Genomic DNA, 68,159 nt, shown 5'->3' with positions numbered 1-68,159 from the left:
TGATGCAAACACAGCAAACCTGTCCTCTGCTCATGACACTGGCTTCCCATAAAAAACTGAGCCAAGGTCAAGGTCTCTGTCTTTATCCTCAAGGTATTCAATGGACTTATCTAAGAAACCACGGAAAGCTCCAGGATGAAGACTGTGATTAACAATTCCTCTTTTCGGGAGACGATGGAACTTTCTACAATAAAGGTAATGCTTGGCTGAGCAGCAGATGGATTTTTCTTGGGAACTAGTCCAAAACTGTGGAACAAACTCCCACAGGAACTAATGACCATCCCAAACCTCACCATCTTCTGGTCCCACTGCAGGGCATATTTCTTGCCCTGCCTTTTCTAACACAAAACATAGTAATGTGCACATTAAAAAAAAAAAGCCAAACAAATCCTTTCCAAAAAAAAGCATCTGCCACAAAAACACAACTCTCCCTCCGGGAGAGCCTAAGAGAGAAAACTAATAACAAGTGACAGCTGTCAGTCATGTCACTTAATGTGTGAGCCTGAATGGAATAAAAAGTATAAGGCCAATTCCAATAATCAGAGTGCCCTTTGGAAGAACTATATGGTGTAGTGTATAGAGCAGGAGTGGACAATAATTTTCTCAGGGGGACTACTTAATGGATTTTGGTATGTTGTCACAGGGCAGCTCTACCTCCAAGGGGCAGGGCTGGGGACTAGCCTCCCAGAGTTGTCTGAGGCCAGAGGCTTGGAAATAAAAACACAGCAACGGGCTCGCAGCTCCTGGCCCCACCACTGTTGCCTGGCAACCACTACGGATTGCTGCAGCTCCAGCCGCTTCCAGGATGGCACCAAGACTGGCAGGGCCATAACAAGGGCTGGGCAAGTGAAACGCTCATCCCAGGCACATCAGAATCAGGGGCACAAAGACACAATAAGTAAAAATAATAAGCTACAAAAGTAAAGAGTGTGACAGGTGCATACCTAAAGAGAGGGGGTGCATAATTAATATTTTGCCCCAGGCACAAAAATAGCTAGTTATGGCGCTGGACCATTTAAATAGGATCTTGCTGCCTGACCCACCTCCTGGAAATTTGGTGGCAGGATATAAATGGAAAGTAGCCAGATGCAGTCTGTGGGCTGGATCAAAGTGAGGCAGGCCGGATCTGGCCCCTGGGCCACATCTTGCCCAGCCCTGGCATAGATGGAAGAATGCAGATATGTCAATACCAATCCCAGCAACACCGACCGCTTTCATTAGAAGTTTCCCATCCCAGATTAGGCCAGTTCTGCTCACAGTTCATTTGCAAGGTCTGACAAGATCACCACCAAAAGAGCAGGTGATTGAATAGCCCTGGTAGTTCAACAAGGCAGCTCTCCTGAAGTCTAAACTAGATTTTACTGACTGAAAGAGTCATCTAGCTAAGAGTACCAGCTAAGGGAAAGAAGGAAGGAAGAGATGTGAAGTATCAGAGCTGCAGTGTGTTGTAAAGCAGGCTTTTTCTGTCCACGGCCTTCGCGTATAGCCCATCCTGCCACACAAGGCCCCTCACACAAAACCCGGATACTCAGAGGAGCATGGGAAGCACAATGCAGTTTTTGTGAATGGAATTTGACCTTACAGGCATCCTGGGACTCAGAGGCATCAGAAAACAGGCAGGTGAGCATGACTAGATAGCGCCTAGCTGCACTTACAGATAAGCCTCATTTGACCGTAGCTTGACCGGTCATAGAGGCAAGAGAAAAAGAAAACATAAGGTAATAAAACACAACTGTCTCACACTAACTATGCTCCATCTGGTCCTGTCCACGAGGGGATCACGCACACATCACGAAAATTCCTATAGGGCAGTATTGTCATACTACCTCATCACTAGCCTATCAGGCCCTGCCAAATGCAGACCCTAGCATGGCATCAGACACTAAATTTTTGTATAAAAGACCCTCTACCCCTTTGTTCGATGGAGGTTCCGTGTATTGAGGGCACGTGTCTTATTTGCCCGGCTAAAGGATTGATCACCCTGAGGCTGCCTCCCCACCCTTCGAGTTAAATATAGGGGTGCACGAGTCCTGAGCATGCTCCGAGTTCTAGTGTGTCTTTGTGTTGTTATCGTTGCTGGATTTGTAAGTATTGCTTAAATGTATTAGATATTGGTTTAATTAATAGTTAAATTGTGTTAATTTCACTGTGTAATTCTGTAAAGTGTATCTAAGTTCTGTTAACCACACTGTGTAAATTGTATAATTTTGTGTTGTGTAGTAGTGTTGTATTTAGGTTAAGTATAAGTGTTAGAAATAGAAGTTCAGGAGTTGTTAAGTTGTAAAAGTAGATTTATGACTAACTCCACCAGCTGCCCTAAAATAACCATAGAGGAGCTAGCTTTAGACAGAGTTTTTATTATCATTATATTGTCTTTGTTTTTGTATTTTTTGTTAAGCAAATTAGAAACAGTGATTTGGTATAGTTGAATTGTAATCAAAGAAGTTTGTAATTAGTTAAGTACAGCTAAGTTTAGGGTTTTCTACCCTGTAAAAGCATTAGGCAATTGCTAATTTAAAAAACCATTTGCTAATTGTTAGTTTTGATTAAAAAAAAATCATTCCACTTAATAAAAATAATTTGTTTCACCATCATCCAGTAGTTTTCACTGGGTTGTCGGCTTTAACCCTTGAGGCTCCCATCACATCACCGAACCAAAGTGTAACACAGTGCTTTTAAAGCCTTTACTAGTTTATGGGGCCAGCATTGAATCCAATGGGTTCTCAGTGGGGATGGGAGTTGGACTGAGCACATGGTGTGTCCTTAAAAGAAAAAAAAAAGCAGCTACCAAATATAATACACACCATAATATCTAGGGGTATGTCTACACTACAAAGTTAGTTCGAACTAACGGACGTTAGTTCGAACTAACTTTAATAGGCGCTACACTAGCGCTCCGCTAGTTCGAATTTAATTCGAACTAGCGGAGCGCTTAGTTCAAACTAGGTAAACCTCATTTTACGAGGATTAAGCCTAGTTCGAACTGTCTGTCCGGGATGGGGGTCGGGTCCCTTTAAGCACAGCCCTCGGCTAGCCTGAGACAGCATCTCCACGCTCTAAGTCCTCCTCTGATGCCCTGCCGGCACTGCTTCCGGCCATCCTTAAGTCTGGTTCAGGGTCCACTCAATGTGGACATTCTAGTTCGAATTAGCTAGTTTTTAGTTCTAGACGCGTTAGTTCGAATTAGCTTAGTTCGAATTAGCGCTGTAGTGTAGATGTACCCTAGGTGTGCCACTATGTTGCAAGGGATATAAATCCATACCAAAATCCCAGAGTCAAACATCCCCACAAATTGCAGATATGTGTAGCTGGATCTGAACTTTGTGGTGTAGACAGGCTGCAGCTCCCATGAATTCATTGCCATCTTAATTTTGTCTGCATTTAGGCTGCTATTTCAAAGCCAACAAGAGGATTTAGACACATGGCTTCTAAGGGGAATGGCATTCCAAAATTCCTTTATTGGCTTTGGAATCTCAGCATTATTATGTCTAGGGAGTAAGAAATGGGATTTTATTTTTATTTGAAAATCACAGGTCAAGTCTTACCATCTTTCCACACCATAAGCCTCCATGTTTGCAACTGTATTTTTCAATAAGGACTTGATCCTTCTGAGTGCTGCCCATCTGAAATACAATATGAGCACAGAGCATGCAGAACTTTAGTCTATCAGCAGCTTGTAGTATCAGAGCCTTAAATTAAAGAAGAATTTTAGAGAACCTGGAATTTCATTCTATTTTTTAGCCTGCACAGCAGAAGAGTATTCTTACATTTGACATGGAAGATCAATTTGTGTCTCTCAACATGATTTTTAAGAGTAAAAAAACTATTTTTTGTGATGGTTAAAAAGGTAGCGTTTCACTCAGAATTATTATTTATTATATTATTATTATGTTTAAAATCTTGTTCATGTTGAACTGCTGATAGTCTCTTAGCACCAAAATAAAACCCCCCAGGAAGCTAAACATCTGCCTAAAAACAGGACAGAACTTAACCTTGGAAAATGAGGGACTTTCCTTTGTATGCATAGTTGGGTGAGTATAAGGAATGGCTTTCTTATGATTTCATTTTCAAGCTTTTACTAACGTCTTGGTTTTTATTAATTAATTTTGGAATTTTTAAATTGTTTTCCACAAGTTCACAGACCACAAGGCATCTTGTTCAAATTCGTGGTCTCAGGATGACTGCATCTCAAACAACTTGGGGAATTTTGCAAACTGGAAAGATGGGAAATTTTGTTAAAACAACCTTATTAAACACCACTCTGTGATGCCAGTGGGGAATGCCCCATTCTGACTCTCCAAGAAACCCCAGCAACCAGTTTTATGGGGGAGGAGCCAGCCAGTTTATCACCTTCATCTCCTAAAGGAAAACACCTGACTAGCTCCCCTAACACCATGTTGACAAAAAGGCCTGAGATTCCTCCATGCTCCCAGCTGGTCACAGTTGATACATCTACACTTCAGAGGAAGATCGAAGCTGCTGCTATTGATCTTCCAGGGTTCAAATTAGCGGTCTAGTGAAGACCGCTAATTTGAAGTGAGAGGGGCACTCCGGTCAATACCGGTAACCCTGTTTCCACAAGGAGTAAGGGAAGTGGAAGGAAGAGTGTTCTTTCTTCGACTTCCTACACAATTAATGTAGCTGAAGTTGCATATCTTAATTCGACTTCATTCTGTAGTGTAGCCTGAGGAGTTGGAATCCCGGCCCAATATCTACCATTTGAGATTTTTGGCCAGACTGCAACCCTGACATTGTTAACAACTGAGCTGAGAAAACCACTAGATGATCTGTGCATCCACATAGCAGCTTCTTGATGCTGAATACAGGGGAGACATTTCAGATTTCAGTGGGGCAGGCAACTGGCAGTGAGGGTGCAGGGGCAGCTCTGGTTGGCCCCTGGAACAGAAGCGCTGGAACAATTTTATAGTGGGGGTGCTGTGTGCCACTGAACCAAACTGTAAACCCCGTGTATACAGGCAGTCCCCGACTTATGCGGATTCGACTTACGTCGGATCCGCACTTATGAACGGGGCTTTTCTCACCCCGGAGCTCACGGGCGGCAGGTCGCCACCCGTGTCCTCCAGGGCGAGAAAAGCTTCTCCCGGTCTCCCTGGTCTGCTGGGGGGGTCCAGCAAAGCCGCTGGACCCCCCCCCAGCAGACCAGGGGGACAGGAGCAAAGCCGCCCAGGCGGCGGGGGTCCCGCCGCCTGGGCGGCTTTGCTCGGGCCTCCCTGGTCTGCTGGAGGGGGAGGGGGCGCAGCTAGTGCGCCCCCCCCCCCCCAGCAGACCAGGCTTTTGTTGCGGGACGCCTCGGGTAGAGCAGCTGGGGTGCTGCCGGGTTGGTCCTGTGGGAACTTACCGGGCAGCGCCCCAGCTGTTCTGTCCCACGCTCCAGATTCAGCAGCTGATGAAACTGATCAGGCTGATTCCAGGAAGCTGGGGGCAGAGCAACTCTGCCTCCAGCTTCCTGTAGTCAGCCCCTGGTCAGTTTCAGTGGCAGCAGCTGAATCTGGAGCCAGTTCCGACTTACATACAAATTCAACTTAAGAGCAAACCTATAGTCCCTATCTTGTACGTAACCCGGGGACTGCCTGTAATGGAAACCATTTCAAGTAAGGTGGTGCTGCACCCCTAGTTCTAATACTGATGCTCTGGAAACTGACTTTTACATTTTATACTTCAAAAATCTATTTTGGGAACCTTTGTTTCAATTATTTCCTGTATTTTTGATTAACAATTTGTTTACTACAACAAAATTATCAACACAAGGAAGACTGGCAAACACTTGACACTTGCACCTGGCAGACCCAGTACAAAATAAAACCTAATTTTTAAGCTAATAAAACAGTTCAGAACACACAGGAGACAAATCCAATAAAATATTATTGACCCTACAGCCCTGGTGTATCAATTTTTTAGCCTTTACACAGGTAGCAATGCAGATCCACAGCATGATATATTGCTACTATTTGTAGTATAGACCCAAATCAAACAATTACATTGAAAAAAATGGACTCCCTGTTACAAAGTATCACAGGGTATCTCAGAGTGGAACCCCATATTCACCACTGTCTTGATCTGTTGAACATTAATATCCTGTTGGACCGAATGCGCTGTCATTATATATGCCATTATGAAACATTGGTACACATGTTACTGAAATATGGTGTGAGATTGGGAAACGCTTTTAGCCAATCTTTCAGCTGCAACAAAGGCCCAGCCAGACATGTGCTGACAGCACATTAAAAGGTATCCACTCTCCCAACTGCCATCCCAGAGAGATTGCTCAGAGACAGCACACATGTAGTGGAGACTGCTTGACCAACAGGGGCAAAGATCCTTCTTGCAAGCAGGAAGAAAATATAAGAGAGAGGAAATAGCATAATCACTTGGCTCCTCCATCAAGTCAATACCTGGAAGAACATCAGGGAGCAAATACTCTGAACTAGGAAGGATGGTCCCAAGCTGGAGGGCAATCACAGCCTGTGTTTTGATCCTGCTTGTACCATCAGTCTGGATGAGAAAAACTGTTTGGTTCAACTCTTGTTTAGACTTGAAGTTTAGGATTTAAAAAGTTTGTTTAGTTTTTATTTACTTGGCAATTTGTTCAAGGAATTCCAGAGATTCATGTCAATTTTGTGCTGCAAAGAGCATTTTGGCAGCTTCAATTTCTGCATCAAGATTGTGTCTGTTGATACATACTGATCTGCAATTATTCTTATTTTGGTATAATCAGGAAAACTGTCACTGTTTGGATTACAAGCACTTAGTGCAGAAAGCAAACTGGAGTCAAATTGTCTGTCAAGGTCAGCAAGAATTCTATCCAGTGAGGATGGTTGAAATCAGTTTTTATATATCCCTGGCTACTCTTGGGAACAAGATGTGCCTATGACCGACTCTCTGGACCAGATACAAAGAACTGTCCTAGGTTGGGGAATATTTTGTTTGTTCTTTGTGATCTCACTGTGTTTGCACTGCTTAGGTCAACCTTTGCTACTGTCTGATTCAGAATGGCAATTTCATGTCCTTGGTCCTACTTTCTGCTTCACTACATAGCTGCTTCCATTAGCATCCAGATTATCCCATTTCTTGGAGAGCAGCAACACTGCTTGCTACTAGTTCTAGGGCACAATATCAATCCAGATTTTCATTTCTGCAAAACTTCTGAAGCACAATTCAAAATCTCACAAACTTTTTCCAAAATGAAGAGCCTCAGCAAACAGGAATAGCTCTGTAATCTCCCCAAGAGGCCATTTGGAATGCTGGCAGATGCTCCATCAGCTGTCTGAATTGAAATAGTTTCTAGTGTTTCCACTACAATGCCATATCTTGCATGCAGTTTTCCAAGGGAATCATACTGGCAGGACCGACAAGTTTCCCACCAAGTTCAAGTACCTTCTGGTCAAGTTCTTGCTGAGCTTTAGCAAACAGTATGCAGCACTTGCAACTACTTCTGAGGAAGATGTAGAGCTTTTGAGCAAAGGTAAAGCCTTCCTGGCACTTGGGCGATGCTAGAACTTGTGTCTGCAGTAACCAGATTAAGCTTATAAGCATGATGTGCACATCAGTGAAATGTATAATTCTTCTCAAATTTGATCTTCGACTCCTTGTAAATACCTACTCAGCACAGAAACTGCCTCAGAGCATGGAACAACCATTTAATTGATACCAAGCTTCAGGCATCACAGTTCTCGAATAATCAGGATCGAAGCAAAGTCAGCAGTTAAGTTTTTCATGTGGAAGCACCTCCAAGCTCTTTCCTAAATGATTCCTTTTCAATAGTAGTGCACCAGGATATACAGTTATTGTGAATTTTTTTTCTGCTGCATCTTTAGCTTAGTCAGTAAGGACAGAAAAATACTTGACTTCTTTGACCACTTCAGCTATGCTTTCTCTCAGGACTTCTGCAGCAAAACATATAAAATCAGTCTGGTACTCATGACATGTGTTATGTCCAAACCTAATCACTTATCAGTTGATTGAAAAGGCTGGGTTGAGTAGTAACAACCAGCTCCAGAACTGATTGTAATTTCCTTTATTGATGGAGTTTCATGTTTCATCACATTTCCCAACAGCAATACCCCTGGCTTGCACAGAGTCCATATACCATTAAAAGTATTTCAACAGGCTGTTGATTTTCAGCCATGGCAGAACGATGACTGGAAATGAGCATGTGTACAACACATGCAAAACAACTAGCTTCAAGCTTTCTTGTATTCCTGCCATATAAAGGATGCTGTCTTATGCCTGGAACTAAGTGCATGCTGTTTTAACAAACTTTGACAATCTTCCCATTTCTTAAAGTCACGCTCAATGAATGTTCAGTTGCCAATCTGTTCTACTGGTCTGACTGTGCTCTGAGCAGTGAAGTGATAACATGGAAAACAAACAAAGAAACAAAACCCCCAATGGAATCCATTACAGCTGAGTTGTCAATGAACGGACACAGTAAAAACAACAGCTGAAATGTAGACCATTTATGAGAGGATATAAATTCAGTTTAATCTGTATCAATCTACCACCTTTGCACAATGCAATATCTACAGCTGCCAAGATATCGTCTTTATTCCCATCATGAGCAGATGATAAACCAATGCCTGCAGTTATCACAACTTCTGGGGATATCAGGGAACACAGGGCTTCTTGAAGTATGCACATGGTGGCTGTTGAAGATGTATTGCCACTAAGATCATCCTTCACTATGTTTTCAGTGTTGATGGCAGTACACTATAACTTACAGAAGCTTGTCCATGCTTCCTTTTCAAGGATAGCCCTTCAGCTTTCACAGTTTTCATTTTCAGGGGCCTTTTGTTTTACAAAATGGTAAAAAATTCATTTTCAGTGGTGATACAAGCTCCACTGTACACTGCAAAAATAAAATAAATGTGAGCGTAGTATGTACATAAAAACATACAAATCATGCAATGTAGGCTATTATTCAGTGGTTCCCAAACTTTTCGGCATCATGCCCTCATTTTGATTTTTGAGAAACCCTCACCCCCCCCCCAAAATAGCAGCAAAACTTGAGCACGAAAAACAGCTCTTTTAAAAGAAGAGCAGGTATTGCCCTTTCAAGGCGGCCATTTTGAAGTCTGCCCCAGTCAGCTTGAGCCGCACGTGTTCTGGCGGATGCCTGAGCTCTTTTTTGGGGGAGGATTGATGGGGGTGGGGAGCTGGATCGCCTCGCGCCCCCCCTGGAATTTCTTCATGCCCCCTCCAGGGAGGCACACCCCCCAGTTTGGGAATCCATGTTCTAGAGCATGTTTGTTGCCTAGTTTAAAATTTTCTCCTAAGAAAGAATCTGATACAATATTTATTTTTGGTTTTCGTTAGATTGCAAATGCAATTCAAATCTGACGTATAAACAATTTTCTCAAGTGCAAGTTTTCCACCATTAAATTCTAAACTAAAAAAATCACAATATCATTTTCATGCGCAAAAACCCGCAGAGCGTCCACACCTCAAGGGCGTTTTTACGCAAGAAAATTTACAGTAAAATGGCAGAACAGAGGGCTTTTTCCTGTGTAGGTAAACTTCCTTTTCCAAGGCATAACTCCTTTTTGCGCAAGTGTTCTTGTGCAAAAAGGTATGTGTGGACACGCCGCAGGGGTTTCTTGCGCAAAAAAGCCTATCACAAAAAGCACAGGTGCTCTGATGGCCATTCTACGAATGGCCATCAGAACTTTCTTGCACAAGAGTGTCCATGCAGTGTAGACACTCTCTTGTGCAAAAGCACATTACTTTTGCAATGCCCTTTTGAGGTCTGGATGTGCTTTTACACAAGAAGTTTTTACGGAAGATCTACAGTGTAGACATAGCCTCAGAGCACATTACAAATTAAACACAAACAAAAATACAATTGGTCAAAGTCTTTTAATTAGGGAAGCCTGTGTCAGGAAAAGTATTAAGTGACTGAAAAGAGCTTCAGTTACTTCATATGCTGAGCTGCCACTAATATAATCAATACAAAAGTTATCTTTTTTTTGCTAAGCAGCTAAGTCAATTTAAATTCCATCTGCCACTGACTGAAAATCAAAGATGAATTTCTTTACTGAATGTGATACATGATAAACCATAGCCAGTCACAAACACTGATCACAAACTTTGACAAACTATTGGTGAAGCATTTATTAATATATTGGCTAAACCTCTGTAACAAATTTCGTTACTAAAACTTCTCCAGAATAAAATAATTTTCCAATGACACCGTTTTTAAAAATTACATTTTTTACTTTCCAGAAGGAAGGTGATGGAAAAACAATAGTCAACAGCTGTGAGTTGTTTGTCATTAATGCTGTCCTGGAGGAATGCTTTGTAAACTAGCGCATGCAATCCTTTTCACACCACTAATAGGTAGAAACTTAATCTGGTGGATTGTGGGTTTAGTGGGCTGTCATGGCTGTTCCCATTCTGGCACTTCGAGTGCAGAAGGTGGAGGCCTGTGAGAGACTTTAAAATACCCTGCCACTAATGCAGCGTCCCTCAGAGTGGGCCATACGCCCACTTTGGGAAAGCCACTGGCGAGGCCGCACCACTTTGTTTACCTAAAGGGTCCATAACCATGGAGCCTTGTGGCTCCCATTGGCTCCAGTTCACCATTTCCAGCCAAGGGGAGCTGCGAGAAGTGGCATGGCCAGGGCTGCTGGTTCTTGTGGTTCCCCTTGGGTGGAAATGGCAAACCAGAGTCAATGGGTGCAGTGAGGCTCCGTGGCTACAGACTCTTTGTCTACCTAAAGTGCTGCAGGCCTTCTAGTGGCTTTCCTGAAGTGGGCCCATGCTCCACTTTGAGAAACACTGCACTGTTTAAAAACTTCCCAAGGTCTCAGATTACTTGGCCTTGCAATGGTATTGCTGCCACCACCCAAATGCAAAAATCCTTTTAAGAACCCAGGAAGATGCATTTGGGAATTTCTTCCTGTGGGGCACCCTTAAGATCTTTAATCCCCCCTCTGGAGAGAGATTGAAAAAAACTGACCTTGAAGTCTTAAGCACATGCACACAGAATCTCCTGCCTTCTAGGACACAGGAATCAGATCATAGTCTTAAAAAGGAGATGTTTATTAATAAAGCAAAGAAAACATACTTGGTAAAACATTACTTGGTTGCTAGGTTTTACAGAGCAACAGAATAAAGATTAAACACAGAGAACTGCTTCCCTGGGCTTCAATTTAAAAGCTACAGTGTAAGGAGGTAGTTACATATGCTTAGCTCAGAGAAGTCAAATAAACCTGAAAATAACCTGATTGCATCTGGCTAAACCTTCCCTGTTCTACTCAAATATCTCTTGTTCCAAGGTTAGTCCTTTCCTAGGCATGGATGTTACTGGATCATCCATGGCCTGCTCCCTGGCTCAGTTCATATCTCCCAACTCTCTTCTGGTCAGACAAAGATTGAAACAGGAAGATAACTGCTCCCAATTAAAAATAAAATAAAACCATAGTCTGTTTTCATTGGCTTTCCTAGCTACCTGCCAAATCACTTCCTGCTTTTCTAGCATTCCTGAAGACTCTCTAGGACCCACTGTCTATGCTTTTAATCCTTACAGGCAATTTAATTAACCAAATGGCTGGAATGTCCAAAAAAAGTTGTACCCCTTCCATTCATCACATAGGCACAGACTGGGAAAATTGCAAGACACACAAAGCGCAACACAAACTATACATTTTTAGATATATGTGTAACTGTGCTTTCATGGGTCACAACTGAGAAGACCAAATTAGGATAAACTGCTGAGAAATAGGGCAGATATATCTCAAAACACTATTGATTATTCTCACATGAGATACATCAAAACTGCCACAAAAGTAAACTTCTGTCTCACCACATTCGGTAACAATAAGTCATAAAAGCTGTCCCTGAGGCATTCCAGTCTTTGAAACAGTGGTTTCAGAAATGAGTGGTTCTTTATAAACAGCCTTATCAAATAAAAGGTTCTTCTGATCCCAAAGGACCAGCCACCCAGATTAATATATTACTTAGATCTGACTCATAAATCATGCCGTTGACAATTCTTTGGTATTTAATATAGAAAGAAAGAAAGAAAGAAAGAAAGAAAGAAAGAAAGAAAGAAAGAAAGAAAGAAAGAAAGAAAAGCTAAAATTGATTAAAGGAGTCAAATACATACAATAATTGCAAAGTTCAGGTTTGTGGAAGTGATGGAATAATCTGCTTACTTAAGTCAAGCCTCTGGGTATTTCCAAATCATTGGAAGGATCTCAGACACTTTGTAATAATGCTCCCATTAGTATAAGTCTATAGTCCAGAGGCTTGAGCAATAAAGAAGCTGGGGCAGGCAGGCGGCTGGAGCAGGTAAGAAGTAAAATGGCGATATTTCCAGGGCCTTTTATAGCTTCTGCCAGGTGGAGGGAAATCCATTGTTCCAAACAAAGCCCAGCACAGCTATTGGAAAATTACAGATAAAGATGGAGTATGGAGCCACATGGACAAGTCCCATATCTCAATTTTACCCACACTCTAGCTTGAATGTTCCCAGGAAAGTCCATTGTACAGATGGGTATCTTCCATGATCCACTGTGATTGATAGGCCATTCAACTTTAATAGTCCCTTCACAATGTGTTGTCTAAATACCTCATGGGTCTTACCACAGAGGCCAATCATTTGAAATACAGGTACAGAACTAATATTAATAACTTCAAATACAAAAATGATACCTGTATACAAATAGCATAATCATGTTCAGCAGATCATAACCGTTCCATAGACATTGCACATGCCACATTTTGTACAATATTTCTTGCAAATATATAATAGCGGTTGCAACAAATGATCTATATGATCATATTTCAATATGTATTGTTCTTAAAATGGTCTAAAGTCTGGTGGGAGGAATGCCCACTTGATCCAGATGGTATGGTATCTCTGGTTGAATGAAACAATAAAAGACATGACAACCATCTAGCCTAAAAATCAATGTTGTTTTATCAATTTTTATTAATAAAGTAATGCTTGTATTGTTTTCTGGTTGGTTGTTCTGTTTTGCTTAATTCCAGGGGTGTGTGTGTGTGTAACCCACAGAATTTGTTCAAGAATGGAACCTACAAGATAGTCTGTCAAATATCTAAAACAACATCAGGTTAAATGATCTTGAAGTCTATGATGCAATTCACGAGTTGGAAGGTGTTTAAATCCTGAAAAATTGTTATTTTCACATCCATTTTTGTTTGTTGATAAGCCGTGCTATTAGCAACTGCATTGGAATCTCTCATATAACTCTGGGAGGGGAAGAAAAATATTGGTTATCACCTGTCTGTCATTTGCACAGTTTGCCTTAACTGGCATCAGAGCCGTAGTTCAACTTAGGAGCGATTAGATGTTCCTTTGTAATAGCCACTTGGCTGCAATATAAATGTCAGTTAGTATTGGGATTGATCATGTCCTTTCATTTTGAGGCTGATGGCTAAACCAAGTTTGAATCTTCTTACATTATTAGCTATAGCTAATAAGGAATTGTTGGTTCATTTGCAGGCCCATGTGGATTGATATGTCTTTCCCTGGGGAAGATAACCGAGCTAACTTTATAAGCCACTTCATGATGGTCTATAGAACCTGCCTCCTTTAGTCCTGCCAATAAACCAGAAACATTGAAAAAAATCTCATAGTAGAAAAACATTTTAAAATTAAGACCTTGACTCAGTCAAGTCAAATGGCCAAATGAGTGAACATGATAGGAGAGCTGCATTATCAAAGCTAGTAATCCTATATGCCATTAAATATTTAGACTGATCTATTTGATCTATTTCTCTCGAGCTCTTTCTTTGGGAGGTTTAATAGTTTCCTGAAAACTTGACACTCTGAATAAGCCGCCTAAATATCCTTCTTCAGGCAAATTTGCATCCTGATGCAAAGAAACAATTCTGGGATAAGAGCATGGTTTTTAATTTTCAATGGGATTAGCTATGGCAGGTATACTCAGTCCTTATCTGCAAGAATGGGGAAGAGGAGCATGCTTCCTGGGAGCATAATAGCCATCGCCTTGCTCGTGGGACCAGTCCTATTTACTTTAAATGGGACTGCTTCCATACAGAAGGGGAATGTAATTCAGCTTTGAATAGAGGCCTACCTAGCGTAGTCTACATTGCACTGTTTCAAGATAACAATCTGAGCGTCTACCCAGCAATTCTGTTATTTCGAAATAATTTTGAAATAACGGATGGCTTATTCTGACTTCTGTAAATCTCATTCCACGAGGAAAAACACCTATTCCAAGATAGCTATTTTGAAATAGGGCGTGTGTGGACGTGGCATAGGGAGTTATTTCGAAATAAGGGGCCTCCAGGAAATCCCACAGGTGCCCAGCTGGCCATTTTGTTCTCACTCCTCAGGACTCTAAAGTTCTTCTTCCCCTGCAGCCCTTAAAGATGCAGACACAGGGGAAAGGGCTTGTGGCAGGAAGCTGGCCCTGACAGCCTCCAGCCACACTGCTGCTGCCATAGCACATTGTCTGGCCACCATGTCTGACTCTCGAGCCCCCCAAGAGCCCACCACAGTTCCCAGGGAGCAGTCTGATGGTTCCCAGGAGCCTACCAGGCAGCAAAAGAAGCGTGCACCATCCTGGTCTGGGGCGGAGATCCTGGGTCTCATTGAAGTGTGGGGTGAGGAGGAAAAACCTCCAGGATCTCTGCTCCAGATGGCACAATGCTGATATCTACAGCCACATGTCTGATAGCCCGGCCACCAAGGGCCCCATCCAGACCCAGGCGTAGGTTCAGATGAAAGTTAAGGAGCTCTGTCAGGGCTATGCAAGGGCAAGGGAGCGCAGCTCCCACTCAGGAGAAGAACCACACTCCTGCCCATGTTATCAGGACCTGCACCTCATCCTGGGGGGTAGTGTAGCCCCTTCCCCACCACTCGGGGTTGGAGACACCCATTGTCGCCTTCCCAGGGGGAAGAGCTGGTGAGGAGGAGGAGGGGGACTCCGATGCAGCCAGCACCGTGACGTTGGTGACACTGGAGCTGGTATCCCATGGCCTGGATGTGTCCAGAGCATCCTCCAAGGCTGGGGAGGGAACATCAGGTGAGTGATCTCAGGCACATGATACAGACAGGGTGGAGGTGGCAGGCAGCGAGTGGTTGGGGTGCGCTCCTTGCTCAGCCTTGTCGGCCTGAGGAATCGTGCTGCATTCTGTGCATGTGGATACATGTACAGCACCAGTCTGGGCAACACAGCCCAAGAAGGCTGCATAAGAGCACCCTTGGGCTCCTGCTCACAGGGTCTGGGGAGGCCGGCCAGACACCCAGGTGGGACACCCTCCCATCACAAGCCACCACTAGAAGGAGGCTGGGGACAAGCACACACACACACACAACTCGGGAGTGCCACACATGTATGCCTGCATGCTCGAGGCAGCACCGCTCCCAGAGACAGCACTGCCAGATGTACGTTTGTCTGCTGCTCACACCTCCTTCCCTCCCTACACCCTCACCCCTTCTCCCCCAGTGGCCAGGGATACAAATTCTCTCCCCTTGGGATGCCACCACTGCCAGACCCGGTGTGTGCGTGGAACCGAGGCAAGCCCAGCCAGCCTGAGGCCCCCTGCCCGCCCACAGGATCCTGGTGTGGCCGTCAACTTCCCATGCTTGCTTGTCCCTGGGAGATGGGGGGAAAGGGGAAAGCATGCTTCCCTGCTGACATCTGGGCCCCTGTAAGAAAAGGGTCTGCTGTCCAGGCCGTAAATGGCCTTGCTCGCAGGACATCACTGTCATCTGACCCGAGAACTGTCAATCTCAGCTACAGATGGGCTTCAAACACAGTGTCCTCTGGGATAACTGACCCTCTCTCTTTATTCTCCACAGCCAGACCAGCCGCAAGAGAGGGACGGGCAACACCACGTGAGGCAGCCGCCTGACACTGGGAGAGCTGCAGGCGCCAAAGAACTGCTGCAGGATCACATCTCCATACTCCGGGCCTTGCACGAGAAGCTGGACCAGCGGCTCCGGGAGGACACGCAATGGCATAGAGAGACCTGGATGGAGTTGCTGCAGTAGGGACGCAACATGTGTGTAACCGTACAGGCTCTCCTCACCCACCTGAAGCCAGCTCCTGCTGCTGCTCCTGTCCCAGTCCCAGCTCCGTGTCCTGCCCCATCTCCCATGCCTGACCCTGCTCCAGCACCCCTTCTTGCTTCTTCCCCTAGCCTCCACGCCTCCCCTGTGGCTGCCGAGGTCCCCACACACAAGGCAGAGGAACCATCCAAGCCACACACTACTCCCAACTCCAGCCCTGAGCCTCTTCTCCCCCCTCCTCCCCTTTCAGTTTCCTCTCCCCCTCTCCCGTCCACCAGGTTCTTTTCCTGGTCCCTCCCCAGTTACTTCTACCTCAAATAAATAACTAAGCAGGGTTTTGTTTTTCAAAAACAAAGTTTGTTTTATTGTCTCTTCAGGAGAGAGAGGTGGAGGGGTGAAGGGAGGGATTGTTGGAGGAAAGGCAGAGAGGGGCTAGGCACAGACCCCTAGTGGGGAGCCCCTGGGGTCCTTGAGAGAAAGTCTCCCTCAGGGCCTCCTGGATGCACACCCCCGCCTGATGGGCTTGCCGGATGGCAGCTATCTGTGGCTGTTCAAAGGCCCTTCCCTCCCGGCCGGCCTCTGCTCCCCACCCAGGGAGGAACACCTGCTCCTTCCTCTCACACAGGTTGTGGAGCACACAACATGCGACCACCACCCAGGGGATGTGGAAAGGGGCCTTGAGACACTGAAAGTACACTCTGCCTGCATGTGGGCCCTGCCCAGCATGGCATTAAAGTGGTCATTGCTGGGGTCAGGGTGTCAGATGTAGGGCTTCATGAGCCATGGCATCATAGGATAGACCGCGTCCCCCATGCGGAATAGTGGCATGTCTACGGCCCTGACCCTGATGGTGCGGCTGGGGAAGAAAGTGCTAGCTTTCAGCTTGCGGAAGAGACTGGAATTGCAGAACACGCGAGCGACATGTGCCTCCTTGACCACCCGACGTAGATGTCGGTAAACTGCCAGCAGTGGTCGACTAGGGCCTGCAGAACCATGAAAAAGTAGTCCTTCCCATTTATGAAGAGAGATGCCCAGTGGTTGGGGGCCCGGATGAGGATGTGGGTGCTGACAATAGCGCCCCCCCAAGTCAGGGAAGCCCATGTCAGCAAAGCCGGAGACAATTGGGTCCATGTCACCGAGGTGGATGACCCTGTGCAGCAGGACGGTGTTGATGGCCCTCACCACCTGCAGAAGACAAACAAACAAACAACAAACAAATAAACAGAGAATCACAGAGGTGCCAGAGCCTTTCAGAGATCACCGAGTCCCACCCTTCCCTCCCCAACCACACCAGGAGCCACCCCCTAAGTAGTCCACATCCCTGGGCTGTGTGAGGGTGGGACTAGAGAACCACTCGAGGAAGGGGGATTCTCCTCCCCAAACCCCCAGTCTCCCACCCTCAAGCCCCTCTTTCCCTTAGGGTTTCCCTTTCCAGCACTTCACCACCACCACCCCTGGGACTCTAGCCCGAGAGCACTATACCTGCATGACGAGGGCCCAGATGGTCAACTTCTGCACACCAAACTGGTTCCCAATGGATCAGTAACTGTCTGGCGTGGTGAGCTTCCAGATAGTGATGGCAACCCGCTTCTCCAGGGGGATGGCTAGTCTCATCTGGATGTCCTGTCGCATGAGGGCGGAGGCAAGCCAGGCACACAGTTCCAGGAAGGTCTCCTTCCTCATTCAAAAATTTCAGAGCCACTGCTGGTTGTCCCACCACTTCATCGCGAGCTGGTCCCACCAGTCGGAACTGATGTCCAGATACCAGAAGCGACGGTGCACTGAGGGGTACAGTTGGAAGAGCTGTGCTCCCAGACAGAGGTTGAGGGTCTCTTCAAGCAGATGGGGGTTGCATTCCTGCAGGTCCAGGAAAATAGCCTGCATAAACTGCTGCATAAAGTGTAGCACAACAGTCAGGGGCCGTTGTTGTATTTGGGGGGGGGTATCTTTAAGCACGCATCTCAGATAGCCTCAGGCAGCAGCTCCAGGAAGTAAATGCTGATCTGATGCCCAGCTGGGTGGTTCCAATTAAATCCAAGTTAGCGCCCAATCAGTGTGGACACGCTATTTCGATGTGCTTTTTATGTGTAGACGTGCTATTTCAAAGTAAGCTACTCTGGAAAATAAATTCCGGCATAGCTTATTTCAAAATTAGCGGCCAGTGTCGATGTACCCCTAGAAAACCACCTGCAGGTGTGAATGCCTGATTCCATGCCCTTGTGATGGTAGAGGGAGGCGTAGGACCCTACCCTCAGTGCTTAATTTGTACTGGGGCTTGCAGGGCTGATCCCAAGCACCCCAGAGCTTACTATGCCAGTTATGAAAGTAAAAAAATGCTGGTGTCCAGTACCTTGTTGCTTGAGCTCCCACACCTCTTTCATTACAAGTTACGCACTGCCTGCCCGAATCAGCACTAAACACACACATGAGCTATTCATCGCCTTTAAAGAGAGCCAGTCTTGTCTTTTAATCTTAGAAACATGAGGGTTATTTCAAACACAGAGAAAACAAATAAATGTTCATGTTCCCTGAGTAGCATGGCTACAGTATTGAGTCATGAGACTTTTATTAGTCCTGCTTGTTTACATTCATTCTTGAAGCAGTAGGAACCTGGTTTCTGGAGGCACAAAATGAGCCTGGATGTTTTAAAAATGGGAGGTAGGAAGGTTGGGGGTCAGGAAAGCACTTAAATGGTTATTTAAAATTAAGCCTATGCTTAAGAGACCCACTAGAGGGACTGAGGTCGATGGGACTTACGCACATGTGTCAAGTTCTTTGCTGAAGAATAGTTTTCCCCGTGTTTAAAGGTAAGCAAATGCTTAAGTGCTTTGCTAATCAGGGCATGCAACATCTGATGTACTCCTCATTGAAAGCAGCACTGATTTTTCTTTAAAGTTTGATTTATCTTGCACTGGAACTATTGGTAAGTCCAGATGAGATCAATCTGCCAGGAAAAGGTAGTGCTTACGTAACCCACACAGCTGCTGGGTCTGGTGCACTGTCCCTGTAGTGGCCCTTGGACCACTTACTGAGAGAAAGGATGAGTTTGCTCTAAAGCCTTAGCTGAGAGCCTACTGGCTTTATAGCTCAAGCTGTAGAGGCTCATGCACTAAGCACCAGAGGGCCCAGTTCATTTTTGCCCATCGGTCTTACACTTGGTCCCAAAGCTCTTCTCTGTGGAACTCCCACTGCAAATCACCAGACTTCAATCATTGCTGGTGATCCCATTGATGCCTGAGTCACTGCTGTCAGTGGAAGACCCATGGGCAAAGGGGCTACTGGAGCAGACCGAGAGTGCAAACACAGGTGTTCATTGGATTCACCGCAGCTAAAACCTGGAGATACAGTAAATCAAATCCCCTTTAAAGGGATATTCAGGCCTGGTCTCACTTCTTTCAGTTGGGGACAGTCACTGCACTGTGCAACACTGATGAGATAGGTACAAAGCCCCAAGCTAAGGATTCCTTGCAGCCTTATACTTCGTAAAAGAAAATATATACTAGAAGAGAGACTACCACAATGCTTTTTACTGTACTAATTTTCTGGACCAGGATTCTCTGCCACAGACCTGGAGGCACTGGGCCCCATTCTCCCATTAATGACTATCTTTTTGCATAGTTCTGGGACTCAAAGGGGTCATAGAGTTGGCTTTACCAACTACCTGGTGGTGGAAACACATGCAGAGCCTCTCTGGAAGTATTAGGTATTATAAACTTATCTCCACGGTCCAGTTCTTCCAGCTATAGATCATAATCTGCTTGGTGCAATTTAGAGCAATCCCAAAACTACTCCTGCTTATAATGGGAGCCAAACCAGTCCCAGAATTAAGGAACTACAAAAGTGGCATAAAGCTATCACGAGTCTGCCTTAGATCCTATATCACGCTCAGCTCAAAAATCAGGGTGTATATGTAAATATGCTCTGAAATTATAGCATGAAATAATTGCCCAGTGGATCTGAGCTTATGGAGGAATGCATGAAATAAAACACATATATTTATATTATTCTTGCACAGCCCTTATTGTGCCTAAATCCTTATGCAAGGCTTCCAGTGAGTTCAGTGGGAGTTTTACCTGAGCGGAAACTGTAAGATCACACCCATGAATTCTCAAACACAAAGCACTAAACAGAATGAGTTACAGATTTATTTGTGAAAATGAAAGCCCTGAACATTCCTGTAGATTTTATAAAAGCTAGATCATTGTGACAAAGAAAACTGTCTGTTGTCCAATTATCTCCTTTAAAGCACATTCATAGTATGGACACGATGCAAATCAAAGAACAGCATTAAAATGCTAATGGTGTGTACAGTACTTTTCAGACTAAATCCTGCAGCCATAAACACAGAATTCAAACATTTGCACGTAGTTTTTTTTCTCTCGAACAAACGTTCAAAACCACAGAGGGAATGGTTTCTCTGCACGATAAAATCTCTGCTATTATTTCGAGATAAAAGCATCTTTTGAAACAGTTTTATTTTACAGCATTTCTCCCACAGGAAGCTTTTGAATGGTGTGTAATGGATCTGGGTACCTGAGTCCACTCTACTTCTAACAAAGATGTGCTATCAGATAACGGTAACCCTGCCCCTGTTGCCATAGTACAGAACACAACATCCCTTCTCATAGCCACTGAACTCCTGCTTGGAGGTACAACAAGCTATATGCTACAGGTGCCCCCTTCCTGATTTGTCAACCCATCTTGGTCTAGGCTTATTGGAATTTTTTTTTTTGGCCAAACACCCATTCATGGTCTGCTAAGCCACGTCTCATTATTTCTTAAGCAAGAGAATATTTTTTGGAGCTCAGAAGTAGTTCAGAACCATGGTCAGCACAAAGACATCTCGAATCTATGCAACTATAAAGTGAGGCAGACATCTAACACATCAAGCATGTGACACTGTTGGAAACAAAAGGAAACGGAAAGAAACAAGGGAGATGAAAATGTTTTGTCTGACATGGATGATTTGTATGGAGAACTGTTAGAAGAAAGATCAGAGGAAGGCATTTGACCTACTGTACTACGTTTTAATCTGAGGAAAGAGCAAAGCCGTTTAATTGATGCAGATGTAACCAAAACCATTTTGTTGTGATGTTTAAAAGCAAACTATATTGCAAGCAGCTGAAGTATCAATAAACTTTTACCCTGATTACAATGAGCCTCTGGCAAATCTATCTTTCAGCTAATGACAAGAGATTTGGATACTGCCTAACTCATTTTGTCTTACAATCAAGAAGCTAAAGGAGACAAGATACAGGTGAAGAACGTGGCACATTATGTTCAGAAAGATCCATTTGCTCTTTCATCCCAACTCCCATAGGAGTCTGGCTGATGATATCCCTTGTTACGATGACACAGGCTCTGCTGTGAGGCTGATCCGCAGCACCTCTATGTGCACTCTTGGAAGTGAGCAACAGAGACTCAGTGAATCCTTGAAAAAATGCAAAAGTACCACCAGCGTGGACTCATGTGCATACTTCCAGCAGAAAGAGGAAGATAGGGCCTGGCTGTACTCTAAGACTCAACACTGCTTACAGTACTTACAGGATCTATTAGCACTGAGGAAAAAATACCTTGAGAGCATCAATGACTTAAAATCCATGAAAATGACATCAGAAATTTCTCCAGTGTCAACAAAATCCTCCAAAACAGGCAAAAAGCCTCCTCCCCCACCTCCTATCAGGCACTCCTCAAAGGTAGGCACCATTGTATCGAAATACAAGACAATATTCTTGCCACATGGCTACCTATCATTTGTCTTACCTTTGTGAAAAGTAGTTGCATAAATACTGTTTCTGAATCTGTGGTCTTTATTCAAGATCAAGTCATTTTGTATGCATTACCTCACTCTGACTGTGCCACTGTCTGAAATAGAGAATTATTTATTGTGTACAAGCATTTATACAAAATTGAATAAAGGGAATTAGATTTGGTAGTTCCTGCTGAATGCTATTTGATTTTCTTTGCAGTCTGGATGCAAAGATAAGAATGAAGATGTAACAGGTATCAACCATAAAGTGATAATTATATGTGATTCTTCAGGGTCTAGATTGATATGATGACAGAATATTGTGAACAGAAGCAGCTGACTGCTGCTGTCTCTAGAAACTTGGTGGCTTATCAGACCACAGTTAGTCATGTGGGGATTTTGTTAGTTTGAAGTTATTATTTGTTTTATTATTAAGGGGACACCAACTATAGCCATACACCGAGAACAAGAAAAAAGGCGGGCTCTGGTTAGATTTGATCACTTTTAGAGGCAGGGTTGTACAATACCCTCCCCCCCCCTTTCTTTGGAGGACAGTTGGGAATGCTTTAATAGATTAAAATGGTCTTAGATGCAATTTTATTTCTTTCCAGCTCTGTCATAGAACTTCTCTGTGATCTTGGGCAAGTGACTTCATTGTACCTCCAGTCCCCAGGTGTAAAATGGGGATGATAATAATACTTCCTTTCTGCATAGGAGTGTTGTGAGGACAATAAACCATAAATATTTCAGTTACTCAGACAGTACAGTGAGAAGGGCATGCTAGTACCTCAATAGGTAGAGAATCCTGTAACGGGGGAGGTGAGAATATATAGGGCCTATAAACTCACTTTGAGAGTGCTGTGGAGTGTGTGTGAGTCAAGATTTTCTGAGTGTGCCTGGGAAAATGTGTGTGAGCATGAGAAAGAGCTGGGTGTGTATGAAGTATGGAAAATACATCCCTAAAAAAGACAATTTTATTTAAGGTTATCACATCACATGGCACTTCATGGTTCTCTACCATGGTTGTTTATAGCTGTTACTGATCGGAGGGCTCTATAATCCTTTGCTGACAAGGAGGCTTTGTATTGGCTTTGTATCAGGCCCTGTGTGAACTTCTGCGGGTACAGACTCAAGGTACATTCTTTTAATGAACAGCCATGAGTTTCACTGAGTAGCCTGATGGAATGCCATCAACAGGACTGTGCTCCTCACTAAAAGTCCCAATGCCAGCCATAGGGACATGGCGAGCATTGGTTTGCAATGCTCCATTCACTAGAAATCTGCTGTTAACTACTAGGCTGGCAGCTGCTCTAGAAACAGAAAACAACATTTCTCCCTTTGCTGTCATTCCATTCAGAACTTTGCAGCAGTGCTTTTTCTACAGGCCATCTCCCAACACCAGACACAGTAAAGAATCCCATCACTGCAAAACTTTCATTTCAGTAGCTGATTTGTAAATTGTGAGTGTGGGAATGGTTTGGTCTGCATCTACTTGTCAATGAGGCTGATTCAACTGGGCTTCTTTCTAGCTATGACACAGAGCTCCCAGAAGTGGAAAGGCTGCCTGCCGGGGTATTGTGCTCATGCAAAGTGGCCACAATCCCTTCTTTGTCAGGATAGCTACAGCTGGCTGGGAAGATGGATGGGATAGGGACACAGGACTAACTTATTGCATCTTCGAAAAGACCCATCCCCAGCAGGCTCCAACCAGATGTGGAAGACAACCTCCCACAGCAGAGGCCTTGATGGAGAACACTGCTGCAAGCACTGTCTGCTCTCCTACAAGAACAAATTTACCTTTGGATATAGTAGCTTCTGCTAATGCATGGGAGCAGATTATGTCACGGGGGACTGAATAAAACCCAAAACATTTCTGGAACAAGAGCCCATATTTTTAATGCTCTGTGGGCCTAATCCAATGCCCACCCAGGTCAATGGCATTTTTCACGACTTCATTGGGCTTCGAATTAGGACCTACACCTGTATCGTATTTTGTACACCAATGCTCAGTAAATAACCGGGGGGAAGAAGAATTCAGAGGCACTGGCAAAGGAAGACAGAGACATCTGTAAAGAGGTGAAGAATCAAGAGGAGGGAAAGATCCAAAACAGATAAACTGCGATCTAGACATGTGGCTTGCACTGTGCTGATGGGTGCCAGTGTAAGAAGCTTTTTGTGTAAGTACATAGGCTAGGAATTAACGGTGCACCCTGCCTAACGTTAGTTGTGGTTGTTTCCCTTTTGACTGAAGGAAGATTGACAGTAACTGGGGTCACTACCTCCATTGCCATCGGTGGTGTTATCCTGGATCCACCCTTGTGTAACTGAGAGCAGAATTTGGCAGAGTTAACAAAGTGGAAAGAAAACAGTGGCAAAGGATGCAGAACACTGAGTACAGCAGGTATTATGGAACAGACCTTACAGACAGGCTCAACATAGACTCCTTACATTTCCTGAATATCACTATACTGCTAGGTGCAATTGAAAATTCTTCTTAAAAAGAAAGGAAACTCTGGTTTTACAAACAAATACCTCTTTAATTTTCCAAGGTCTGGAGCACTGTGTCATCTGATTATAGCTGACTCACTCTTATGTGCGACCAGCCTTGATTACTGCTGGAGCATTAACTCTATCAAGCCTCCTACTCATAAATGGATAATGCATGATATCAGCAGGATGTGCTGCACAGTGCTTCAGTTTCACCCACAGAAAAGAGTTGGTCACTGCACTGTAACTCTGGCTTTGAAGAAAGGGACTGTGAAGGACTCAGGAAGAAATCCAGAATACTACCGTGATTTGGCTGCTTTCTAAATGGCACTTTCCTAATGGATCACAAGTTTCTTTCTAAAAATGGAGGTATTGTTTTGTACGTCACTCTCTATTTGCACTGACATAACCGTCCATGAAAATTCATTTATCTTTCTCTATGTGGTGAAGTATTAGAAATGCACTCAGCACATACTCAGAAGCCCTTGATTTGCTTCCAAATGGCTGTCTCTACAACAGGCTGAACCAATAGGCATCTGACCTTTCGGGTCTGGATTCAGGCTCAAACTTTGACCCTTGGGCTCATCCTGAGGGAAAAATCATGTGTGTCTCCAATTATATTGGCAAGAAGTTTTCTTTAAACTGTCTTTTAACTATTATGGGCCAGATGTAATAGCAGTCACTGCAGTCAGTAGGTGTGGAGTGGTGGCTTCTTCTTAGCATCCCCTAGTGATGCAATTCATCCCAAAGGGTTTAGGGAGCAAATAAGCTAGAAGCTTTACTCATTCCCTCACCGGCCCCTAAACCTGAGCCAGGGAAGTGGGGGGGCACATTGCTCTCATTTGTACAATCTGACCTTCAAACTGAGTGAAAACACTGGCAGTCTTTACTTGTGTAGCAGGTCCAAGACCGTCAATGGGAGTTTTGCCTCTACAGACATTGAAGTACACAGAAAAAAATGTTCACACAGGGTACGTCTAGTCTAGACTACATGGCTCCGCCACTGGCTTGTTGGGTCTTGAGCAGATATTTTCCTTTCCTGAGCCTCAGTTACCCATCTATACATTGGGGATAATGATACTGATTTTCTGTGCAAGTGCTCTGAGATCTGCTGATAAAGAGAACAACATAAGTACTTCATGTTATATTGGACCATTTTCTTAGGTTGGCATGAATTGTGAACTAGACATGGACCTACATCAACTCATCACATTTTGGAACTGTTTAGATCCAGACGCACATTGTGTATTTTTTGACTTTGCAGAGTTCTTTTAAGAAGTAGTTCTGTATTATTCTCAGTGTTCTTATTTCTTATGCATCTTTTCCACAGATACCACTGGAGAGAAAAGTCCCACAGCCCAATTCAGATGTAAGAGAGGCAATAGCTTTCTTTGACTCGGTGATTGCAGAGCTGGATGCAGAGCGACGGCAGAAAGTGCCTGTGACAGATCTTCCAAATGTGGATGTTGACTTTGATGGTGAAGTCTATATAATGTCTCTAAAATAAAATTACTAAGGGAAAGGGTGGGGAAAGATATAAAGAAAAAATATGTGGGCCTTGTTCTGTCCTTCTGTACAGAAGTAAATTCCATTGTCCAATTTCTACAACTAGAAATCTTGCTTGTAGGGATGTTAAAAATATCAGTAGACTAGTCCTTTCATAATTGGATAATTATGTGTCTATAGAGGATAGAGCTGTATATAAAGATACAATTCACTTTCCTCATTCACAAATGATTGGCTGGTTTTTGTTAGCTTTACAAATCAAAAACACATCTATAGGCACAACTATTCAAATAATGGATTTTTTGCCTCACTGACAATTCAGTCAATAATTTTAGTCAGAATGTGAAATTCAGAAATTTCTAGAGTGGAAGCCATTATGGAACCTTCACTGTGTTACTCAGCATGATTTCTACAAAGGGCATCTCTAACAGCCTCCTTTGTCAATTACTAGCTGAACGTTAACATTCATTGGGAGGCTGTTATTAACTAGAACCATCTTCTGTTTTTCAGTGGCTACCAGCACTCGTGAACACAGTTTACATTCAAACTGGATTCTTCGTGCCCCTCAAAGGCACTCCCAAGATGCCTTGCAAACAGCAAAGGCAGCAAGTCAATCTCAAAGAAACAGCCAGAGAAGAACAATTGGCTCCAGGAAAAGATTGGAAAGATATCCAATTTATTTACCCAAAGCTGTGGAAGGGGCATTCAGCACTTTAAAATTTAAACCAAGATCATGTAAGAAGGACTAGCCCCAGTTGGAAGATAGCTATATAAAAAAAATCGAATGTCTAGCATTTACTTCTCTTGATAAGCTCTGGCTTACCCAGCATTGTAGCAGGGAGACATAACAGTGTATGTTAACGGAAGATTCTTTATGCTGTTTTATTGTGAGCCATGGCTATTCCAGGTTTGCAGTGACATTGGAGCATAGCTCATTGAGTTCATTGTGCCTAACAATACTGATTTATCACCAGGGGGGGAAAAAAGCTCCTATATGCCTTTTCCAGCATAATTGGAAACCATGACTCAAGAATTGCCTGGTACAGTAATTTATTTCCTGGCTCTAGTCCTACAAAGCAGTTCTAGTCATGTTTGGTGAATTTTTGCAACAGGAGTTCCAATTTCAGGACAGCAAAATAGACTTTCCTCATCTTTGCCTCGGAGAATTTAGTGTGTGCCATCATCAGTCCCACAACCTGAGAGCATACAGTGGCACCGAGGGGGGGCTGTTCAGAAAGCAATCTTTAGAGCTTTAGAAATAGCAGCAATCAGAGCATTAGCATGAGCAGATTTTGTTGTGAGATAATTCTCCCATTGTGTGCTAAAAAAGTCAAACAGATCCTGTACTCTGCTGTCTGATGGAAACTGTTTTGTTGCTGGAGACAGCATAAAGGGCTCCTTGCAGGTCAAGATTTGTGCAGATCTCTTCAAAGGTTACAAATAAAGTAAAATAAAAATTCTTCAACTATTTATTAGAATATCGTAGTCTTACATAGAAAATAAGATTTTAAAACATTTACACTTACTCTTATAGGTGTATAGTATCTTTGAACAGCAGCATTTGTGAACAAACTGGATACAGACGGCTCTCTAATCTGTGGTTAAATTACAAACATAAATCTTCGCACATCATCACTAGGCTACAGCCATTACCCAAATATCAGCGTTCACTAAGATCTCCAGTAACCACTAAAAAAAAAAAAACCCAACACATTATAGAGGTGCTCCTAAGAAGATACCTTTACTTTAGTAACGGTAAATAAAGCATTTGGAATTTTTGTGATATATATATGCTTACAGCTCTAATGCAGTGTGTTCTGCGAGGCAGTCGGAGGTGTGCCATGGAGAACAACAGAATTCAAAATTACTGCCCTTAAAGAGGCAGGCAACTTTTTTTTTTATGCTCAATAACTTTTCCCCTTTTTTTTCCTCAATAACATTCCCCCGACCACCACCACCCTTTTTTCTTTGCTCAACCAAAAATCCTTGGTGTTCCTCATTAAAAAAAAAAAATATTGGTTGGTGGTCCTCAGTCTTAAAAAGTTTAAGAAACACTGCTCTAATGAATAGCAAAGTAAAATCTCATGGAATACACTGAAGCATTATCACCATGTTGCACTGGCTGTTTGGACCAGGCATTGCATGTCCCAGTTTTGTCTGAACCTTATCCTGATTAATGTTGACTTTCTTCAGAATCTGAAAGAAAAGCATATTTGAGAGAGTCTTTTTTTTTCTTTACTGGCCTTCAGTCAGTACTGATCTTGGTGCATGACTTATCAGATATGAAATATATCATTTTAACTGTGTCTGCAATGGGGGTACACTCTCCTCTTGTGAACACCCCCCAGCCAAGTGCATGTGCCTGCATTCTTTCAGTTTGTGGTGGGTCTTCAGTGACCCAGCTCTTTGGCCAAGTCACACACAATCTATCTGTGAGATGAGAGCTAAGCAAACCTCTTCCAGAACTCAGGTCCAAAAGGAGCCTCCCTCAGTGCCCTCTGTAACATCTCTCTCGAGTTATCCATGTTCTGGTATCCAGTAGTGCCTCAGGGCTTTCTCCATGGAGGCAACATCTTCACCCTCTCAAGGCCTTTCTGGCCCCAGCTCTCCAGGTGGGCCACGGCAGTTCAGTGGCTGGGAGGGGAAACCCAAGCCCACCCTCTGCTCTGGATCCCAACTCCAACCCCTACCTATATAGCAGCCAACTCACATCCTTTTATCTAAGCTGCACTAAGAGCAAAAATTTTAGTTGTGAGTTCCTACATGCTTGTCCTTGTTCTTTGCACTATTAAAATTCATTCCATTGCTTTTACTCCAGTGTTAAAGGTAATGCACATCTTCCTGTATGATATTCCAGTCATCCTCCATTTTGGCAATGTCACCCAATTTTGCATTAATCTGTAAATACTATTAGCACATTCCTATTTTTTTGGACCAAGGATGGATCCTCAAGGAACTTCATTAGTAATCTTCCTCCAGCCTGACAGTTCATCTTTCAGCATGACCCGCTGCAGTGTCTCTTTTATCCACCTTACAGGTCTCATGTTAATCTCCATCTTCCTACATTTTCACTGATAATTTCCCATGTGAAACTGTATAGGATGCTTGACTGAAATCTAGGCAGATTAAATATGCTGCATTTCCTTTGTCTAGAAAATCACTTAACTTCTCAAAGAAAGAGATCAGGTTGGTCTAGCACGATTCATCTGGTGTAAAACCATGTTGTATTTTATTCCAGTTACTGTTAACCTTTCTGTCTTTAATTGCTTTGTCTTTCAAAATTTGTTCTCAAACAGCTAACAGGTTTGTAGTTTCCTAGATTGCTTCCCCCCCTCTTTTAGCTATAGATACTAGATTTGCAATTCTCCAATTATAGGGTGTGACCTCTGAGTTTATGGAGTCATTAAAAATGCTTGCTATTGGGCTTTCAATTTCATGTGCCAGTCCTTTTAATATTCTTGGATGGAGACTATCCAGAATCCTCAGTTTAGTTCCATTAAGCCATTTGCATTTGGCTTCAGCCTGGGATGTGGTAATTTTTACTTCCATATCCTTGTTCCTGTTAGCCACCCTGTGTCTGCCTCCAAACTCTTCATTACCCTCATTAAAAAACTGAGCCAAAGTATTCACTTAGGTTGGGCTGTGCCTGCCTAGATTATCTTTGACCCCCAGCCCAGCCTCAACATTCAGTAGCCCCACTTCTTCTCTCCTTGTCTTTTAAAATTTTTATATTGGTTTTAATTTCCTTTACAAGGTCCAACTTTGCTCAGGTTTTGGAAGTTCTTACCTTTCTCACTATACTTCTTGACCTCCAAGAACTAGTTGTTCTTTCTGATCCATCCCTTCCAATTTTTTAGGTTTCTGGTTTCCCTTAATGAATTATCTGAGATGCTCTGTCATCCAGTTTGTTCTGTAATGTTTCTGTAAAAATGTTTTCCCTCACTTGGAGCGTAGCTAGTTTCTGCAGCTTTGACATAAAGTAATTCTAAATCTCCTCTGCATTAGTTTTTCAGTCCAGTCCATGTTCCTAACTAATTCACTTCATTATTTTAAAGTTTGTCCTTTTGAAATCAAGGACCCTTGCTGCACATCTTTTTTTTGTTTACCCTTCCATTCCGTTTAAACCAGGGTTTCCCAATCTATGGGTCGGGACCCAAATATCGGTGGCCATTACATTTCAAAAGGGTCGCCAGGTGTCTCCCCAGGTGGCTTTTAAGGAGCCATTCACACATTTTTTGAATTGTCCTGGGTCACCAAGTCTTCCTGAATTGTTAAAATGGGTCCCCATCTGAAAAAGGTTGGGAGCTGCTGGTTAAAACCAAACTAACTCAGAATCGCTCAAGCCAGTGTTGCCCTCTACAATCAGATTATCTGCACCACCATCTTGGCACCTCCTATATTCTGGTCCTGCTCACTCTTCAGAGAAGGGCGAAACAGCTTCAGAGCTGCTCAGCTGTAATTGTTTCCTGGGGACCATTCAGCACCCAGGAAGAACCGGAGCACAGGATACTTCTGCCACATAGCCTCCCTTCTTAGGTATAGCCCTTATGCTGTGGGTCTGTGTGAGGGGAGAGGGAGGAGGTGTCATAGCACAGAGCTTTGGCAGCTCTGTGCCATCCCAGGAACCGCCTTGGGGCCATTTCCACTAGTTTTCTGACCCTGATAAGCTGCTCATGTGTGTTTAGGAAGCAGATCATGAGGGAAAATCCAACCCATAGTCTTGCTGAAGAATAATTAAAGTATATAATGAGAAACACACACATTGTTAACATGGGTTATAAAAAAGGCTTTTAAGCAATGTCTACCCCTCTCTATTGGTGGCAAGTTCAGAGATTTTACTCACATGAAACACCAGAGTGATTGGTCATTTTGCTTTTATTTCAAAGATGTACATGGGTGGGCAAAACCAGACCAGCTGGACACTTTGGCTACATCTTCACTGTTGCCTTCTTGTGGAAAAACTTACGGAAATGAAGCTCAGCATGGAATATCGCTGCGCTTCATTTGCATAATTAATGAGCAGCCATTTTTTCTGTAAGAGGCTTTTGTGCAAAAAAGAGCAGTGTAGATGGCTCTTATTAATTTCTTTCACTTGGATGCTTGTATGAAATGAAAGAAATTACACAATAACAAATCAAGTAATTTCAGAGGGAAGAAGTCTTCTGAAGAAATCAAGCCTGTGGGACTGAAAGCCACTTTGTTTATATCATCATTCTGCATAAATCATTGGCAGAAGCAGAAGTTGTTCAGTTGGTGGGTGTGCAATGGAAAGTTGGCAGCTGGACAAGATGTCCACTCCAATTTGAAAATTTTCAGTGGTGTACAGTTATAGTTAAGACAGAAGGTGTCAGCATAGCCATAGTTAAGGCACTTCTAGGAGAAGTCCTAGCATAGTACAAGGAAATATTATTAGTTTATTGGCTTAGCAACTTTATAAGTTTCTTAGGAATAAGATATATATGTTTTATAATAGCATAACCACTCTGTCAAAGGGGGGGTACATTAATTTAACTGTATCATTTTCTAAATGATGACTTTATTTGATACACAATGGAACAGCTTCAACAGGAGAGGGTAGGATTCTTACCCACAACGAAGGATACGTCAGTTCAAATCTTTGTTTCACATCAAGTCGAGGGGGAACGTGGTCGTGGGTGAGTGTGCTAAGAGATGTATGGTTGGCACCATCCCCTCCAGCCGTCTTGTGACTCTACCCCTTTGTTTCTTGTACTTTTATTTTAAAGAGAGCCCCCCATGAAATGAGACAATCAGTTACAGTTCATGACAAACAGATTTTTCTCCCAGAGTTTTTGGAACTGACATCCAATACGATAAAAGAATCAGCTGTTTGTCCAGCTCTACTCAGCACCGCTGTGTAAGTCAGGACACTACTTAACGTTCAGTGACTGTGCCCCACAGAGCCAGGGCACAGGGCACTTTCAATGCCACTACTTCAGAGCTTGCTCTATAGCAATAAGAGAGATGAAGGAGTTGGCAGAAGGAGTGAGAAAGCAAGAAGATGGCACCATAAGGCTTGAGAAGTAAAAAAAACTCAGATATCAGGAAATGCCCACAGTTCAGGAGTGAAATTTTTTTCCCCAGTAACATTAATGCATTTGCACCAGTGCAGCCTCTTTTTAAGGATATGTTAGTAAGGAAGAATGAGGGACAAACCTTTATGTGTAACAAGAGAAAGAGGAATGAAAAATACTTCGTATTTGCAGTGTCACTGAGTTAGTTGCCAGAGTAACTTTCACTTTAGGGATTTCCTTTGTGGCACGTGATTCTGGACCCTTAAGGTTGGTTTCTTTTCCTTTCATTTCCTAGGGGAGGCGTGTTTGTGTGTTAATGCAAGAGAAAGACAGGGGAGAACATGGACTCCATAAATAAAATTGCTCACTAATCAATGTATCCAGCTTACAAGCTCTGTTGTGAATTCCTTGCTTCATGGATATGTATTTCCACAGTTTACAAGCTCTCAAGATGTGGACTCAAGTCAGAGGGATAGATCCAGATTTGTACTGAGTGTAATATGAACAGCATCTGCTAGAGCAGTGGGCAGCACAGAGGATACTACGGGCATTGTTTGATTCTTGCAGACTGGCCTTACACAGCAGAGAAGGTCTATTACCACCACTGGTTTCTTTTGTGGTGGGAAAACTCATTTGTAATTTATTAAAAGGTCACTCCATCTTATACTCTTTCACTGTATTCAGTTTGAATGCGAATGGTTAACCAGTTAGTCAATTAACTGGAAGAGGCTGGAGAAGCACTCTGCCGGCTGCAGACAGGGAGCTGCTCCTACCCCGTGGCGCCCATGTAGGCAGGGGCTGCTCCCACTGGCTGGCTGGAGCAGCCGTTGTCCACAGCAGGGGCTGCCCTAGCTCAATGTGGCCAGTGGAGAGGGCCGCTTCAGCTCAATGGGGCTGGAGCAGCCCCCATGTTCAACCCTCCCTTTGGTTGGTTAACCGCTTACACATGTTTAACCAGTTAACCAATTACGTGGGATTTTACATCCCTCATTTAAATACAGTAACTACAATTTATCATGACTTTTATCATAAAAATGTGGCATGTTTCAAGCCTAGTATTGAGAATCAGCCTTTAGGGGTGACTCAGGAATAGTTATTAGAACCAGATACAGGACAAAAGGACACACTAGAGATCCCTTAAAGCCAAAGAGAGTCTATGTAATCAACGTTTTCAAACTGTACTGTTTTCTTTAAAGTGAGCCTGACCACCTTACTAAAAGCCAGTGCTTACTGAAATAAGTGACTCACCATATAGCCAGGACAGATAGAATGAAATGCATGCTGATAGCACCCGCTAGACATGATCTCATAGCAGCTCTTGCAGATTTCCAGAAATGCAGCTCAAACTGTCCCTTGGCCACATGGTGGCACTTCATTCCTAGCAATTCCTCAGTCATCAGATTCCTGTGATCAGCAAAATAAAAGAATGAAAAGGGAAATTGAAGTATTTTGTACTACTTGATCAACAGACATGTGTGTGTTTGCATTTATGCATACACACTACTCATTTTTATTGTCCTTAATTCAGAAACATGTTTCTGTCCATTTCCAATTTGCTTTAGTTCTTTAAGTGAGTTTCCTCATTCTTCCTGGAGATTTCCATTTGAAATGAACAACTGCGACACCACAGGAAAAACTGGAAATATCAGCAAATATTGTGTGAGCTGCTGACATGTACCTCACCTTTCACTTTGCCTGGGAAACACATTGGACATAGTCAATGCATTTTTAAAAAGCGCTTTTGTGTTTGCGGGGAAGAGAAATTTGGATTAAAAATAGAGAACCAAGATTTTAAACCCTGAGAGTTGAGATGAGCCTCAGCCACAGGGTTCAGCTCTGTGACTGCAGGCCCCCAAAGTCCAGATCCATAGTTTTAACTTAGACAGTTATTTTGATAAGGGGAAGGCCTGATCAGATCAGGATCCAAACTTCCCAAAACTTTCAGGGTTGTTCAAATTCAGGCTTTCAGTCTGCACTTCCATCTAATTTAATGTATGAAGAATTATGTCCTTGTTACAATACATTTTTTTAAAAAGGAGACCCAATGTCTGTAAATCATGTGCCATAGGGAATGACAAAAGGAGAAAGGGATTGATGGCTAATAAAATATCCTGTTTTATTTACAAGTCAGCTGCAGCTTAAGCCTCTAGTTAGGTATTTACACTGATCCACCACATTAAAGCACAGTAAAAATGTGCAGATCAGTCTAAATATCTCACTGATGCTTCACTTTAAATATAGTTTCAAAGACACAGAGGCAGTTTTTGTCCTCCACTCCAGTGGACTGAATCTGGAGTAATTTAATGGTGCCAGGGGAATAGAACAAAAGAACATCCAGCAAGAGCAGAAGTTAGCTTGCAGTTTCAGCCATTCAGTGCATTGAAATTGGACATTTTGGGCCAGATTTTTAAAGATATTAAGGTGATCAGTGGGATTTTCTAAAAGTGAAAAAACAGGTTAGGTTTCTATCTTCAGCTTTAGTTATGTAGATACTTTTGAAAAGCTGACCTTTAAGGCCAAATCTAGTGTAGGTACATACACACTACTCTTTTTTAGTGTCCTTAATTCAGAAACATTTATATCCATCGGATTACACTCACTAGCAACAGGTTTGATTCAGGCTATAGCTACAATTGTCAAGACTCTAACAACAGCCTATCCTCCCGCTTTGTAAGATTTCTACTCCCTTTGACCAAGGTTCTTGCTATCATCTCATTCCAGGAGGGCAGCTATTTCTTACTGATGCTGCTAAATGATAGGGACACCTCAGGATAAGCAATACTTCTTGGAATAATACAGCAACATTAGAAATGCTGCAGCTATGACATTCTCAAAAGTACCTCTGGCTGCCTCTGATCATCATTTATCAACTATTATCTGACAGGGGCTGCATTTACAAGGCAGCCTGGCATTTTCAATGGACATTTTCTTGTGATAAGATCTCACCACTCATCTCTTTTCTCGTGCTAAGATTTCCCATTTGTTATTACACATCCAAGTATGAGTTAAGGGGTCTGATCTCTGTTATGCCTGTGTAAGGCTGAAGTCATTCCATTGATATAGGGAGACTAGACAGAGTCAAAGGAACAAACAGACCCCACATGGAGACCTTAAGTAAGGGGAGACTGAAAATACTGTCCTTTACAGATTCACACTCACTGCTATCTTCGGTCATTGTATGGCACTTGGATACCATGGGGACAGGTATTTCTGAGGCACCTATGACAGATGCAAATAGATAGCACTGATCCCTATATGGACAGGGCTTAAACAAGTGATGCACAAACTCCCCAAATCTATAGTTCAATGGCATTGTAAGAGAGGCTGAGCCAGCTGAACCATCTCAGGATTTTACATTAAAACACTCATTTCCACCTCAGCCTAAAATCCACTTTTCCTGTGATTATCACAACATTGGACTCTCTGCACTGTAATGCTGAGCTTTGCTTGGAGAGGAGTCATGGCTGGGCAAGTGACTGCTTTCTGATTTCTCTGGGGATCTTTCTGCTTTGTGTATGATGCGCTCTAGACAGTCAAAGCTGATGTGTTCAAAAACAGACTCTCACTGCGGGTGTGATGAAACACCAACAAGCATGAGCAGCTTACTTACTCCGGCACAACCTACAACACCTGCCCTGCACAACCAGCGAACAGACAGCAGCACGATGGTAAGCGTCTTTCAGCATTACTCTCTTTTTATGGTCAATACCCAGTTTTTCAAATCTGATTTAAACACTAATGATGCTGTGTTTTACTCTGTCAGTCTTCAGGCTGACATAAGTGCCATTAATTTCCTGCTTTCATCTGTTTAGCTTTTAACCATAACAGTACTGCGTGATCCAAAAGAACTCAGAGTGACTGAAAACAACTTTCTATAATCATCCTTAATTGCATTCTGGCTTTAACATTTAGTTACTGTAATATGTTTTCTCTATGGAGACCAGAACTACTGATGTGTAGAGAACAAGTCTTGGGGAGTTTTGCATGAAGGCAGAAATGAGTAGTGCTATTAAATAAACAAACTAAAAGAAATGGGAAAAAATCATAATTGTTTCCCCAAAGGGGTTATCATTTAATTTACTTAACCAGCCCATTAAGGTCTCTTTTCCATATTCCATTAAGCATAATGCTAATGTCTTTTCTCCCATAGTATGGATTTATCAACACCTGCCTGAAATCTCTAGTTATAGAGAAATTTGGTGATGAGACATGGGAAAAACTCAAGTAAGTATTTGATCCTTTAAAAAGAGCAACCCTAGTGACTTGGGACTTCCATCAAGGGAGTCAAAGAGGATTAAAATTTGACTGTATTCAGTTGAACATTTTAAATACAGTTCAGGCCCACACAGCTCTCTGTTTCACTGCTACAATTAATTATGAGCTGAGTGTGCCAAACTCTGGGCTGAGTTACATCCCCAGTGCAGCTGAGGGAGTGGTGGTCAGCATAAATCATAACAGAGCTATGAGAGGCAAATTTGGCCAAAATGTTATTTACTAACGCAAGTGGATTCATACCGGAGAGTGATTTGTCCCTGAGATGCAAAATGCCCGTACCTCTTGCCACCTTAACCTTCTCCCACTGGTATTTCCTGTTTAACATGTATAACACAAATAACAAATAGTGTTATTTATGGCATAATATAAAACCCAGGTAGCACATAAATTCAATGGAAGTGAGAGACTTGATTCTTTACCTATTGGATTAGACAACCATAAATAGCTTCTGGTGAGCCACTTTTCAGATCATTTTACTGACTTTCCACAATCTTTGCTCTTTCATGTGGAGGAGGAGTGCCAGAGGCAGTGGTGGACTGGAGAAATCCTTGCAGCACTGGAGTTGTGAGGCCATAGGGTAGGGAGTGGGGAGCCAGGTCCTCTTGGAGCCAATGAAGAGACATAGGGACTCCATGCCATTGGTCCTGTGCTGGGTCTCCCAAGGTCTAAGCAGATCCTGGCATATTTGTGACTAAGGAGTGGTGAACATGTCTTCCCCAATGGAATGAATGGGAAAGAAGCCAGAAGGGAAATCTCATGCAGGTTACCTGCCTACAGCCTGATTTCATAGCTAGGAGGGATGGTTGTGCTAACAGATCACAAAAAATAAGCATATAATAAGGAAGAATCACTCACAAGGTTGGCAGCATATTATTAAGAGTGTCCATTATCTTGTCTTTGGAAGTGGTCTTGTTCATTATGAGTATTAAATTATAAAACATCACAGAAATGAGCACCATAGAGATGCCTATATTTGTGGAAAACTAATAGTGAATTCTTGCACATGTAGTTTCTGAAGTAATAGACCAGGTGGCTGTTTACGCGTGCACTGCTGTTCCCTTGAAAAAAACCTTTCACATCACCCTGAAGTGCTGATATATTAAATGAAACATGCAGCCAAATTAACTCAGTTAGATGGGAGTAGGTCTGCAGTTATTTACACTGGTGTCACTAGGAGCAGAAGTTAATCTGAAACATAGACAGAGCTCTTGAAGCAAGTTTGAATTATCACAATTTGCACAAAAGATCCTAGCATCAACTTCTTGGCCTCTGATGTTTGCTCTATGAAAGCAGAACTTAACATGACATTTGTAGACATTTTTGGCACTCTTCAGCACACACACACATGTACTTATGTTGGGTCTCACATACGTCATTTGTTTAGATCTGGCAACTCCTCTTATGACTGAGCTGATAATAGTTTTATCATTCAGAATTTACTTGCATTGTGCCTGAAGGCCTGCCAGAAATATCCAAGTTATTTGGGCTGGTCTCCGATTTTCCACTATTAGCTACTAAAATGGTTTTGCTGTAAATGTTTGCCATACAGGACTCCTATACACTAATGTTAATGAATTCTGTAAAGTGATACAATTCCCTAGATATCTTCCAGTACAGTGGATTACTGTAAAGCAGTCCACAGAATAAAGGATAAGAGACATGCTAGCACTGAGCAGAAAGGGGGAAGAACTAGCACAAACACTAATCTGTGATCCCAAATAAAGAACTGGAAAAGATCATTAGGACAGGGATTAATCTTTCTCTATTTTTGCATAGAGCTGAGCACAAAACTGACAGTAAAAATCAGAAATGAAAATTAAACCAGCTCTTGGTGGCTGGACTGGGAAGAATATTGAATGCATTGTGCATGTCACACAAATCTGCTTGATACAATGACTAGAGACACAAGGTGGGCGAGGCAATATCTTTTATTGACCCATTTCCATTGGGGAGACAGGGTGTGTCTACACTGCAACACTATTTCAAAATAACTAGCACTATTCCGAAGTAACTTAGTCCGTGACTACGCAGCAGGCAGTTACTTTGAAATACCGTCAAAATACTGTCAAGCTGGAGGACTTCTTACTCCAACTACTGTAACCTTCATTGTACAAGGAATAAGGGAAGTCAGAGGAAGAGATCTCTATTTCAAAATAAGTGCTGTGTAGATGCTCCCTATTTCGAAATAAGCTATTTTGAAATAAGATATGCAATTGACGAAGCTCAATTTGCGTAGCTTATTTCGAGTTAAGCCCTGAATCATAGATTCATAGAATCATAGAATAATAGGACTGGAAGGGACCTCGAGAGGTCATCGAGTCCAGCCCCCCGCCCTCAAGGCAGGACCAAGCTCCACCTACACCATCCCTGACAGATGTCTATCTAACCTGTTCTTAAATATCTCCAGAGAGGGTGTAGACGCACCCACAGAGACAAGCTTCTGTGATACAGAGAGCTCATCAGGGCTGGGAAAGGTACTCCTCGTGCATATTGCCATGGGCAGCGTCACAGCAGAGAGTGATGCTAGGTGCTATTTTCACAGGGTGCTTTCCCTAAGGAATTCAGAGGGGTAGCCGAGTTAGTCTGTAATAGGAAAAACTTAAAAAACAACAAATAGACTAGTAGCACTTTAAAGACTAAGAAAACATATAGATGGCATCATGAGCTTTCATGGGCACAGCTCACTTCATCAGATGACAGGAGTGTTAGAAATCCAGATCCAAGAATAAATAAGGAGGGGGGGGGGGACGAGGAGAAAGAAAAGGAGAAAAAAGGAAGGGAGGAAGAAAAGAGAGACAATGAGTAGATAATCTGCTGTCTCTCTTTTTTCTTCTTCCTCTCAATTTTTTCTCCTTCTCTCCCTCCCCCCCCCCCCTTATTTATTCTTGGATCTGGACTTCTAACACTCCTGTCATCTGATGAAGTGGGCAGTGCCCATGAAAGCTCATTTTATCATCTACATGTTTTCTTAGTCTTTAAAGTGCTACTAGTCTATTTGTTGTTTTTTAAGGTTTCCCCTAAGAGAGAAAGGCTTGTTGTATGATGAGACAACAGGCTAAGACTGAGAAGGCATAGGTTCAAATTTCACCTCTACCAGAGGGGTCTTATGTGACCGTAATCAAGTCACTTAGATCAACTCAAGATTCCTGAAAATCAGACCCTCTTTAAAGTGTCTTAAAATTGGGCACTCAAAGTGTTGAATTTCTGAAAAGCATGTTCTTAAGCAGTACAATGGATCTTCTTTGTCTATTTAGGCTGCAAGGTTTTCAGGCCAGGAACTCTCTCTTATAATGTGCTTATACAGAGCCTGGAACAATGGGGCCCTGATCTTATCAGGGCCACTAGCTGCTACTGTGATAATTAATCATGCCAGCTACAAACATGTTTTGAACATAGTAATTGTGTGTTGGTTTTTGCATTTTTTTCGTAACCAGAGCAGCCAGTGATTGCCAGCTCCTTCTCTTTCTCCCTCACTGGAGAACAAGCATCTAGTTCTGCATTGGTGAGGAGAGGGCCTAGAATGAACTGATGTGAAGTCCCTTCACTAAAATATTAAGCATTAATACATTAATACATTTTCCTTCCTTACTGACCACGTGACTACCGTCTCCCATCTGCTTTTAAGTTTTAAAAACCATACTTATTAAGGCCAGCATAGAGAAACGCTTCCCTTGCATTCAGGTTCCTCTGTTCCCCTTCATACTCTGCTCCAAGAAATTCTAGGCTCACATGCCAAGGTACAATTGGGAGCACTCAGTGACTTTCTGCTTTGCTGCTGCAGTTTCTTCTTGGGGACTTGCTCACATAACCATATGGTGATTTTGAATATGCTGGAACCTGCTAAGTAACTTTGGTTTAGTTTCACTGTACTCAGCTCGGTTGATGTATGGATTGGTTTCAGGCAGTGACCAGTCTGAGTGGTTTCCCTTCTGTATCATCATAAATCTTAATTCTCTGTATTTTTCAGAACACAGGCAGGGGTCCAAGACACCTTTATGACTTACATGGTGTATGATGATGTTATTACTCTGAGGCTGATCCAAGAGGCCTGCAAAATGCTGGGTAAGGCCTGTTCATTATCTTATTGCTGGCTTACTGAGCACTGGCCGTTTCCACAGTGCTCTTCAAGCTGACACTGTCCCTGGCTGGCCAAGAGGCCAACTCATAGCAGTAACACAATGCCCTCTACTGGATGCACTGTAGAGCAGCCCTATTTAAGAGGAAGTTCTGGCTGGGCTCATGATTTAGGAATGCCACACCCTACTCGGAGCTGCATAGCATGAGAAGTGTGCAAGGTGTGGCACCCAGAAGGAGGAGGTAGTGAGCGCTCCCCCCTTGTCCAGATAGCTTTGGTCCATGGCCTAGCCTTCTCCTCCAAGAGTGCCTGGCAATGTTCCCTCTAATTTTTTCCACCCATGTGTGAAACAAATTTTGCTGTGTGCACCAAGGCAATGTGCAGATGCGCACCACATGTGCCAGCTGTGGGTGCTCTGCTAATCAGCTGGGAGACATTTGAATCTCTCCTGGTTGGCTGCCCAAGTGTTCAGCTTAAATGAAACACTGGTGCCTGACTGAAGGAGGTAGGAGCCCCGCAAGTCTGGTGGCCGCCTGCTGCACACGGCTACATTTGTCAGCCCTTGGGAGTTGATTGTCTAAGAGCACTGGTCACTCCCCAAAGCAGCTGTATTAGGGGCCAGCAAGGGAGCTCCCAGACCTGTGGAGCTTTTCCTTTGCACTGGGGAAGAAAAGATCTGCAGGATTCTGTTTACAAAGGGATTTCAAAACTGAACCTTGCTATTTGTTTGGGGTCACCAAATGAAATTAATAGGAAGCACGTTTAAAACAAACAAAAGGAAGTTTTTCTTCCTCAGCGTACAGTCAACCTGTGGAACTCCTTACCAGAGGATGTGGTGAAAGCTAGAACTTGAACAGGGTTCAAAAAAGAGCTTGATAGATTCATGGAGGTTAGGTACATCAATGGCTTTTAGTCAGTATGGGAAGGAATGGTGTCCCTAGCCTCTGTTTCTCTGTAAGTGGGAGACAGTGGAGGGATGATGTTAGGATTACCTGTTGTGATCCCTCCCTCTGGGGCATCTGGTATTGGCCACTGTCGGCAGACAGGACACAGGCTAGATGGACCTTTGATCTGACCCAGTATGGCCATTCTTATGTGAGGATTATGTTATGTTGTTTGTGGCTTAATCAACATTGCAACAAGCACAGGGATAGTAAGGAAACTGTGGCCATTGATGTACCTAACCTCCATGAATCTATCTAGCTCTTTTTTTGAACCCTGTTAAAGTTCTAGCCTTCACCACTCCCTCTGGCAAGGAGTTCCACAGGTTGACTGTGCACTGAGTGAAGAAAAACTTCCTTTTGTTCGTTTTAAACCTTCTGCCTATTAGTTTCATTTTACGTTGTTTGCGGAACTTGGGTGAACTCCAAGAATCCCCAAAACTGGCCCTTTGTTATCTGCAGCTTCCCTCCAAGGGTATCCCAATACAACTTTTCTCCTTACATCAGAGGACCTTGGAGATGTCCCTGGACTTCTCCAGAGAGAGGCAGTTGTTAGGGATGGAAGGAAGAGAGGATGACGGGGGAAAGAGGGCCACTGGCTTCTCAGTTCTAAGCACGAAGTTTTATCCCTTTCTGCCAAACCAGGAGGCCAATGACCTCTGCCCATGAGAATTTGAAGTGAGATGTGAAAGTCTTCCACACATCTAAGTTTTGTAAGCATTGTTATCTCCTGGCATTTGGGTAAGAGCTGCTATCTGACAGGGCAGGCTTATCTGGCGGGTTACTGAACACTACAGTCCCCAAAGAGCGTCCTCTTCCCCTCCTCCCTCTCTTTTTTCTATAAATATAGGAACATTCACTACAATCCCTGGTCTAAAGCATGACTGTTGCTGCAGCTGTATTGGGGTATAAGAGTTGTAGTATGGTACTAACCCTGTGAGTCAACATGGACTTAAATTACTCCATCCTGATACCTCTTACCTAGTTTTCTTATCCACAAAAGAGCTGTTTTACTATTGGGCATTAGAGAATCACAATTCTGTTTACTACCAGCCTTGACAGCCCAACTTAATCAACATTGCCACAAACACAGGGATTGTAAGGAAACTGTGTCCTGATAAAGAGGAGAGCATGTAGCATAAATTAAATTATCTAGATTCTAGGTCCAGATTCCCAAATCATTTTTCTTGGTACAAACCAGGATTAACCCCGCTAAAGATAACGGATTCCATTAACATACAACACAGACAACATTTTCCGCTGTATGTGCTGCCATAATGGCTGTTTGCTAGCCATTTATGGTCTGGTGTATTGAAAGTCAAAAATGAATGCAACTCTGCAAACTGTCCCTACCAGTAGACCTGGCTGCATAATGGATCTTTTGCTTCACCGATGTCTCAGTTTAGGTTGGACCAAAAATGAGAATTTTAAAATGTTTTGATGAATTGAAAAGTTGGGACGAATTTCAAAGACCAACTCAACATCTTTTTTTCAACTTCGGGAATTTTAACAAAAGCAGAGGAGGATTAGGGTCACAAAGTAGCTAGCAGAAGGGGAGGCACTGATCTCCTTATAAAGTTTAGCCCAGTAGTAAAGGCATTTTCCCAGAATGTGGGGAAAGCTGGCTTTGATTTCCCCTCTGCCTAATGTGGCAAAGGGATTTGCAGTTGGGTCTCCCAGGTTTCAAGAATAGTGCCCTAACCCTTAAGCTATAGCATAACTCTCCTCCCTGGCCCAACGACTATTCATAGTCATTTGCAATGGCATTTCACTGGGCCAGGGAAAGAGCCCAAGAATGATTCTAGCTTGGCAGTTAGGATAGTCACCTAAGATTTGGGCAAAACAAGCTCCAGTCCCTGCTCTGATGATTACTTATAAAAAGCGGAACAGGCGAGACAGAGATCTGTACTGCCTAGGGCAGTCTTTTCCAGTGTTGGAGACTCAAGTTCAAATCTCTTCCTCGTATCAGGCAGAGGAAGGAATAGAAGTTATATCCCTGGAGAATGCCCTAACCACTAGGCCATAGCTTCTAAGGAGAAGCCAACCACTTCTTCCCCTATCAGTTTTGTGACTCCAGCTGGACACATTTTTCATTTTTTGGTTCCAAACCTGACACAAGTTTGCAATGTCTTTGGGATGGCCCAAAGAGCATTTCTCAGCAAATAAACTAACTACCAAAAACATTTTCACCCAGCTCTACCCATCAGATCCTAATTTTTTTTGCAATATTTCACCTATGGGGCCTAGGCCATTTGCCAGTGTCTGTTTCAGACCTTAATGGTTGGGTTGTGTCGCAGTGTGGTTTAGACAGCACTGCACTGTTGTCCATCCTGATATTTTTTACATAGATTTGCCAGAAGATGCAGTGCTGAGACTTTTTGGAGAATATTTCTTTACCTTCTGTAAGATGTCTGGCTACGATCGAATGCTACGGACTTTGGGAGGAAATCTAACTGAATTTATTGAGAATCTAGATGCCCTTCATAGTTACCTTGCCTTGTCCTACCAGGTACGCTCTTCTTTCTGTGGGTGTAAATTAAAGAGGTTCTAATTACTGGCAATTTTTCTAGCTCTGTGTTTTATGGAAGAAAGCCTCTCCCTGTTACCCTCCTCCTGTAAGAAGATCAGGAATCCTCCCTACCCATCCATATTCTGTTAGGGTATGTCTACACTACCACCCTAGTTCGAACTAGGGTGGTTAATGTAGTCATTCGAAGTTGCAAATGAAGCCCAGGATTTAAATATCCCGGGCTTCATTTGCATCTTGTCGGGCGCCGCCATTTTTAAATCCCTGTTAGTGCGGACTCCATGCCCGCAGCTACACGCAGCATGGAGTAGGTAGTCCGAATTAGGATCTCTAATTCGAACTACCGGTACACCTCGTCTGGCTCTTTCAAACACTGGAGATATTCCACAGAGATTTCAACAACCTACACCCCACCATCAACCTCAGCCTGGACCATTCTACACGAGAGATCCACTTCCTGGACACCACAGTACAAATCAACAATGGAAAATTAGACACCACTCTCTACAGAAAACCCACCGACTCATACAGTTACCTACATGCTTCCAGCTCCCATCCAGAACACACCACATGATCCATCATCTATAGCCAAGCCCTTCGATACAACCGCATCTGCTCTAATCCCACTGACAGAGACCAGAAGCTTCAGGATCTCTACCAAGCATTTATAAACCTCAACTACCCACCCGGAGAAATAAAAAAGCAAATTGAAAGAGCCAGACGAATACCTAGAAACCATCTACTTCAAGACAGACCCAAGAAAACCAACAATAGAACACCACTTGTCATCACCTACAACCCCCAACTTAAACCTGTCCAACACATTATCAATAAACTACAGCCTATACTGGAACAGGATACCATACTCCAAGAGGCTCTGGGAGACAGACCCATAATCTCCTATAGACAACCACCTAACCTCAAGATGATTCTTACCAACAACCACAGGACATACCACACTAATACCAACCCTGGTACCTTCCCTTGCAACAAACCCCGTTGCCAGCTTTGTCCACATATTCATTCTGCTGATACCATTATTGGACCTAACCAAGTGAGTTATAAGATCAAGAACACATATTCCTGCGCATCCAGAAATATAATTTATGCTATAATGTGCCGAAAGTGTCCGTCTGCTATGTACATTGGACAAACATCTCAGACACTTTGCCAAAGGATTAATGCCCACAAAATAGATATCAGACAAGATCACAAAGAAAAAACAGTTTCTTGCCATTTTAACCAGAAAGGACACTCTCTCAATGACTTAGCCACCTGCATTGTGCTACAAAGACCTTTTACATCTGCACTTGAAAGGGAATCCTCTGAACTGTCATTCATGTTAAAATTCGACCCTCTCCGAGAAGGAATGAACAAACACTCAAACTATCTTACCCATTACCAAGATAGCTTCCCCAATTATCACCTCTAATACCATTAGCTCACAAACATCCCACTCTCCCCACCTCTAATATCATCAATTCACAGACACTTACCTTCCTTCCTTTCCCCCCCCCCTGCATCCCCCTCCTGTTCTGAAATGTGATTTGTCCTTTTCATGTGTGTTCATTTTTTTTAATTGTATCCTTTGGTATATATGGTTGTGACTATTTTCTTCCACTATTTGATCTGAGGAAGTGGGTCTGGCCCACGAAAGCTCATCATCTAATAAACCATCTTGTTAGTCTTTAAAGTGCTACATTGTCCTGCATTTTGTTGTAGTCTATGTGGCGTTCCCAAAGCTTGCCCCTCCCCTTTGCAACAACACTGGAAAAGGAGCGTGCTTCGATGTGTTGGTAGAATTTGCCTCTAAATACAAGTTTGCAGGTAAGAGTGGAAGAGTTCAAAATATTCTGTGGCCACTTCTGGTTCTTGTGTTCACTAAAATGGCCTGGCAATGATGGAACCTGCCAAACCCACCCCAGAGTTCTACGAACAAATACTCAGTGGAAAAACCAAAAATTCCTCCAGCCAAGATGATCCAATCACAGATGTCCTAGTCCATCAGGTTAGAATTATTTTCAAGCTGGTTTTCAGTTTGCTGGTATATCATTATGTCTTTGAGCAACTGATATACTCATGGGCCAGTCCCTCAGTGGTGTAAATCAGTGGTGTAAATCACTATGTAGGCCATGTGACTACACAGGTGAACTGGGTTCTCTTATCTCCTTACTCAGGAAATGAATGCACCATCATTTCGTGTGGAAAAGAGGGCAGATGGGGCAATGTTACTTCACTACTATTCTGACAGGAGAGGCCTGTGTCATATAGTCCCAGGTAAAATCAATATTCTCTCATTAGTCCATAGTTTGCTTTCAGATGCCAGTCACCCAGGGCTCCTTGGGACGTCAGCACCTTCAGTTCTCTCCTTCAAGCCCATGTTCAGCCTAGCTTCTCCATCTCTCTGCTCCTCTTTCTTTCCCCTTTCTGAAAATTTAGCTGCTTTATGCTTTTCTCCATCTGCACTTTCCTCTTCTCCTCCTTGAAGCCCTTTTTTAAGACACACTTCTTCCATAAGGCCTTTGATTGTTAGTATGCCCTACAATGAACCACTAACAAAAGGACGCTGGAATATTTAATTTAAAAGAGAGTTAAGCAAAAATGGCGGGACTTATTGGACAAGTGTTAAATTCCATCAGTCACTTTGTTTTCCATATTACTTGAGCAGAACATTGTCTGTCGAGATTACAAACAAGATGATGTTCCAAAAATTTACAGAGCACCTTACACTGTTGGGACATGTTGTAGAATTACCTGGTCCAACATCAGATACAGCTGTGCCTTAGTTTCCTCTCAGCAACTGGATAGTTAACATGGTTTAGTCTGCTGGCCAAATTACAAGGTTTTCAACAGGGAGACAAAAAAAAAGTCAAAAACGAGGTGGGAGTGAATGGACAAATCTTTGCCCTTTCCAAGCTAAATAGTCTTTCACTTAGGAACTGCCTTAGTCTCCTCTCTTGCTACAGAGGAGTGTTTCCCATCTTCTTTGGAGCCCCAGCCTGGGACCACTAAATAAGAGTAACTGCATACACCAGAACTCAGCTCAACAATTCATCTAAGGCCATTTTCCCCTTGTTCTCACCTAACCTTGAAATTTTAATCATTCAGTGCAAAACATATACACAGTCCAATGTATCCCTCCCTGAAGCCCCTCTTCGGGCTTCCCCAAAAGCCTTTTCAACCCAGAGAACCACCCCAGACCAGATCTTTTATTTTCCCTTACTAAACAAAGAAATTGCTTAATACAACCCTGCTCCATGTCCCAGATGCTGTTATGTTCAGCCTGAAGTCACATGGTTCCCTTAATTATGGGCTGAACCAGGGCCTGCCTTAAAGAGCCAGCATATCCAATGTCAGTGCTCAATAAATAATAATAAGAAAACATGTCAGTGCTGAGCCTTAGCTTCTGAATTCAAATGGAGCAGCTTCCTTTCCAGTCTGCTGCTTTAGCAGATAATCTTCAAGGTAAGATGATGGATCCATATTCGGCTGCTTAATAGAGACAGAGGAGGTGGTGCTGGGGCATCAAGCAGGTTTTTTTTGCATTCATAACTGATGCAGCAAGCCCAGAGGTGAAGGGCTATGAACTGCCAAGCAGGGGTGGCAGGACTATGAATTTTCAAGCCTAGAGATGCCAGTACCGAGTGTAAGGGTCCACGGGATAATAGTTCTGATTAGATGAGTATGTGAAAAAGACAAGCCAGGTATAGACACAGAATAGAGACAGATTATGAAGCAAAAAGCAAGAAAGACAAGGAACAGCCTGTAAGCAGGGTTCATGACTCTGGAAAAAGCCAGAGAAAAAATGTTAAGATCTAGTGTTAGCTAGCGATGGTCGGGGCTTTGAGCTAAGACACTATTCTCTTTTGTTTCTGGTTCATCCTGCATTTGAAAGAGCAGACCCTTGCCCATTGCTTGTAAATAAATGAGTTTGCATCAAAGAAAATACCAGACTCCATCATCAGTTTCTGCACTTTGAGTAGGTGGCTGGTTAGAGAAAGCTCATCAGAGCCTTATGATGTTTCTCCTCACAGAAGGGTGAACGAGTTTGAGGGGTGACAGTTCTATGAGCTGAAGAATTCCCTGAGAGATCCCTGTCAGGATACCTTTTCAGAGCAGCTGTGGGGCTCCCTTCCTCTCATGGAGGGAAATTGATGGGGGCCCCAGAGGTAGTTGTGAAGGTCTTTAGGCTTGATCTATGTGCAAAGTTGCACTGGTTTAATTGAAGGCATGATTTTAAACTGAATTAAACCAGAGCAAATGCTTTCATGAATATACTTACTTTGATTTAAAACTGGTTTATAACCAGTTTAGAGTGCATGGGTAAATTTAGAAACACCTCTTTAGCTAAAACAGTGAAATTTGTGCGCCTAGGCAACAGGAGGCACTGGATCTTGTGAAGTGTGTACGTCCTAGGGCCCCTAACTCTTCAAGAGACAGTAGTTTTTAAAGGGCAGTGTTGTTTCCATATGCGGGAATCAAAATGGCATGTGTGTTTACTATAGGTTGAAAACTCTATTCCGGCACTCTCTGGTCCAGCATGATTTTAATAAGACAGATATCACTTACCAAGTCTCCCACGGTCCCATAAAGTTTGTTTACACTCACCAGTCCTGGCTCTCAGGGTTCTGTGCTGTTATTTAGCTCTAATTTACCCCTAAATGTCTTCTACAAGCCCAGTAAGCAGCAGAAGTGTTGGTAATGCTGCTAGACAATATTGACCTCCCACAGTTCGGCAGACTCTCTGGTTTGGCATTGGTCAGGTCTTGAGGGTGCTGGACTAGAGAGGTTCAACCTGTAGTTTGGGTGTGCAGCTTTGTTAACTTAATAACATCCAAATTGGGGTCACACATCTGGTACGAAGCTAGTACTAGGATGGGTACTCTGTAAATATCACAGAGAAATCTGACTAGCATCTTACACAGAGGTTGGCAATAATTTTTGGAGGGGGGCTACTTCAATTTTGGTAGTGGTCGCAGGCTGGCCCTGGAAAGGGTGAGGCCTTAGGTGGAAGGGGAGTGCCCCGGTGAGAGGAGGGGGGGAGACTTTTCGTGCTTCCCCATGGAGTGGGCGAGCACACAAGGTCTCTCACTCCCACCCAGCTGAGTACACGATGCCGAGAGGGAACCACCAGCCATTCTGAACAGCTGGCAGTTCCCTCTGGTGCCATGTGCCCCTGGCGGGGATAGGAGACTTTGTGAGTTCCCCCATCCCGTCTCAATTGCCCTGGAGACTTGGGGGTGGCAGGGCAGGCAGGATCACATGGCTTGGAGGGAAAGGAGCTAACACCAATAGGTCACCATATAAATCCATTATTTCTTCTGATTCAGGTATCATAGGTTCTGTTGCCAGAGACTTCTTCAATAGTGAAGTGACAATGGAAATTCTGACTCAACGTGAAGAAAAAGAGCACACTGGGAAAAAGGAGCATGTGATATTTCTTGTTCTGCAGAAGGCTGAAAGGCCAAAGAGAATAACCAGAAAGACAACAAATCTGAAAAGTGGAGACTCCCACAAAGATAACGAGGTGCAATAAATCATTTATGGAAATGAGGGTTTACTTACAGTTTTCTGTGCTTGCCTGGCTTCTCTTAATGTACAAGAGATGTTTTAAGAAAAAACAATCCACACAATCTCCCTTTAAGTTTAGAGCTGGATTGATGGATGGTGAGTCTGATTCTATCTTGTACCTTGCTGCTATATAAAATGAAGACAAAGTGGGTGTGGTTTACATACGATAGTGATCTATAAAACCATGACTGGTGTGGAAAAAGTGAATGGAAAAGTTATTCACATATTCCTACAATATAAGAATTAGGGATCACCAAATGAAATTAATAGGCAGCAGGTTTAAAACAAACAAAAGGAAGTTTATCTTCACTCAGCGCACAGTCAACCTATGGAACTCCTTGCCAGAGGATGTGGTGAAGACCAAGACTTTAACAGGGTTCAAAAATAGATTATTGGAGGTTAGGTCTATCAATGGCTATTAGCCAGGATGGGTAGGAATGGTGTCCCTAGCCTCTGTCTGGATATGGGTGACAGGAGAGGGATCACATGAAGATTACCCTGTTGTGTTCTCTCCCTCTGGGGCATCTGGTATTGGCCACTCTCGGAAGACAGGATATTGGGCTGGGTGGACTGTTGGTCTGACACAGTATGACCATTCTTATGCTCATACAGGGTATAAGGTCTACACAAAGGGCCTTAAAAGCTCTGGATAAGTCATAGGTTAGAGTTTGCACCAGAGACTGAATAATCAATTATAGACATCTTAATAATTAAAAATTATGCAATATACTGTACAGAATGAACCTCTCTAGTCCAACACTCTCTGGTCCGGCAACATCCATGATCTGGCATGATTTTGGTTTGCTGGATGTCCACTTATCATGGGTGTGGCCAAGTTTCCCATGGTCCCATAGTTTGTTTACAGCCACCAGTTCTGGCTCTCAATGCTCTGTGCTGTTATTTAGCTCTAATTTACCCTTAAATGTCTTTTAAGAGCCCAGTAACCAGTGGAAGTGTTGGTAATGCTGCTAGACCATATTGACTTCCCATAGTTTGGCAAATTCTCCAGTCAGGTCCTGAGGGTGCTGGACTAGAGAGGTTCAACCTTTATTTGAGAAAGAGCACATAATCACATAGTTAAACAGCGCATTATCATGCCTAAGCATAATGAAGCAAAGTGAAGGTTATCCATGCAAGCTTAGCGTTAACATTTCCTGTCTTTTAAGTGCTTAACATTTCATCCTTAAGGCTGTCTTAATGTAGTGTGTTAAAATGGACCATCTGTATGAATTGTTCACACACAAACATTCTCCTCTCTTTGGCTGCTGCTCTCCATAAGGCACTAGACACAGCTTTTCAAAAAGCGAAGGGGAACTATTTTACTCTATCGTGCTGCCCAGAAAAGAAATCCCATTGGGATATTGTGAGAAGCGTTGTGAAATTTGGGAAAGGTGAGTGCACTAACCTCCGTTACAGTGATCATAATGAGATATGGGGCTCAGCTGTGCAGACAAATGGACAGCGTCCCTGGAGGATGGCAGCCTGTTGGATATAAATACTGTAGGCAGTAAAACAGTCCAGATGATATCATTGATTTATGTAGGGATAGCAGAGTTTGGACTTGGTGAGAAGTTTTCTTGTTTAAATATGATCAGACCATAATTTACAATTACTTTATTCACTCCAGACCCTTTTCTTCATTTCCATTGATGAAGCTTGATGCCTAAGTCTCTATTCTCATTGTGAGGCCTTTGTGATGTTTTCTTCCCCATTTAGAATTATTTTAAAAAATATTATAGTGCAATGAGACCAGCCATTCAGCCATAGAGGCTGGAACTAGGCTACCTCACACTTTGGCTTGAAGTGGTTTTCATTAAATACAGTGTTTGTTTGGTGTGGTGGTTCTCAGTACAGTAATCTTCCGATAATCCGGCACCTTTGGGACCCGGGGGTGCCGGATTATCAGATATGTCGGACTATCGGAAGGGGGAGCTATGAGGGGTCTGGGTGGGGGGGTGCCACCCCAGACCCCTCATAGCCCCCCCTTCCGATAGTCCGGCTCTGCCCCAAGCGTCCCTGATTCAGCCGCTGCTGAAACTGACCAGCAGCGGCTGAATCGGAGATGCCTGGGGTAAAGCAGCTGGAGTGCTGCCGGGTTGGTCGGGGTAATGCCCACCCTTGGCGCTGCGAGACCAACCAGGCAGCACCCCAGCTGCTCTTGGGGACGCCTGGGGCAGAGCAGCTGAAGTGCTGCCGGGTTGGTCCTGCAGCGCCGCTCCTCGGCGCTACTGGATCAACCCGGCAGCACCCCAGCTTCTCTGCCCCAGGCGTCCCCAAGTCAGCCGCTGCTGAAATTGACCAAGAGCTGACTCCAGGAAGCCTAAGGCAGAGCAGCTCTGCCCCGGGCTTCCCGGAATCAGCCGCTGGTCAATTTCAGCAGCGGCTGAATCGGGGACGCCTGGGGTGCTGCCGGGTTGGTCCCGCAGCCCCCAGGGGCAGCGCTAGGGGACCTACCCTGCAGCGCCCCAGCTGCTCTGCCTCTGGCTTCCCCCCGATTCAGCCGCTGGTCAGTTTTAGCAGCGGCTGAATAGGGGAAGCTGGAGGCAGAGCAGCTCCAATGGTCCGGCTGCGGAGCACTTCCGGGTTCCTGATGGTGCCAGACCATCAGGAGTGCCGGACCGTCAGATGCCAGACCAATGGAGTTTTACTGTACCTACATTATACAAATTGTTCCAGCACCCCTGCACTCACAAGATTGATAGAAGCAAGCAAAGGCTTTTACTCACAGGTGTTTTTGTGGCCAACGTGACAAGCCTGGATCCCAGACTATCTTCCCAGTGGAAATGGCCACATCACACCACCACCAGCACAACCTTGCAGGCAGACTCTGAAGAGAAGCCAAGGACTGGAACGAGCAAGAAGAATTAATTCTCTTCCCAGTTTAGCAGTGGTTCCAGGCGGTCCGCTTTGAGATATTGTTGTGTAGATCAGTGTTTCTCAGCCTTTTTTTATAAAGCACCCCTTTAAAAAAATGTCTAAGTACCCCCAGTACTTATAGTTTTCAGACACACAATTTTTTTTCTACTCTTGCAACACATTTGTTTAAACAACTTAATCCTAGCTGGGCAGGCGATTAAATTTTTGGGTGTAAAAAGTACCAAAATAAAATGCTGTAAAACTTAAAACAAAAATTCAGTTTTCTCCAAATTTCAGTTGTGTTGACATACCCTCTCACCTCAGACTTCTCTCGAATACCTCTAAGGATTGAGAAACACTGGAGTAGATTATTTTTTTGTTGACCATGCTGTACCCTTTCTGTGGACTGCATTCTTGAGGACCGTGAATAGGGCACTTGCCAGCATGTCCAAATTCATATAGAATGAAAGCATTGTGAATTAATTTAATGAGTATGGCAGAGAGACAGTAATACAGCTTTAGCCAGGCATAACATGGGTAAGGGCTGTGCTTGCTCTGCATATACCACTCTGCCAGTGCACTTCTCTTCTGGGCTGAGATACACTGATGCTCTAGTCTAGCTGCTCTCATAAGTCAAGCCAGCTAACTGTGTAGCAGTTTTTAAAATGTGCATAGCTGGTAACCAGGATGAAACTACCCATCTTGTTCTCCTTTATAAACCAAGTCAGGATTTGAAGAGGGGAAAGACTAACATGCTAACCTGCTTCTTCCACCTTCCTTTTCCTCCTCCCTCCCCCCATTCCCGGCTATGCTGTGGTTATACTTGTTTGGGAGAAGCTGTGTGGTTACAATTTGAGCTCTTCTACCAACAACTAGAAAAACAAGCCATTATTCACACGTCACCTACAGGATCATAAGCACCCCATCCAGTTACTGTTGCTACCAGCCGGCCAAACGCACTGTTGACAATGATTCTCTGTGCTATCCAAAAGGTTTGTTATGGGAAAAATGTATCAAAAATGACAGAAGTAGCCTGTAGCATTACACAGTGCAGCTTTGTATGGCAAATGTAGTTACTTATCTTACTGTGGGCAAGGGCCTATTCTGTCAACATTTTCTTCAAACTCTATTTCATGTGTTTAATATATGGCCCATAAACACGGCTGCTGGGCAGAAACTTGGATTTGAGGTGAGTTTTCAGTGTGATAGCTCCTTTTATTTTTAATTTGGGAAATGAAAATCCATTTGGCCATATATACGTGACTGCAAGGCAGTGAAGAAGCCCAAGCAACACACTTAGACACACAGCTCTCCTGCTCCAGAGAGAGTTCTTACGTTTTTAGTCAAAGAAAACAGAGCACACCAGACAGTTTGGCCTACAGTTTGCAAGATAGTTAGATTCCTAATTTCCACTGTTATCAATGGGTATTAAGTGTAAGTACCTTTGAGGGCCTTTCTGCCTAGATGCCAGGACTTGCTTTTTCTCAGAATGTCTCTTTCTCTTCACGGTACAGATGCTTTTTTGTTTTTTGCCTGGAGCACCTGTGGTAAGACTGTTGCCAAGGTCTCTGCAGCTGCAAGGGACAAGGTTAGGTTTCTGCTTATAGTCACAGGGACTAAGTAATGCAGATTAGCCTATTTCAAGTGATATTAAAAATGTCATCATTAGATTGCACTTCTCTTCATATAAAAATAGATTAGAGGTGGTCAAAAGATCATTGACCTTTTTATGAAAAAATGGCTTTTTGATCAAAAAGATTGTGAAAATACACATATTCTTTGTTTTTGTTAGAAAAAAATCCACAATAAACTGATGAAAACTAAAAGTAGGTTTTTGTCAAAGTTTTTCATGAAAAGTAAAGATGCATTTTTCACCAAGGATACTGCAGTAAATGATGAACAGAACTTGTACCAGGGTTGAGCTTCAGCTCCTCTAGACTTGACAGGTCATGGATCTGGCCCTCATGGGATTGTTGTGTCAGTTATGAATGTAAGAAAACTGCTTGATCCCCACCACCTCTCATTACAATGTAAGCACTGCCTCTGAGGGGGAGATTTCCAAAGGCAGAAAGGACATTTATGATCCCAACTCCTGTTAAAATTCCATGGAATTTTGGTGCCCTGATTCCATTAGTGCCTTTGAAAATCTGCCTCTTATTCCTTATGGAATTTTTGTTTGTTTGTTTTTTCCAGGGAACTTGTCACTTGCTTTTGTCCCAGTTTATCCAGGGAGGCTTTGGGTGGAAGAGAGAACATTCTGCAATGCTTTTCCTTTCCACATCGTGTTTGATGAAGAAGTAAGACAACTTCCATGATCTGAAGCTTGTAGTTAAAGATGTTATGGCACAGAAAACAATCTAAGAGCTGGATTCTCGGCTGCCATGAATTTCATAGAAGCTGGAGCTAGACTGATATACAGCAGCAGAGGATCTGGCCTTAATTGTTCTGTCTCATGACTTATGTTGGAAATGAAGGAACATCACATTTTGTCTTGATATTTGCAGGTGCATAACAGAAATTAGAATTGATAAGTACCTGCTATCTTAGCATTCCCATTGGGCGATGGTACTTCAGGTCTGTGTGTCTGGTAGCCACTATTAATCCTAAATCTCTGTGGTGCGCTCAGCTGTGCTGTTGCTGCCTGCCTCCCCGGTAACTGTGCAAGAAGTACTACTTAAACTGGGCTAAATACTGCTTTAGTTACATCATTTTACACCACTAAAATCAGTGGGATTTCACAGGTTCCATTGCGAGCAATCCAAACTCATTTGTAGGCCCAGATCTATAGCCTTTGTCCTATCCCCAGGAGCTGTGGAAATGCTAGAACTTCACATTTTTTGAGCTGACCCCCTCACCTTGAGTCCTGCCAGACTATGGCTATATCTCTCTCCCCTCCTTGAACTCTCAAAGTTAGTTTCTTTTGGGGAGGGCTAGAAGGGTGGGGTTGGCTTTTTCATTTATCCACAGATGCATGCTAGAAGCTTGGATTCTAAGGCTATGTCTACACTGCAGGCTTCTTGTGCAAGAACTTTTTGCAGAAGAGATCTTCCGCAAAAAGTTCTTGTGCAAGAGCATGTCCACACTGCCATGTGCTTTTGTGCAAGAATATCCATAGGAGTGTGGACGCTCTCTTGCACAAGAAAGCTCTGATGTTCCCGTCCACACTAGCCTTTTTGTGCAAGAACTCTTGTGCAAAGAGACTTATTCCTCATGGGGAGAGGAATAACTCTTGCGCAAAAAGCCCTCTCTTCTGACAGATTTACTGTAAACTTTCTTGCGCAAGAACAGGCTTGTAATGTGGACGCTCTGCAAGTTTTTGCACAAGAACGGCCATTCTTGTGCAAGAAGCCTGCAGTGTAGACATAGCCTAAATGTCTGATCCCCAATGCTACCCTGAATACACTTTCTTGAGCTATCAAAGCAGTAGCCCATGGTCTCAGACTAATGAGAAGCTGGACACATGTTTATTCAATCCAAAATTAAACAGGTTTTAAATTACCCTCTCCCTTCCACACCCTCAAACAGATGTATTGTAGCATGACATTCCTTTATTTTGAAGGTGTTTTTAATTCTAACTCAGGTTTATGATTTTCCTTACTGTCCTTAGCTAAGAATCAAGCAGGCGGGTGTGAACATTCAAAAGTTTGTGCCAGGACTACGACGACCAGGGAGCAGAGTAGATAAATACTTCAGTGTCATCCATCCAAAAGTTACCTTCACCATTTTCACCATAAGGAAATTTATCAACAGTCAATTTGTCCTCAAAGTACATAGAGAAATGTTGCCCAACTCCTGGAGAAACCAACCCATGCTGAAACTCCGAGGTACTAACTAATGTCTGCTTTTTACTGCTGCCTAGTGTGACAGACCGGGCCGTATCTGGGCACAGCTGAGGGCATCCGCTCAGGGCAAATTGCTCAAATCCGGGGCTCCTTACAGCCCCCAGACTGGTGACCTCTCCAAAAAGGCCACAAACCAGTCTCACAGAGCACTTCAGCTGCCTGCCTGAAGCCTCACGAGCAAAACCCCTCTGACACCCCAGCAATATCCGTGCCCCAGATGGCCCTGGGCCTCATACACAGGTGGGGGGTCCTAGCACCCAATCCCACCTACCCCGAACAAGTCCTGTCCAGTTCCAAGAAACCAGTCACAGATCCCTGGTCAATTTACCCTCTGGATCTTACCCACAAATCACGCTGGGCCAATCCTTTAGAATCTATATCTAAAGGTTTATTATCACAATAAAGAAAAGCATGAGAGTAAGGTTGCTAAAGAATCATACATTACATGCATCGAAACTCCCAGTCCTCGATGCAGGCTCTAGCAGAGATGTTACAACTGCTGGTTTAAAAGTTCTTGTTGCACATCCTAGCATCAGGATGGGTTCACAGGTCTTCCGGGCTCTTCGATCCCTGCAATGCTGCCTCTGGGATGAAGTGCTGAGCTGAGAACAAAATGGCATCGACCACATGGCCTCTTTATACCTCCTTCCTGGCCTCTTCTTGTATGCAGCCAGTCACCTGGCCCTCAGCCTCTCTCTGCTGGCAGCTCTTAGGTCTCCGCCCTCATGCTTTAGGTGTGTCCTTGGCCCATCGAGTGCCATTGTCCCACAGGGCCTCACTAATCACCCTGTTCATAGCAATGCTCAACCACATTTAGAGAAATATTCAGCTTTCACACAGATTACAGATTCCTACCTACACACACAGACATTATACACTCACATAAATAGCGTACACAGGATCAGCAAACAATAAGCTCCCATTCAATACCCCACATGCCCCCCTTTTATACCATTTTCTGGGGCCAACACCCTCATGTAGGGGTGCAGCAGCGATCTGGCTGCTTCCCTCAAATTCCAGTAATGTGACACCTAGTTAATGGGGGGATACCCTGGCAGAGAGGAGCAACTGAAAAACTCGGAGGTTGAATTTTCTGAACTATAATTTTACTTTAGAAAAATTGGGTGAATTGTCCTTCAACTAATTACTAGACAGCATGGCTTACCAAACTGGTCATAAAGTGGAACAAGCTTGAGGCTCACTGAGTATCCTAATCAATCTCCCAGTCACAGTTGTGTGACATTTCTAAGGCAATATGCAAGGCTAGGACTTTTGTAACCACTGAGCACTGGCTTAACTCTACTCCCACTGAAATCAATGGGAGTTTTACCACAGAGAGTGAGATTTTTGAAAATCTTGCCTCTAATGCTTATTTACAGCTAGGGTGGCTCCTTGTTTCTAGAAATGTATACTGGCACTGAGGCTCATATTTCCATGAAGATCCTGGACACCTGTAAAAAATCACTGGCAAAAAAAAAAAAAAAAAGATCCATGTCACAAGCCTGCCCTCCATGGATCACCAGCTGGTGCTGTGCAAACCACTAGTGTTCCACAGTCCATGGCTCATGAACCACTCAGCTAAAGGTCACAATAATTAGAGTATTTTGGGGGTATATTCTTTTGTTTCTTTTTGCATCATGCTCAACCATTGAATAGTCCACACACACATACTGTGCAAGCAGCCTCTTATGTTGATGTATAAAAGTGCCAGTTATTTTAGGATTTCCCCCAAACTGTCCCAGTGTGTTGTGGAAAGTAATACTATTTAATGTAGATGAATTGTTTGTTAACTTTTATCATAGATTCATGTGGTGATTGGAAAAGCATCCAGGCAGGGAATATGTAGGGTAGTAAGTCCAAGTGTGTTGGCACTGACACATGCCTTTATATTTAAAGGTCAAATGATCTGGATGGAATCCCTACAGTGCATGATGTACCTGTGTTCACCAAAGCTCCGCAGTTTAGAGGAGTTGGAGGAAAGAAAAATGCACATTTCCGACATGGCACAACATGACACAACAAGGGACCTCATTCTCCTGAACCAGCAGCGTCTGGCCGAGATGGAGCTGTCCAACCAGCTAGAGCGAAAGAAGGAAGAGCTCAGGATCCTTTCAAAGAACTTGGAGGCTGAAAAGAAGAAAACAGAAATCTTACTGTATGCCATGCTGCCGAAACATGTAGCCAATCTGCTCAAAGAGGGAAAAAAGGTGGAAGCAGGTAGAGGAATTTCACTATCATTCAATACTTCAGGTTCAACTAGAATGGCTGGCCTTAACTTTTCAGTAGCCTTTTATAATTAGAGTGTTCTATGGGCATCCCCTTCCCTTGTCATTGAAGAAGATGATGCAGGTGATATGACCACTTCCATTATTTTGCAATAGAGATAAAATTGTACAGTTCTTAAAGGGTGAATACTCTGCCACCAATCAATAGCAGGGCTGGTTTCATGCGATGGTATGATGTACACGTGTGGAGTATATGTTTTCTTGATATTTCTGGTAATTACTGAAAGAAGAAAGGTTCATTTCATAAGCCCCATCCAACAAAACACTTAAGCAGGTGGTCAGACATTTGTTTGAGCAAAACATATTTGCCCACGCAAATCAAATAGCTTCCTAACACAGCCCTTAACTTCTGGCAACTACATGCACACATTTAGTCTGTGCCTTTAAAGCTGAGCATCAGAACTTGACTACACAAAACTGTGAATCTGATTTAGAGTCACTTACACTCTTCGTTGAAAAATGGATATAAAAGACATTACAGGGCTACTGCTGCACTCTTAACGGGAGAGGTTATTCATAAACACTGGCATATTTGCATTACTTTATACAAGTGTGTTATAAGAAAAGGAGCAGTGAATCTTATTTAAAAACAAATCTAAGGGTGCGTCTACACTGTACCCTAACTCAAAATCAGCTATGCAATTTGAGCTACGCAAATTGTGTATCTTATTTTGATGCTATTTCAAAATAGCTTATTTCATAGTTTGGCGCTGTCTATACAGCACCAAATTTTGAAATAAAGCGCTATTCCAAAATGTCCCTTACTCCTCATAGAATGTCCCTTACTCCTCACAGGGACATCCTAATAGTGAGCCTGAAATAACAGGCTTGTTGTGAAGACACGTGGGATAGCTATTTTGGGATACTTCAGTATTCCGAAATAGCATTGCAGTGTAGATGTAGCCTTAGAGATTAGAAGAATGTTGCAAACAGATATAAGATATTGTCAAAATGTGGCCAGCTATGACAGTATACTTTAAATATGAAAATATTCCAGATGTGATTTCAGTGAAATCTACCCAAGTCAGGTGCCCACATCGCATGGAAATTCAATGCCATTTGAGCATCTTAAGTTCTGCGTCGTAGGCCTGATCTGAAGTCAATTGGAGTTTTTCTGATGACTTCCATGTACTTTGTCTCAAACTAGTCAATAGGGTTTTGTTTGGCAGTTTACAGAAATCTACTGTCAACTTTTATTACTGATGTAGTCAAATAACAATAGATGCTTTTCTAAAGAACTATGCATCTCATATCTGATTTCTCCCTCAGGGGAATTTAATTCCTGCACGATACTCTTCAGTGATATAGTGACATTCACAAATATCTGCTCAGCCTGTGAGCCTATCCAAATCGTTCACATGCTGAATTCAATGTATTCAAAGTTTGATCGATTAACCAGTGTCCATGATGTTTATAAAGTAAGTGCTTCTATTGCTTGTGTTCTTTTTAAACAGTGCTTTTCTCTATGGCACTCCTCCCCCACCCATTCGTAATGCCAAAGAGGAGCTAAAATGGAGAAGAATGGCTATTATCATACCTCACAACTTGACTTATTTTCAAACTTCTGAGATGAAAATTTTGGGGAGGATCATCCCTATTTTTCCCACTGTGAAGATTCCGGAACTCAGAGTTTGTCTCTGGAGCATTTACAAAGTATATAAAACTAATAAAAATATTTCATCTAGAGCTAGGCCCTATATTCATCCCCGTTCTGTGACATGATGGATAAATTCAACCCCTAGTTACTACAATGTGAGTGTAAGGCACTCTTCACCTTACAGTATAGGACATTTTGCCATAAAGCCCAGTGAGGTTAACAGGAGTCTATTGATTTCAATGGGCTTTGAATGAAGTCCTTAAAGACATATTTTCCTGTTTCTCAGGTTGAAACAATAGGTGATGCATACATGGTAGTTGGAGGGGTCCCAGTGCCTACTACCAATCATGCCAAAAGAGTGGCCAATTTTGCATTGGGTATGAGAACTGCTGCCCGAGAGGTGATGAACCCAATCACTGGAGAACCTATTCAGGTACGAAACAGGTGAACTCTGATACAAAGTACTTCACTTATGTGTTTGGCTGAATCACACTCTACGTGTATGAGTAGCTTTAAGAAAGAATATAAGACCTACACTGTGTTTGACAGTGTCTGGCTCAGCAGGGTCCTGGTCTGAGAGTGGGACTCTGAAGTGCTATTAATACGAACAATACATGGTAATAATAAATTTATGTACTTTGTTGAATTTGGGCTGTAGGCCTCAGTTCTGCATGGTGTTGACCAGTGTTCTCTGTAAGCTGAGTGCTTGGGTGGCCACCCAGGATTCATGTCTTGCCCAGCTAATTAGCAGAATGACCAGTCAGCAAGCCTGAGTTCCTCCTGGTGATGCACATTCACACATGCCTCAGTGCACATAACAAAATTTATTCTACATGTAGATGGAAAAAATTAGTGGGAACACTGGTGTTGAGCACTAATCTAGAATCTAGGAAAACATTTAAGAGCATTTATCAGCTTGCAGGAGCAAGTCCATTGGGATCTGCTGTATCTTTATTGGCGTCTGTGTCTGTATGTAATTAGCAAGTCAGTTAATGGCTCCTGAACAAGAACAAAAGTAGCTGACCCTGATTTATTCCAATCTTTCCTCTCCTCTGTATGAGCTGCTTAACAGAGAGCAGAGGTATGGCTCTTTTCCCTGTTAGTTGAGACAGTATAAGCCATTTTATAAATCTTTATGGCACAACTATAAAAATGCAGTGTGAATTTCTACAAAAAAGACCACTACCTAATCCAGAGGTGGGAATAGTGTTGTAGAGAGAACATTGCAGGGTATCTTCTATAACCAGCTTTCATTTGTATTTTATGGCAATAATTTATGGTAAAGCAATGAGATAATACCAGCTTACAGAGCACAAAGCTAAGTTTGGGTAGAATGAATTATAAACGTCATAGGCATAGAGGTACGGTTTATTCTGTGACACTGATGTAACTTCCATTGGGCAATCAATGGGCTACTGGCCAGAGGTGAAATCTAGCCTTTTGCATGGGATGAATTTCACCCTACCTGAGCTTTGTGCATCTCTTCTCTGGAGCAAGAGTGCTCAGGTTTGCTTTCTTGTTTCTGGTTTTACAGATCACAAATGTTCTGAAGAAACTACACCTTTTACTTTAATTTCTGGTTATATCCCTATGAATATATTATCAATATGATATTAATGGCAATAGTATCAGTTTAATGGCCACATGGCACATTCACATTTTATTTAGTAAGATGAAAGACATAGATTAGTTCTAGTGTGAAGAGATGCCAATTTTCCACTGAAATCAACAGCAGTTGTGCACACTTCTTCCCTGGGAGGAATGTGTTCCCGCTATCCGTGCAAGCTGGCAGGGCCAGAAATAGAAGTGTGATATACTGAGAACACCAGAAGATGCAGCCACTCATCCTTCCATTTCATTGTTTGCTGAATTGTAACATCAGCCCCATTTTCTGGAAACTTGTAAGACAATTTTTAAAACTTGCTGAACCTCAAAAAAGCAGAGTTTCCAAAATATACTACGTGTTGTCTTTGGTGGTCTTTCTAGAACCCAAGCTGCAACTTAGTTACCAGAACAGGGAAGAAACTGCTCAGTACTAGCCCATGGAGTGGTGGATGGGGATGGGTGGCTGACATCTTGCTGATGATCACATTGAACAGCCAATACAATTTTCAAAATGCCATGTTGGGTTTATATTGACAGATCAGAGTTGGGATTCACACAGGACCAGTTTTGGCGGGAGTGGTTGGTGAGAAGATGCCCAGATATTGCTTGTTTGGAGATACTGTCAACACAGCTTCTCGGATGGAAAGTCACGGACTTCCTAATAAAATCCATCTCAGCCCAACAGCATTCAGGTAGTGTCAAAAGAGTAAATAATAATGAGATCCAAAACAGCCCAGAGGTCTTTTCCTCATTCTCTTCTGCTTACAGGGGTGGGGAGCCTAAGGCCCAAGGGCCGGAAGCAGCCCCTGGCTTGCCTGGATCTGGCCACCAAGGCTCAGGGGACCCCTCAGCATTGGGGAGCCCACGCTGGCACTCTGCAGGGCTGGAGCACACAAAATCTACTAGGCTGTCCACTCCCCCAGGGTCTGGTGTGTGAGAGGAATGTGGGGTGTGTCTTTCTGCTTCTTAGTAAGGGGCATGTCAGTGAAGGTTTTGATTTTTGTTTTTTGCTTTTCACTTGTGTGGCTGATTTTTCTGTGGATCAGTAGCTCCTGACCCCCAAAAGGTTCCCCATCCCTGCCAGCATTAGCAACAAACAGTTTCCTTCTTGGATGACAGCCAATGTAGGCACAGAGCACAAACTCCACTTAGTTCACAGTTCTTATCTATCTGGAAACATGAATGATAAAGTTTCACTTTCACACTTGCAATGCTAATAGTCTCAAAACAATTCACTAAGAGGGATACACTTTAAATCTGAGTGCCTAAACTGTGACTCAAACATGCTCCTGCTCAAGCAATATCCACATCAAGTGCCTATTTACAATCACTTTGCACCAATAGGGTTTGATTGTGGCACACAGGCACAGCTCTGCAATGACAGGGTCAAAAAAATGAGGTCCCCAGCTAGGAGCTTCTGTAACCACACTGCCCCTCAGAGCAATAAGTAACTTACACAAATAATGTCTTAACACGGCAACACTTCCTGCCCCAAAATAATAAATTATCCTACCTTGCGTTGCTTCCCTGTTGCTAAACTTCCCTGTTGCATTGCTAAACTCCTGTTGTATTTGATGGCAGTTCTGCCAGATTAAAAGCTGCAGGACTGGGTGGACACACAAAATATGTTTTTATAGACTATAACAATTCAGGCTACTCTTCTCCATGGCCATCAGAATTTTTGTGTATCAATCTTTTACAACTTCATATGCAATCCAACAAGAAATCAACAACAATTTGTGGGTTGAAGACATTTGCTTATTTTTATGTAACAAAAGAAAGATGCTATCAAATAGGCTAAACATCCAGGACAAAATAACTCAAGTTTGGGAGCTCAGCATCACAGGGGAATGTTTAACTCTGCATTCCTGATACAAGTTTGTGCGGGACTTCTAATTCAATATAGAACATTGGAAACTCTCATGATGAACATTCTGAATTTTAAAGACTGAAAACATTTCATCCTGCCAATAATTACTATAAAGACCAGTTATAACTAGAAATGAAACTTTATACAAATTACATTGTCTTAACTAAACAGAACTGATCCATATAAAGTATATTCTCAAGAACTCACTTGCTAACTTTACAGACCAGACTGTGTTCGCAGGACTTGCACTGAGAAAAGATACTTACTTGTGAAGTGAGCACAGTTGATTTTGAGCCATAAGCATGGAACCTCTCATTTTTTTCAATGTCACTTTTCTGTATTTAATTGTACATTTTGTTTACAGGGAACTTTGCCCACCATTGCCAAAGATGCAACTGAAGACAAATTGGTTAGGTCTCAATCATTGATGGATAGGCAATGGATGGGTGGGCTGCTAACCATAGGTGGAAGTCAGGTGTGGTTTCCTGGGGCAGTGTTTCTCAACCAGTGGTATGTGTATGCGAGAGAAGTCTGGGGGGTACCTCAACACAAGTGAAATTTGGAGAAAAATGTTCAGGATTTTGCCCTGCAAAGGGTATTGGGGAAGGGGTGGCAGCACGTGCCTGTCAAATTGAACATTTAGAACTGCGCACCCAGACACTAACAGACACACTGTGCATGCGCCTTAGCACCTGGAGGGAAAAGTATGTGCCTGCAGTGGCGGCGCCTGTAAGACCCAGGGCAGTTCCAAGTTGGGGGGCAGATTTGGGCAGGGAGAAAAAAAAATGACTTCCATGGCTACCTCTCCTAGTTAATTTCCTCTCCGGCAGCCTCCCCAGGGTGCTCCAGTGGGGAGGGCGGCTGAACCTGGAGACACATATTACCCTCACCCCCGCCAGCAGCTCAGTACAACGCATCCCCATCGCCCCTTCCCCATGGCACTACAGAGAGGAGCTAAAAGGTGATGAAGCAGCACAATAAGCTTTGCTCCAAAGAACTCCTCCTCCCTACCCGCATCAGTGGCATAGTGAAAGGGGGATGGAGGAGCAGTTGCCCCCGGGCACCATACTTTGGGGTGGGAGCGCACAGTCTCACGCAGCGAGCCTGGTGCTGGTGGGCCACTTGCTCCCTGCAGACAAGCCACCAAGGCAGGGCTGAGTGGCGAGAGCGGGCACTTCAAAGGTAGGGTTACCATAAGTCTGGTGCCTGGCTCTGGGGGAGGAGGGGCATTGGGTGAGAGCAGGGGAGGGCAGAGCTGGGGGTACCTGGCTCTGGTGAAAGGGTGGGTGCATTGGCGCAGGAACGGGGGGGGGGAGGCTAGGGTTGCCTGGTTCTGAGGAAAGGGTGGTTGCATTGGGTTAGAGCAGGGGTGGGTGGGGATGCCTGGCTCTGGTTTACTTATTTATTTAAAAGGGGTACTTTTTTTTTTTTTTTTTAAGTTGAGAAACACTGTCCTGGGATGTAGCAGGCTGCCTAGACACTACACATTGCAGGATTGGGGCTTGAATACCATTGTGTTCTGAGAAATGTCTTGATTAAGTTTGAACAGTCACGTAACATTTAAACGAGCCCTATTTTGTTCTGTACTTTCCCAGAGTAAACAGTCTTTACAGAAGAATTTCTAAGTTTGACCCTTATTGGGAATACTCACGTGCATAAAGTTTAAGCATGTGCATATTTTCAGAACAGGGGTCTAAGCTTGATGCTTCTATGTAAAGGCTAGGTGAAAGTACAACCTAGAGAAGCTGTTCACATGAAATATAACTGCTCATTGAAACGTCAGTGAGACTAGTCATGTATGTAAAGATAAACATGTGCAAAAGTGACCAATGGTCAGAAACTTAGCCTTCGGGCCAACCCTAATTAGAACAATTAACTTGTGCTTTGATTGCTTTGTTCTGTTTACAAAAACAGAACTATATAAAAAAAAGCATCCAACCCAACAAATGTTGCTCTGCAAAATATTCCATTCATCTTTCTTGCTCCAAATTCCAGCCTAGACTTTGTCCTAAAGGTTGTTCCACATTTTCCATTGTGCAGAGCTCTACACAATCAAGGCTTTGAAATAGTTGAAAGGGGAGAAATTGAGGTGAAAGGCAAAGGAAAAATGACCACTTATATTTTGAGGCGGAATCTCTATGCAACTGAGAATGAAATCATGGGGAGAACAGAAAAGCAGCACGTCAGACACATGGATGAGATGGGTGAGCTAAGAGAAATTTTCTAATCCATATATTGGCCAAATTGGTCAGTCTATAACAAAGGATAAATGGACATAAGTCAGATATCAGGAATGGTAACACACATAAACCTGTAGGGGAACATTTTAACCTGCCTGAGCACTCATTTATGGATTTAAAAGTAGCCATTCTTCTACAATGGATTTTCACAAGAGAGTGAGGCATTGACCTTCATATGCAAATTTGACAGTTTCCCGCAGGCTTAACAAAGACTAACTGGATGACCCATCATAAATCCAGTTTTCCTTACATTCAACAAGCTATTGACATCAAAAGCTGAGTATGGGATACTTCCAGCCTACTCAATTAGCCTCATTAGCACCTGCACTATTATTGACAGGTACATTTGATTTTTCTTCTCCCTTCTTTTTCTGTTATAATTTTGATAGCCCCCTCTTTTTTCTCCATTCAAGTTCATCTGAAGAAGAGGGTTTTGCCCATGAAACCTCATGATACTATATATATATATATATTAGTCTCTAATGTGTCACAGGACTACTCATTGTTTTTAAAGTTAAAGACTAACATGGCTACCACTCTGAGACATTTCCTAATCCATACAAAGGATGTAAAGTGATATTTCTCTTTATCCACATAAAGCTCATATGTTAAAAAGAATACCTCTTGCCTCATACATTAAACAGACATTGCATAGTTATATCCTTGCCTTAAGTTTGAAATCTAAGCACTCAAACTATTTTCTAAAACAGCATCTCAAACAGAGTTTGCAGTTCCACTGATTTCAATGACTGTTTTGGGGCTTAGTATCTCTTTTGCTCAGAGCAAGCAATGTTTTCTAGGGAGTGGCTTTAAATTGACAATATATATGTGAGTAAATTACAATTATTTGTAAAGAAATGTAATGGATATTGTCTTTGTATTCTTGAAAATTGTATTATAACCAGTCCAATTCAACTAAAAAACAAATAATCCACATTTTCTTCACATCTTTATTCTGAAGAAACCCTCTCAAAAATTCAATGAATTACATCATTTTAGCCAAATATATTTTTGGGGCCTGCTAATGACCACGTCATTATTTGTTTCTGTGCTACATTAGCTATTGTGCTACTAAAATCACGAAAAACAAAAAACATGATGAAGATACTATGAAAGTGGGCACCCTACTTTGGTCCAGAAGCCAAACTCTTTGCATATTTATTTGCTCACATGTCACCTGATATAGCTTTAGACCAGTGCCTTATTTAGCCTGTAAAATATTGACTGATGGAGAATGTCAATGACCAAAAAGTGAATAAATCAATCCAACTTCACATCTAACAAGGTGAAAAACCAAATTGTTTTTGATAAGAACGAATTATTTTGAACTTCAGGAACTTGAAAACAATCACAGATTTAAGGCATCCTCCAAGATGTGTGCAGCCATTGGTCAGCACATGACAAAAAACAGAGACTATACATGCTATACATGCTGGGGATACTATACTATGGATCAGAATACAGACACACACACACCTGTGTGCCTAATTTGCACGTCAGTGTGGTAACTGCACACACAAATTCAGCCAGCCCATTGCTCAGACCTTTTCTAGTGAACACAGGTGAGTTTCTGGTTTTCAAAAATGTAACCCAGAAAGTTTTCACACTTCCAGGCTTTTGTTTAAAAGCTCTTCTTCCCATAAACGCCTAATGCAGACAGCGCACATTGTCACATGTGTGGTCTCCTTCCTCCCCCTTTCTGCAGAGGCAGATGCTCTGGGAAATCTAGCCAGCAAGACTATTGCTGTTATGAAGTATGCTGACAGCCAGCAGCTGCTCACCAGCAGCAGCCTTGCATATGGTGAGTACATCAAGGATTTGTTTCAAAATACTCCTACTACTTTATTTCACATAAGGACAGGGGAAGATGATCCAAAACAGTCTGCTAAATGTCATGTTTCATCTGCTTACCATGGTAATTAGTGACTTAGCCCGTGTCCAAACTAAGAATTTCAGCTTTTTGTATTGAGGCAGCTACCTCACTGAAAGCCCCTCGTGAGATGCACTGGTTCAATTCACCTTTACTTGCAACTGGAGTAAAACTGCACCAGTGCAGATTGTAGCTTATAGTCACTTTGCTTGTCTACACTAGGGGTTTGTAAGTGTGCAGTGATTGTCCACCAATGTTGTGTCCTGGGCAATTCACTATTGTAAACAAAACCTTTGAAAATCTAGGCATAAATATGGCTGGGTCATTGACTGGCCTACACAAGGCAAACAATCATGATTTATAGTTTATGCAAGGTTTAAAACACAATTCTTTTTTAAACCAACCCAGATCATCACAGGGCTTGAGGAGTATCAAGCTATGTTAAAGCATGTTCTATTCCAATTCCAACCTAAAGCAGCTTCAGTGACCTGATTTGACCTTATTCACTATGCCTGGCCAATCAGTAAAAGCGGCGAGGAGTCCTGTGGCACCTTATAGACTAACTGAAGTGTAGGAGCATAAGCTTTCGTGGGCAAAGACCCACTTCGTCAGATGCATGCATCTTTGCCCACGAAAGCTTATGCTCCTACACTTCAGTTAGTCTATAAGGTGCCACAGGACTCCTCGCCGCTTTTGCAGATTCAGACTATGCACGGCTACCCCTCTGATACTTGGCCAATCAGTGTTATAATTTTTTTTCTACAGCTTTGTTCATACCCCCATGATGCTAAAGTATAGCAGCTGAAG

The 68,159-nt window shown here is 43.1% G+C and overlaps 2 protein-coding genes and 1 long non-coding RNA gene across 3 annotated transcripts; all 3 read left to right on the top strand.

Annotated features, from left to right (window-relative positions):
• The first annotated feature begins 1,750 nt into the window (after window positions 1-1,750).
• Window positions 1,751-17,490, top strand: LOC142827125 (uncharacterized). Its single transcript, XR_012901562.2, has 3 exons — window positions 1,751-2,084; window positions 14,904-15,035; window positions 15,815-17,490. It is a non-coding gene; the product is annotated as an uncharacterized LOC142827125 (long non-coding RNA).
• A 3,739-nt stretch (window positions 17,491-21,229) lies between these two features.
• Window positions 21,230-27,220, top strand: C1H13orf42 (chromosome 1 C13orf42 homolog). The gene is made up of 3 exons (XM_075921012.2): window positions 21,230-21,720; window positions 25,603-25,738; window positions 26,277-27,220. Exons 1-3 carry the CDS (start codon window positions 21,301-21,303, stop codon window positions 26,513-26,515), a joined length of 795 nt encoding a protein of 264 aa, XP_075777127.2. The 5' UTR covers window positions 21,230-21,300; the 3' UTR covers window positions 26,516-27,220.
• An 8,096-nt stretch (window positions 27,221-35,316) lies between these two features.
• On the top strand, window positions 35,317-67,405 carry LOC102452749 (putative guanylate cyclase soluble subunit beta-2). The gene is made up of 15 exons (XM_089777306.1): window positions 35,317-35,466; window positions 35,949-36,022; window positions 40,041-40,135; window positions 43,438-43,598; window positions 45,794-45,893; window positions 48,947-49,143; window positions 53,836-53,959; window positions 54,237-54,340; window positions 55,651-55,867; window positions 57,782-58,102; window positions 59,440-59,588; window positions 60,054-60,200; window positions 61,910-62,064; window positions 65,283-65,446; window positions 67,188-67,405. Exons 1-15 carry the CDS (start codon window positions 35,317-35,319, stop codon window positions 67,403-67,405), a joined length of 2,376 nt encoding a protein of 791 aa, XP_089633432.1.
• The last annotated feature ends 754 nt before the right edge of the window (window positions 67,406-68,159 follow it).

This window comes from Pelodiscus sinensis, chromosome 1 (assembly GCF_052426305.1).
Source record: "Pelodiscus sinensis isolate ZL-2025 chromosome 1, ASM5242630v1, whole genome shotgun sequence".
NCBI classification, from domain to species: domain Eukaryota; kingdom Metazoa; phylum Chordata; order Testudines; family Trionychidae; genus Pelodiscus; species Pelodiscus sinensis.
This window is presented reverse-complemented; position numbering and strand designations above follow the sequence as displayed.

What these genes read in the sequence shown, in the direction of transcription:
- C1H13orf42 (XM_075921012.2), top strand. Translation starts at nt 21,301, where the DNA reads ATGTTCAGAAAGATCCATTTGCTCTTTCATCCCAACTCCCATAGGAGT. An exon ending in CTATCAGGCACTCCTCAAAG is followed by an intron (nt 21,721 to 25,602) that starts GTAGGCACCATT and finishes ATACCACTGGAG; the next exon opens with AGAAAAGTCCCACAGCCCAA. An exon ending in TGTGGATGTTGACTTTGATG is followed by an intron (nt 25,739 to 26,276) that starts GTGAAGTCTATA and finishes TCTGTTTTTCAG; the next exon opens with TGGCTACCAGCACTCGTGAA.
- LOC102452749 (XM_089777306.1), top strand. Translation starts at nt 35,317, where the DNA reads ATGCGCTCTAGACAGTCAAAGCTGATGTGTTCAAAAACAGACTCTCAC. An exon ending in TCACTGGAGAACCTATTCAG is followed by an intron (nt 60,201 to 61,909) that starts GTACGAAACAGG and finishes TTATATTGACAG; the next exon opens with ATCAGAGTTGGGATTCACAC. An exon ending in CAGACACATGGATGAGATGG is followed by an intron (nt 65,447 to 67,187) that starts GTGAGCTAAGAG and finishes CCCTTTCTGCAG; the next exon opens with AGGCAGATGCTCTGGGAAAT.